The sequence below is a fragment of the Oncorhynchus mykiss genome, chromosome 8, assembly GCF_057628025.1.
Source record: "Oncorhynchus mykiss isolate SJ-2025 chromosome 8, ASM5762802v1, whole genome shotgun sequence".
Classification (NCBI taxonomy): Eukaryota; Metazoa; Chordata; class Actinopteri; order Salmoniformes; family Salmonidae; genus Oncorhynchus; species Oncorhynchus mykiss.
This window is the reverse complement of record NC_143029.1, coordinates 5287501-5352500: the sequence shown is the minus strand read 5'-3', so window position 1 is coordinate 5352500 and position 65000 is coordinate 5287501. Positions and strand designations below refer to the sequence as shown.

The window sequence follows — 65000 nt, the reverse complement described above, 5'->3', positions numbered from 1 at the left end:
GGAGAGTGCCAGAGCCCGCCTGGGATTCTCTGGAGCAGTGCGAGGAGGGATACCGGAGAATGGAGTTGGCGACACGTACAAGGCGAGCGAGGAAGCCCAAGAGGGGCACACGGGGAGTTTGGCTGAGTCAGGTTGGAGACCTGAGCCAACTCCCCGTGCTTACCGTGGCGAGCGTCGTACTGGTCAGGCACCGTGTTATGCGGTGGAGCGCACGGTGTCTCCAGTGCACGTTCACAGCCCGGTGCGCTACATCCCAGCTCCCTGCATCTGCCGGGCCAGGGTGAGCATCCAGCCAGGACGGATGGTGCCGGCTCAGTGCGCCTGGTCTCCAGTGCGTCTCTTCGGCCCAGGATATCCTGTGGCAGCTCTGCGCACTGTGTCTCCGGTACGTCTGCACAGCCCAGTGCGTCCTGTGCCGGTGCCCCGCATTTGCAGGGCGAAGATAACCACCCAGCCAGGACGGGTTGTGCAGGCTCTAAGCTCGAGACCTTCAGTGTGCCTCCACAGCCTGGTGAGTCCTGTGCCTTCTCCCAGAGCCAGTGATGATGCATGGCAAGAAGCCTCCAGTGATGATCCATGGCACGAAGCCTCCAACGACGGTCTCCAGTCCGGAGCCCACAACGAGGGTCCCCAGTCCAGAGCCCGCAACGAGGGTCCGCAGTCCGGGGCCCGCAGAGAGGGTCCCCAAACTAGAGGCACCACCAGAGCGGGGTGAGCCAGAGGTGGAGCGGGGTCTACGTCCCGCACCAGAGCCGCCACCGCAGATAGATGCCCACCCGGACCCTCCCCTATAGGTTCAGGTTTTGCGGCCGGAGTCTGCACCTTTGGCGGGGTACTGTCACGCCCTGACCTTAGAGACATTTTATTTATCTTCTTTTGACGGCCGTGACAAACACACAGGTTGTAATATGGCTTTATGTCCCTGGATTGGCTTCCCCAGTGATTTAACCCATGTACCACTACTGGCTGCCACTAATCATCAGATGGGGGGAAGGAGAGGAGGTACATGGCGCACGTGGGTAAGTGGGGTGCCCTAACTTGATTGGGTAACTGATTAATACAAATTAAAATAAAATAAATGCATAATAAATAAATGTGACTGGTCAATTGTGTGAGTCAGGAACTGGGCCCAAGTCCATAGGTGGCCCTAGATGCAAAAAAAATGTTAAAAAATATATAAAATAATAATAACTTATTTCTATCCAACCACAGGAGCCCGCTCTCAATATGTAAAATACACCAGAGAACATAAATTTTAACAACAGATGATCAATCAATACGATGATTAAACAAAACAAAGCCACGAGGCCTATGATTTCTTAATCCATTGTTCTGGCCCTGCTAATGGTAATACAGTGCCTTGCGAAAGTATTCGGCCCCCTTGAACTTTGCGACCTTTTGCCACATTTCAGGCTTCAAACATAAAGATATAAAACTGTTAAAACTGACATTTATTGGATATTTTAAACTTTTTTAACAAATCAAAAACTGAAAAATTGGGCATGCAAAATTATTCAGCCCCTTTACTTTCAGTGCAGCAAACTCTCTCCAGAAGTTCAGTGAGGATCTCTGAATGATCCAATGTTGACCTAAATGACTAATGATGATAAATACAATCCACCTGTGTGTAATCAAGTCTCCGTATGAATGCACCTGCACTGTGATAGTCTCAGAGGTCTTCCAACAAGACAATGATCCAAAACATAAAGCAAAATCTACAATGGAATGGTTCAAAAATAAACATATCCAGGTGTTAGAATGGCCAAGTCAAAGTCCAGACCTGAATCCAATCGAGAATCTGTGGAAAGAACTGAAAACGGCTGTTCACAAATGCTCTCCATCCAACCTCACTGAGCTCGAGCTGTTTTGCAAGGAGGAATGGGAAAAAATTTCAGTCTCTCGATGTGCAAAACTGATAGAGACATACCCCAAGCGACTTACAGCTGTAATCGCAGCAAAAGGTGGCGCTACAAAGTATTAACTTAAGGGGGCTTAATAATTTTGCACGCCCAATTTTTCAGTTTTTGATTTGTTAAAAAAGTTTGAAATATCCAATAAATGTCGTTCCACTTCATGATTGTGTCCCACTTGTTGTTGATTCTTCACAAAAAAATACAGTTTTATATCTTTATGTTTGAAGCCTGAAATGTGGCAAAAGGTTGCAAAGTTCAAGGGGGCCGAATGCTTTCGCAAGGCACTGTATATACATGTAAACAGGAGTAATAGTGACCAGTAGCAGGATAAAGAACAAACACCGTTGTAAGTACAACCTATGTTTACGTTTATAGTGAGACGTCTAGTGAAAGGCACAAAAATATACTTTCTAATGGAACCAAAACAGACTTTTCTGCAAATGTTAAATGTATTATTTATTATTTATTCAATTTATCGTTCCAATAATTCTCCGTTCTATTCCATCCATTTCCATGCCGTCTGTTGCAGACCGGAAGTGTTCAGGAGAGTGACTCGCCACTAGAACCTGAACCAGCGCAGCAGCGATGTCATCATTGGGAGACAGCCAGCAGAATGAATGATGTCATCATTGGGAGACAGCCAGCAGAATGAATGAAGTCATCTTTGGAAGACACTCAGAGTAAGAGGACACTTTGTCCACGTCCCAAATGACACCCTATTCCTTACAGAGTGCACTACTTTTGACCAGAGCCTTATGGGCCTTATAGGCCCTGGTTAAAAGTAGTGCACTATATAGGGAATAGGGTGCATTTGGGATAAAAGTAGGGCACTAGATATGGAATAGGGTGCATTTGGGATAAAAGTAGGGCACTAGATATGGAATAGGGTGCCATTTGGGATAAAAGTAGGGCACTACATACGGAATAGGGTGCCATTTTGGGTGCATTCTTTGATGATGATGTCTGGGAGCCCTCCAGACAGGTTGGCACGGTGTGGGATAACAGTGTGTGTGTGTGTGTGTGTGTGTGTGTGTGTGTGTGTGTGTTTTCCGGTACTCCTGGCCTGTGACAGTTACAAAGCACCCCTGGCATATGGTGACATGATGACATCACTGTAAAGCCCCTGCCAGAGGGCCTGCCTGCTCCACCGCAAGTACAATTATACAATACATTGCTTTCTTATAACCAGAGATTAAATGAAGCTGGCTCGCTGGCCCACTAGCCCTGGCTAGTAAATGAAGCTGGCTCGCTCTCCCGCTAACCCTGGCTAGTAAATGAAGCTGGCCCGCTGGCCCGCTAGCCCTGGCTAGTAAATGAAGCTGGCTCGCTCTCCCGCTAACCCTGGCTAGTAAATGAAGCTGGCCCGCTGGCCCGCTAGCCCTGGCTAGTAAATGAAGCTGGCTCACTCTCCCGCTAACCCTGGCTAGTAAATGAAGCTGGCCCGCTGGCCCGCTAGCCCTGGCTAGTAAATGAAGCTGGCTCGCTGGCCCGCTAGCCCTGGCTAGTAAATGAAGCTGGCTCGCTGGCCCGCTAGCCCTGGCTAGTAAATGAAGCTGGCTCACTAGCCCACTAGCCCTGGCTAGTAAATTAAGCTGGCTCGCTGGCCCGCTAGCCCTGGCTAGTAAATGAAGCTGGCTCGCTGGCCCGCTAGCCCTGGCTAATAAATGAAGCTGGCTCGCTGGCCCGCTAGCCCTGGCTAGTAAATGAAGCTGGCACGCTCTCCCGCTAGCCCTGGCTAGTAAATGAAGCTGGCTCGCTCTCCCGCTAACCCTGGCTAGTAAATGAAGCTGGCTCGCTGGCCCGCTAGCCCTGGCTAGTAAATGAAGCTGGCTCGCTGGCCCGCTAGCCCTGGCTAGTAAATGAAGCTGGCACGCTCTCCCGCTAGCCCTGGCTAGTAAATGAAGCTGGCTCGCTCTCCCGCTAACCCTGGCTAGTAAATGAAGCTGGCCCGCTGGCCCGCTAGCCCTGGCTAGTAAATGAATCTGGCTCGCTGGCCCGCTAGCCCTGGCTAGTAAATGAAGCTGGCTCACTGGCCTGCTAGCCCTATCTAGTAAATGAAGCTGGCTCACTGGCCTGCTAGCCCTAGCTAGTAAATGAAGCTGGGTCGCTGGCCCGCTAGCCCTGGCTAGTAAATGAAGCTGGCCCACTGGCCCGCTAGCCCTGGCTAGTAAATGAAGCTGGCTCGCTGGCCTGCTAGCCCTGGCTAGTAAATTATGCTGGCCCACTAGCCACCTAGCCCTGGCTAGTAAATTATGCTGGCCCACTAGCCACCTAGCCCTGGCTAGTAAATTATGCTGGCCCACTGGCCCACTGGCCTGCTAGCCCACTAGCCCTGGCTAGTAAATTAAGCAGGCCCACTGGCCAGCTAGCCCCGGGCCAGTAGAAAATGTGCCCAACTAGCCCGCTGGATAGTGAACATTTAGAATTTTCAAATATCATATGGCATAGATTTTGGACGGAGGTTTGTAACATTACTGAAGTTCTATCACTCACAATCCTTTACTAATCATTTTAGAGAGAATGCAGACAGACAGGCAGACAGACAGACAGACAGGCAGACAGACAGGCAGACAGACAGACAGACAGACAGACAGACGATAAGATAGTTGCTAGACCAGTCAGAGGTCGTCTACGTGTCCACTCTGTCTAGTATTCGACAGACCTGAGAAAGCCAGCGACGATGATGATGATGATGATGAGCTTAACACATGGACCTTTCAGCTGCTATCGTCTGTCTGGCCTGGATGCTGTCTTAGTGCTGATGCTCCTATCATCCAGACAGCAGTAGACGACCACAGAGCCAGACTCCCTCACAACAGAGGTGCTGAAGAATACTGTCCACTTAGCGCATTCTTTATCAAGTCAGCCAGTCTTTCTGTCTGTCAGTGGAGGTGGATGGACGCTGGTGGAATCTCATGTCTGAGTTGACGGTGTTACCATAAATAAGTCTTCTAGACTGTAACGTGTACAATTTCACAATGTCGTTTTGAGTGAGTAATCTTAGGCAAAGTTAATTCGTGCCATAAGACAGCTATTGTCCCTCATGCCAGGACAACACATTGTCTGTTGTGTTGCAGCACTCTAGGAGCTCAGAGGAGAAATTACAACATTATTATGACATGGTAGTTGTTGGGAGAGACCGCAGAGTTAAAATTGATCGGTAAACTTTTACGTTTCTTCTCAGGGATTTGCCCGATGACAGATCTATCGCCTGAGAGAGAGAGGTGGCATTCAGCGGAGAGGTCCTCACCACTTCACAGAGACATGCTTCTCAAGCCCAACAGAGGATCAAAGGTTGACATGTTTAGCCTTTCAAAGAGAAAATAGTTAGGAAACAGTTAGGCTTGTTGGTTAGTAGGTTGACTTGTTGGTTAGTATATTGGCCTGATGGGTAGTAGGTTGGCTTGTTGGTTGGTATGTTTTCTTGTTGGTTAGTAGGTTGGCTTGTAGGTTGGTAGGTTGGCTTGTTGGTTAGTATATTGTCCTGATGGGTAGTAGGTTGGCTTGTTGGTTGGTATGTTGGCTTGTTGGTTTGCAGATTGGCTTGTTGGTTAGTAGGTTGGCTTGTTGGTTTGCAGATTGGCTTGTTGGTTTGCAGATTGGCTTGTTGGTTTGCAGATTGGCTTGTTGGTTGGTATGGTGGCTTGTTGGCTAGTAGGTTGGCTTGTTGGTTGGTATGTTGGCTTGTTGGCTAGTAGGTTGGCCTGTTGGTTAGTAGGTTGGCTTGTTGGGTAGTAGGTTGGCTTGTTGGCTAGTAGGTTGGCTTGTTGGTTAGTAGGTTGGCTTGTTGGGTAGTAGGTTGGCTTGTCACTTAGTGGGTTGGCTTGTTGGTTAGTAGCTTGTCTTGTTAGCTAGTAGATTGGCTAGTTCGTTAGTATGTTGGCATCACTCTGATAGGACATACCTCTGATAGGACATGCCTCTGATAGGACATGCCTCTGATAGGACATCACTCTGATAGGACATACCTCTGATAGGACATAACTCTGATAGGACATAACTCTGATAGGACATACCTCTGATTGGACATACCTCTGATAGGACATGCCTCTGATAGGACATGTCTCTGATAGGACATCACTCTGATAGGACATCACTCTGATAGGACATAACTCTGATAGGACATAACTCTGATAGGACATGCCTCTGATAGGACATGACTCTGATAGGACATGCCTCTGATAGGACATGCCTCTGATAGGACATGCCTCTGATAGGACATGCCTCTGATTGGACATACCTCTGATTGGACATGCCTCTGATAGGACATAACTCTGATAGGACATGCCTCTGATAGGACATGCCTCTGATAGGACATGCCTCTGATAGGACATGCCTCTGATTGGACATACCTCTGATTGGACATGCCTCTGATAGGACATGCCTCTGATTGGACATACCTCTGTGACACTGTCACTGTCTTCACAAGCTCTTCTCAAGTCTGTGTGTGTGTGTGTGTGCGTGCGTGCGTGTGTGTGCGTGTGCATGCGTGCGTGTGCTTACTCAGCCCACCAAAATGTGCCACCAGGAGCGTGGGAACATCGTTGAGGGATGCCAGGGGCCGAGTTAAGGGAGAGCAGGCCATGTCCAGATGGGATGCCAGGGGCCGAATTAAGGGAGAGCAGGCCATGTCCAGATGGGATGCCAGGGGCCGAGTTAAGAGAGAGAGAGGCCATGTCCAGATGGGATGCCAGGGGCCGAGTTAAGGGAGAGAGAGACCATGTCCAGATGAGATGCCAGGGGCCGAGTTAAGGGAGAGCAGGCCATGTCCAGATGGGATGCCAGGGGCCGAGTTAAGGGAGAGCAGGCCATGTCCAGACTAATGCCTTAGATAAGGGAGAGCAGGCCATGTCCAGATGGGATGCCAGGGGCCGAGTTAAGGGAGAGCAGGCCATGTTCAGATGGGATGCCAGGGGCCGAGTTAAGGGAGAGAGAGACCATGTCCAGACTAATGCCTTAGATAAGGGAGAGCAGGCCATGTCCAGATGGGATGCCAGGGGCCGAGTTAAGGGAGAGCAGGCCATGTCCAGACTAATGCCTTAGATAAGGGAGAGCAGGCCATGTCCAGATGGGATGCCAGGAGCCGAGTTAAGGGAGAGAGAGACCATGTCCAGATGGGATGCCAGGGGCCGAGTTAAGGGAGAGAGAGACCATGTCCAGACTAATGCCTTAGATAAGGGAGAGAGAGACCATGTCTAGATGGGATGCCAGGAGCCGAGTTAAGGGAGAGCAGGCCATGTCCAGATGGGATGCCAGGAGCCGAGTTAAGGGAGAGCAGGCCATGTCCAGATGGGATGCCAGGAGCCGAGTTAAGGGAGAGCAGGCCATGTCCAGATGGGATGCCAGGGGCCGAGTTAAGGGAGAGCAGGCCATGTCCAGATGGGATGCCAGGAGCCGAGTTAAGGGAGAGCAGGCCATGTCCAGATGGGATGCCAGGAGCCGAGTTAAGGGAGAGCAGGCCATGTCCAGATGGGATGCCAGGGGCCGAGTTAAGGGAGAGCAGGCCATGTCCAGATGGGATGCCAGGGGCCGAGTTAAGGGAGAGCAGGCCATGTCCAGACTAATGCCTTAGATAAGGGAGAGAGAGACCATGTCCAGGTGGGATGCCAGGGGCCGAGTTAAGGGAGAGCAGGCCATGTCCAGATGGGATGCCAGGGGCTGAGTTAAGGGAGAGCAGGCCATGTCCAGATGGGATGCCAGGGGCCGAGTTAACCAGTCAGCGGTAGACGTCCATGTCTGAGGACGTGGGGTGAAGATGTGGAAACCGGTCACTAGGGGCAGCAGTGAGCATTGACGTTTCACATTTTGCCTGGGTGTTGTGGACGGGGATGGAGGATGGGGTGGAACCATCTGCCTCTGATTGGTTGCAAGTTTGAATACAATAATTGAAAGTTGTTTTAGATTCTATTTTAACAAGCCAATCTAAAACCTTAATTAGGCAAAACCTTCATTTACCCTTACCTTAACCATTCAGAGTAAATACTAACCTTAACCATTCAGAGTTAACGTCTAACCTTAACCATTCAGAGTAAATGCCTAAACTTTACCATTCAGAGTGAATGTCTAACCTTAACCATTCAGAGTAAATACCTAAACTTAACCATTCAGAGTAAATTCCTAACCTTAACCATTCAGAGTGAATGTCTAACCTTAACCATTCAGAGTAAATGTCTAACCTTAACCATTCAGAGTAAATGTCTAACCTTAACCATTCAGAGTAAAAGTCTAACCTCAACCATTCAGAGTAAATGCCTAACCTCAACCATTCAGAGTTAATGCCTAACCTTAACCATTCAGAGTAAATTCCTAACCTTAACCATACAGAGTAAATGCCTAAACCAGTCAGAGTAAATGCCTAACCTTAACCATTCAGAGTAAATGCCTAAACCATTCAGAGTAAATGCCTAACCTTAACCATTCAGAGTAAAAGTCTAACCTCAACCATTCAGAGTAAATGCCTAACCTCAACCATTCAGAGTTAATGCCTAACCTTAACCATTCAGAGTAAATTCCTAACCTTAACCATACAGAGTAAATGCCTAAACCAGTCAGAGTAAATGCCTAACCTTAACCATTCAGAGTAAATGCCTAAACCATTCAGAGTAAATGCCTAACCTTAACCATTCAGAGTTAATGCCTAACCTTAATCAGTCAGAGTAAATGTCTAACCTTAACCATTCAGAGTAAATGCTTAACCTTAACCATTCAGAGTTAATACCTAACCTTAACCATTCAGAGTAAATGTCTAACCTTAACCTTAAACAACTTTGACAAACATGTATAAATGTATAATTCTGCCGTGACACCGTGAGAGCTGGTGGGAGTTAACAACAAGCTCTGCAGGGGGGAAAAGAAAAGAGATCCCATCCCCTCTGATAAATATTTGGATTATCAAAACAATTTCCAGGACCATTTGGACCCTTTTGAGTGGAGATCACACAATTCGGCACGAAGCAAAGAGCCAAACCTACAAATGAACACATTCCAGGGATTGAGCGTTTGGAGCAACTACAAAAGGAAATGATTCGGGAAAACAATATATATGGAAGCCAAGGACTGTTCCCGTTACTAGACATGAGACCACGGAAGACCCAGAGGGACAATGACCACCATCAGACACAATGAGGGAATGATAATCAACTCTCAGACACAATGAGGGAATGATAATCAACTCTCAGACACAATGAGGGAATGATAATCAACTCTCAGACACAATGAGGGAATGATAATCAACTCTCAGACACAATGAGGGAATGATAATCAACTCTCAGACACAATGAGGGAATGATAATCAACTCTCAGACACAATGAGGGAATGATAATCAACTCTCAGACACAATGAGGGAATGATAATCAACTCTCAGACACAATGAGGGAATGATAATCAACTCTCAGACACAATGAGGGAATGATAATCAACTCTCAGACACAATGAGGGAATGATAATCAACTCTCAGACACAATGAGGGAATGATAATCAACTCTCAGACACAATGAGGGAATGATAATCAACTCTCGCATCACTCAAGCAAAGCCAATTTTGGCCACAATTTATTTAACCAGGCAAGTTAGTTAAGATCAAATCAAAGCAAAATGTGATGTCAACACGGTTTAGAGGACTACTGGGAAATTTAAGTCAGAAATGTTGTATAAAACACAGATAACATCTTTTAATGTTGAGAAATAAATGTGGTTTAGCTTTACTTTCCCAGATAACTGTGGTTCAGCTTCCCTTTCCCAGATAACTGTGTGTGTGTGTGTGTGTGAGTGTGAGTGTGAGTGTGAGTGTGAGTGAGTGTGAGTGTGAGTGAGAGAGAGAGAGGCGCCATTGTTTATTTCACTTTTGTATATAATCTACCTCACTTGCTTTGGCAATGTTAACACATGTTTCTCATGCCAATAAAGCCCATTGAATTGAGAGAGAGAGAGAGAGAGAGAGAGAGAGAGAGAGAGAGAGAGAGAGAGAGAGAGAGAGAGAGAGAGAGAGAGAGAGAGAGAGAGAGAGAGAGAGAGAGAGAGAGAGAGAGAGAGAGAGAGAGAGAGAGAGAGAGAGAGAGAGAGAGAGAGAGAGAGAGAGAGAGAGAGAGAGAGAGAGAGAGAGAGAGAGAGAGCAGTAGACGTTATGATCCAACTGAACGACACCTGGGAACCCTATCTTCATGCCCATACATACATCTTACCTTATTAGGACATTGCTGAATGGTTCATATCACTATGCATATCGGGGGGAAATGTTAAAGCTAGTGACATACCATTCCTGCCCCATGATTGGGTCTAGACAACAGTTCTATCTAACCTTTGACCCTAGAATGGGTATGAGAAATGCAAGTATATTTCAGTATACAGTATATTTTTAGGAATAAAGATGAAACATTGCTGCTCTGTAACTAAGCAGCTGCAAATAAAACGGTTTCTGGTCGGGTGGATCACGGGTTGGGGTAGCTGAGGGCACGGGAATCCTGACGGGACAGAGGAGGAAGCTGGACTTATTTGGGAACTCTCTCTAATGCAATAATAACGTTCCTTGAATTCCTCTTAAGGGGGAAATTTGGATACGTCTCAAATGACACCCTTTTCCCTTTGTAGTGCACTACTTTTGACGGGCTCTGGTCTATAGTAGTGCACTACATAGGGAATAGGGCTCTGGTCTATAGTAGTGCACTATATAGGGAATAGGGCTCTGGTCTAAAGTAGTGCACTATATAGGGAATAGGGCTCTGGTCTAAAGTAGTGCACTATATAGGGAATAGGGCTCTGGTCTAAAGTAGTGTACTATATAGGGAATAGGGCTCTGGTCTAAAGTAGTGCACTATATAGGGAATAGGGCTCTGGTCTAAAGTAGTGCACTACATAGGGAATAGGGCTCTGGTCTATAGTAGTGCACTATATAGGGAATAGGGCTCTGGTCTAAAGTAGTGCACTATATAGGGAATAGGGCTCTGGTCTAAAGTAGTGCACTACATAGGGAATAGGGCGCTGGTCTATAGTAGTACCACTATATAGGGAATAGGGCTCTGGTCTATAGTAGTGCACTATATAGGGAATAGGGCTCTGGTCTAAAGTAGTGCACTATATAGGGAATAGGGCTCTGGTCTAAAGTAGTGCACTATATAGGGAATAGGGCTCTGGTCTAAAGTAGTGCACTATATAGGGAATAGGGCCCTGGTCTAAAGTAGTGCACTATATAGGGAATAGGGCTCTGGTCTAAAGTAGTGCACTATATAGGGAATAGGGCTCTGGTCTAAAGTAGTGCACTATATAGGGAATAGGGCCCTGGTCTAAAGTAGTGCACTATATAGGGAATAGGGCTCTGGTCTAAAGTAGTGCACTACATAGGGAATAGGGCGCTGGTCTATAGTAGTACCACTATATAGGGAATAGGGCTCTGGTCTATAGTAGTGCACTATATAGGGAATAGGGCTCTGGTCTAAAGTAGTGCACTACATAGGGAATAGGGCTCTGATCTAAAGTAGTGCACTACATAGGGAATAGGGTGTCATTTTGGGATTCACACTTTGGCTTGGGTTCAGCTGTTTCGGGACCAAGTCCCTCCATCCTCCACGGCTCCAGATTCCAGAGAGGAACAGAGCGAGTGACTGGGTCTTGTATCATTTCATTACTCATCCTGTAGGGTTCACGTGGGTTATGCCAGCAAAACATACAAAAAAGAGAAGTAAAAAAATGAAGTAAATGCTATTAAAATGAAATACTATTTTGAGCAGGGAGAAGAAGGACAGGACAGGGAAAGGGGACGTTTCACGTTTTTTTTTTATGTGTAATAGTTTGAATTTCCCACTAGAGGGAGGGCTGTCTATTTCAGCAGGATAGTAGACCAGCAGGTGACGGTGCCCACATTCATTACCGAGTTCATTTAAAGATGATGGTTCTGCTATATTTTCATCTAACAATGAATAATACGATCAGATCGATAGAAATCTCTATTGCAAATCATGAGGAATGTCCATTTTAATTGATACCATTGGTCCTTGAAAAGGTGGTAACAAAGTAATTAGACTAAACATTTGCAATTTAAAAGGTAAAACAAATATACAATATGATGAACTTTTAGGATTACATTATGTTGATATGAGAGGCTAATAGGTAATATCTGAGATGTGAGTTCTAAATCAAAACAACTATAATTAAAAAAAAATAATAATAATTGAACGATGTAAGTGAGAAGAGGTATTGGTCTGAAGCTGAAAAATGCACCACCGCCTACTTCTCCCTCTCTCCCAAGCTCTACCGAGGTTTTACAGCATACAACTTTGACCTACTACAGTAGCTAGCTATATGTTGGTATTGTACGTCAAACGACGTGTGGTCAGGTTTCTTGGGATTCAAACCTTCTCAAACAGCCTAATTCATACTCATAGAGGTGCATTCACAATAAATGTGATTTGGATTCTTCACCCCGGAAAGACATTATCTCATTACACTACCCTTTTATGCAAATGTTTTATTAAATGAAAGCCAGCTTTGATTTTATACTTACAAGACAATCAGGCTAGTTTTGTCTTTTGTTTTATTTATTATTTATTATTATTTATTATTTGAATTTAAATTTTTTTTAAATCATAACAACATCCTTGGTTGGTCAGTAGGTTCCCAACATAACCACAGCTGGTGGTATTGAACACAGTAGCTCAGATTGAGCCTGTCTTTATTCCTGACTTCTGTAACTGTTATCTTACCTGTGTAATATTGAAATAAGCCCAAAACCACTTGTTTCAAACATGGTCCTGTTTTATCAATTGCTGTGCTGATCAATGGACGGTTCATTTCCTCTGTCAAAATAATATATAACTTAAAGTTGTTTGTACTTGAATGTATATATATATATATATATATATATATATATATATATATATATATATATATTTATATACAATACCAGTCAAAAGTTTGGACACACCGACTCATTCAAGGTTCATTTTTTATTTTTACTATTTTCTACATTGTAGAATAATAGTGAAGACATCAAAACTATGAAATAACACATATGGAATCATGTAGTAACCAAAAATGTGTTAAACAAATCAAAATATATGTTATATTTTAGATTCTTCTAGGTGGCCACGCTTGGCATTCTCTCAACCAGCTTCACCTGGAATGCTTTTCCAACGGTCTTGAAGGAGTTCCCACATATGCTGAGCACTTGTTGGCTGCTTTTCCTTCATTCTGCGGTCCAACTCATCCCAAACTATATCAATTGGGTTGAGGTCAGGTGACTGTGGAAGCCAGGTCATCTGATGTAGCCCTCCATCACTCTCCTTCTTGGTCAAATAGCCTTTATACAGCCTGGAGGTGTGTCATTGTCCTGTTGAAAGACAAATTATAGTCCCACTAAGCACAAACCAGATGGGATGGTGTATTGCTGCAGAATGCTGTGGTAGCCATGCTGGTTAAGTGTGCCTTGATTTCTAAATAAATCACTGACAGTGTCACCAGTAAAGCACCCCCACACCATCACACCTCCTCCCCCATGCTTCACCGTGAGAACCACACATGCAGAGATCATCTGTTCACCTACTCTCACAAAGACACGGTTGGTACCAAAAATATCATCTTTGGACTCATCAGATCAAAGGACAGAGATCCATGTCATTTTGTCTTAAATATGAAGGTAAGGAGATTTGAATTAATTTTAACACAGCTTCAACCAATGCCTACATATAGACGTCTATCATATAATAATCATTGGATAACCTGCGGTCCGTCCTCTATCAAGACGTCACAGCATTCGGTATAAAAAAAAAGTGAGCCCATGCTGAATGCTCATAGCTCCGCAAGGTGACTGCAGCAAGGCACAGTCGCGTCAGGATGCGTGCGGGTCAGAGCCAAGCACGAAGTTCTTAAAGACAAAAAAAAAAGGAAGGATGCAGAGCTTGTGGGGCGAGTTGGGCGACATAATTGAAATAAAATAGTTAAATACAAGAATGAGAAAGACAAACGATGATGGAGACCATTACTGCGCTGGGTAGATTTTAGGTTTGGCGCGCGCTGGGGAATTCATTCCTTTGGAAAGGCGATGTCTGATGGGCGAATATACACCTGGATTTCTCTGGAATACAAACCAACAGAAAGGGTTTTCCTCGGGAGAGGGCGTATGTGTATGAAGGAGACTAATACAAGTAAAGAGAAAAGTTAGTTAAGAGACTGCTATTAATTTGATTATGACAAGTTTTGAACATATTTTTACGCGTAGGAACCTTGGGAAATAGTCACATGTGAATCCGTCAGTAATCTGTTATTATTCGAAGTGCTTCCGAAACCAATCAGAGAGAAACAGAGACATGTATCTGGGTAAAACTCTTCTGTTTGTCCTACTCTTAAACTGCGCCACCACGAGCCTATCTTTCTCAACATGCGCTACCGTAGATATAGACCATGTGAAGCGGAAAAGGGTCGAGGCGATACGGGGACAGATACTGAGTAAGCTCCGGACGACCAGCCCGCCACACTCCCTGGGACCCAGTCAGGTCCCCTACCAGATCCAGGCCTTGTATAACAGTACCCGGGAGCTGCTTGAGGAGTTGGGGAGAGACCGGCAGCAAAGTTGCGGCCAAGACAACACGGAGACCGAATATTATGCCAAAGAGATATACAAGTTCAACATGGTCCAAGGGCCGCCTGACAACAGTAAGTCATGGTGTGTTTTCATACTCTTTTGGTTTATCTACTATATTGACTGGAAAATTGTTTTTTTGATGTCAGTTAATGCGCTCCGATATGCGCCAGATCAATGAATGTAAAGCGTGCCAAATGCGTAATTTTGGAAGCTGTGTAATTACAAGAGGGAGGGCTTTTCCCCCAATGCCAGAGTGAAATCCCCCCCCCCCCCCCAATGAAGGGTCGTTTGTGGGCTTTTGAGATGTGTGTAGATAGGCTAACAGAGTGAGTAAACGTCGTGGAATATTTCATAAAATAAATCTGTTGTTGACATGGCCATAGATATGCTCTCCTTAGATGCGTGAACTTCAATTAAGATAAGTTCTGTTATTGGCCTTATTCAGGAATGTAGCTCCCATTCATGTTGTCTTCCGCATTCCATGGACTTCAATGAGTGTGTGTGTGTGTGTGTGTGTTTATGTGTTTATGTGTGTGTGTGTGTCTGTGTGTGTGTGTGTGTGTGTGTGTGTGTGTGTGTGTGTGTGTGTGTGTGTGTGTGTGTGTGTGTCTGTGTGTGTGTGTGTGTGTGTGTGTTTCATCAATAAGATGTAGGAATAGTAGAAGATATCTCAGAGTTGTGGATGTTGAAATACAGGAATAGTATTTGGTCTCGCTCCTCCCACTACTCCTCTTACCACACCTCCTCATCTCTCCCCTCCCTCCTTTCCTCCGTGGACCCAGTCCCTCTCGCCAGATGTGTCTGTTTCCATCCCATCCAGGCCCAAATGAGAGGGACATCTGCCCAGGCGGATAGGAAAGGGAAGCCTTGCCGAGGGGGATAGGAAAAGCAAACATGGAGACAGGAACAGTTACCATGGAGACAGGAACAGTTACCATGGAGACAGTAACAGTTAACATGGAGACAGGAACAGTTAACATGGGGACAGGAACAGTTACCATGGAGTCAGGAACAGTTACCATGGAGACAGGAACAGTTAACATGGAGACAGGAACAGTTACCATGGAGACAGGAACAGTTACCATGGAGACAGGAACAGTTTACATGGAGACAGGAACAGTTACCATGGAGATAGGAACCGTTAATGTGCAGACATGAACAGTTACCGTGGAGACAGGAACAGTTAACGTGGAGACAGGAACAGTTTACATGGAGACAGGAACAGTTTACATGGAGACAGGAACAGTTACCATGGAGACAGGAACAGTTACCATGGAGACAGGAACAGTTACCATGGAGACAGGAACAGTTAACGTGGAGACAGGAACAGTTTACATGGAGACAGGAACAGTTTACATGGAGACAGGAACAGTTACCATGGAGACAGGAACCGTTAACGTTCAGACATGAACAGTTACTGTGGAGACAGGAACAGTTAACATGGAGACAGGAACAGTTAACATTGAGACAGGAACAGTTAACATTGAGACAGGAACAGTTACCATGGAGACAGGAACAGTTAACGTGGAGACATGAACAGTTACCGTGGAGACAGAAACAGTTAACATGGAGAAACAGTTACCATGGAGACAGAAATAGTTAACATGGAGGGACAGGAACAGTTACAGTGGAGACAGGAACAGTTTAAATGGAGACAGGAACAGTTACCATGGAGACAGGAACAGTTAACATGGAGACAGGAACCGTTAACATGGAGACAGGAACAGTTACCATGGAGACAGGAACAGTTACCATGGAGACAGGAACCGTTAACATGGAGACAGGAACAGTTACCATGGAGACAGGAACAGTTACCATGGAGACAGGAACCGTTAACATGTAGACAGGAACAGTTAACATGGAGAAAGAAACAGTTAACATGGAGACAGGGACAGTTAACGTGGAGACAGGAACAGTTAAAGTGGAGACAGGAACAGTTACCATGGAGACAGGAACATTTTACATGGAGACAGGGACAGTTAACGTGGAGACAGGAACAGTTAAAGTGGAGACAGGAACAGTTACCATGGAGACAGGAACATTTTACATGGAGACAGGGACAGTTAACGTGGAGACAGGAACAGTTAAAGTGGAGACAGGAACAGTTACCATGGAGACAGGAACATTTTACATGGAGACAGGGACAGTTAACGTGGAGACAGGAACAGTTAAAGTGGAGACAGGAACAGTTACCATGGAGACAGGAACAGTTAACACGGAGACAGGAACAGTTTACATGGAGACAGGAACAGTTACCATGGAGACAGGAACAGTTAACACGGAGACAGAAACAGTTTACATGGAGACAGGAACAGTTTACATGGAGACAGGAACAGTTACCATGGAGACAGGAACAGTTACCATGGAGACAGGAACAGTTAACACGGAGACAGAAACAGTTTACATGGAGACAGGAACAGTTTACATGGAGACAGGAACAGTTACCATGGAGACAGGAACCGTTAATGTGCAGACATGAACAGTTACCGTGGAGACAGGAACAGTTAACGTGGAGACAGGAACAGTTTACATGGAGACAGGGACAGTTAACGTGGAGACAGGAACAGTTACCATGGAGACAGGAACAGTTAACACGGAGACAGGAACAGTTTACATGGAGACAGGAACAGTTACCATGGAGACAGGAACAGTTAACACGGAGACAGAAACAGTTTACATGGAGACAGGAACAGTTTACATGGAGACAGGAACAGTTACCATGGAGACAGGAACAGTTACCATGGAGACAGGAACAGTTAACACGGAGACAGAAACAGTTTACATGGAGACAGGAACAGTTTACATGGAGACAGGAACAGTTACCATGGAGATAGGAACCGTTAATGTGCAGACATGAACAGTTACCGTGGAGACAGGAACAGTTAACGTGGAGACAGGAACAGTTTACATGGAGACAGGAACAGTTTACATGGAGACAGGAACAGTTACCATGGAGACAGGAACAGTTACCATGGAGACAGGAACAGTTACCATGGAGACAGGAACAGTTAACGTGGAGACAGGAACAGTTTACATGGAGACAGGAACAGTTAACGTGGAGACAGGAACAGTTTACATGGAGACAGAAACAGTTTACATGGAGATAGGAACAGTTACCATGGAGACAGGAACCGTTAACGTGCAGACATGAACAGTTACCGTGGAGACAGGAACAGTTAACATGGAGACATGAGCAGTTACCATGGAGACAGGAACAGTTAACGTGGAGACAGGAACAGTTAACGTGGAGACAGGAACATTTTACATGGAGACAGGAACAGTTACCATGGAGACAGGAATAGTTAACACGGAGACAGGAACAGTTTACATGGAGACAGGAACAGTTACCATGGAGACAGGAACCGTTAACGTTCAGACATGAACAGTTACCGTGGAGACAGGAACAGTTAACATGGAGACAGGAACAGTTAACATTGAGACAGGAACAGTTAACATTGAGACAGGAACAGTTACCATGGAGACAGGAACAGTTAACGTGGAGACATGAACAGTTACCGTGGAGACAGAAACAGTTAACATTGAGACAGGAACAGTTAACATTGAGACAGGAACAGTTACCATGGAGACATAAACAGCTAACATGGAGACAGGAACAGTTAACATGGCGAGAGGAACAGTTACCATGGAGACCGGAACAGTTAATATGGCGAGAGGAACAGTTACCATGGAGACAGGAACAGTTAACATGGCGAGAGGCACAGTTACCATGGAGACAGGAACAGTTAACATGGCACAGGAACAGTTACCATGGAGACCGGAACAGTTAATATGGCGAGAGGAACAGTTACCATGGAGACAGGAACAGTTAACATGGCGAGAGGCACAGTTACCATGGAGACAGGAACAGTTACCATGGAGACAGGAACAGTTAGTCTATGGAAGGTACCTCCTCCACCCCTTAACCTGGGTCACAAGGATTACAGATCAGAGATCCACTCCCCATCACACACACTCACATGCATCCCAAATGGCAATCTATTCCCTATATAGTGCACTGCTTTTGTCCAGACTCTATTGGCCCTGTTCAAAAACAGTGGAGTTTGGAACACACCCTCTCTCCGCCTTGAGTAGCGACTAGGCTGGGTGTTCAGTTTCTCCGTTCTGGCTTGGTGTTACAAGTGACAGGAAAAGTTGGCTGATGGAATGGAAGTCCCTCCTCTTTAGCCAGGCTTAGTTTATGTCCCAAAATGGCACCCTGTTCCCTTTGTAAAGTGCTACTACCCATAGGGGCCCTGGTCAAAAGTAGTGCACTAGTCCCTATATAGGGGCCCTGGTCAAAAGTAGTGCACTATAAAGGGAATAGGGTGCCATTTTAGACCCAGGCAAAGTGATCCCCTTCCCTCCACACGCTGGACGCCCCAGGGGATATTTGGCTGTTGGCTGGGGTATACAGTTTCTCCACTGGGCTGGGATTAAATTGTACACTCTTTGATCTTGGCCCCTGGCCCATTGGCCCCCTGGTCACCTGGCCCCCTGGTCACCTGGTCCCCTGGCCCCCTGGTCGCCTGGCCCCCTGCTCACCTGCCCCCCTGGTCACCTAGTCCCCTGGCCCCCTGGTCACCTGGTCACCTGGCCCATTGGTCACCTGGCCCCCTGGTCACCTGGTCCCCTGGCCCCCTGGTCACCTGGCCCATTGGCCCCCTGGTCACCTGGCCCCTGGTCGCCTGGCCCATTGGTCGCCTGGCCCCCTGGTCGCCTGGCCCCCTGGGCACCTGGCCCATTGGACCCCTGGTCGCCTGGCCCCCTGGCCCATTGGCCCCCTGGTCACCTGGCCCCCTGGTCACCTGGCCCCCTGGTCACCTGGTCACCTGGCCCCCTGATCACCTGGCACCCTGGCCCATTGGCCCTCTGGTCGCCTGGCCCCCTGGTCACCTGGCCTATTGGCCCCCTGGTCACCTGGCCCCCTGGTAACCTGGCCCCCTTGTCACCTGGCCCATTGGCCCCCTGGTCGCCTGGCCCCCTGGTCACCTGCCCCCCTGGTCACCTGGCCCCCTGGTCACCTGGCCCCCTTGGCCTCCTGTCCTGTGCATTCCACCTCAGTAGAGAGATGTGACGCACACAGATCCTCCTCAGGTGAGAGATTACCATTACATCACACAGACACAGACAGACGCACATCTTTATTAGCCAAGGTGTTTCCCAGAGGCTTCGTTAGTAACGTGGCTCTTAATAAAAACCTCAGATCCAGCCCAAGTGCATCGATAGAGATAGTCAAGATGTCTGTCTGACTGTGACTGTCGATAACATCAGAACAAAGTTGACTACAAATACAAAGTTGCAAAGGTATTTGCACTTGTCATCAACCAGTGAAGGAAAAAATTATGCTTCAAATCAAATCAAATCAAATGTATTTATATAGCCCTTCTTACATCAGCTGATATCTCAAAGTGCTGTACAGAAACCCAGCCTAAAACCCCAAACAGCAAGCAATGCAGGTGTAGAAGCACGGTGGCTAGGAAAAACTCCCTAGAAAGGCCAAAACCTAGGAAGATACCTAGAGAGGAACCAGGCTATGAGGGGTGGCCAGTCCTCTTCTGGCTGTGCCGGGTGGAGATTATAACAGAACATGGCCAAGATGTTCAAATGTTCATTAATGACCAGCATGGTCAAATAATAATAATCACAGTAGTTGTCGAGGGTGCAACAGGTCAGCACCTCAGGAGTAAATGTCAGTTGGCTTTTCATAGCCGATCATTGAGAGTATCTCTACCGCTCCTGCTGTCTCTAGAGAGTTGAAAACAGCAGGTCTGGGAGAGGTAGCACTTCCGGTGAACAGGAAAGGAAAGGAAAGGAAAGAAATAATTAGAGAGAGCATACTTAAATTCACACTGGACACCGGATAAGACAGGATAAATAATCCAGGTATAACAGACTGACCCTAGCCCCCCAACACATAAACTACTGCAGCATAAATACTGGAGGCTGAGACAGGAGGAGTCAGGAGACACTGTGGCCCCATCCGATGATATCCCCGGACAGGACCAAACAGGAAGGATATAACCCCACCCACTTTGTCAAAGCACAGCCCCCACACAACTAGAGGGATATCTTCAACCACCAATTTACCATCCTGAGACAAAGCCGAGTATAGCCCACAAAGATCTCCGCCACGACACAACCCAAGGGGGGAGAGGCGCCAACCCAGGCAGGAAGACCACGTCAGATACTCAACCCACTCAAGTGACGCACCCCTCCTAGGGACGGCATGGAAGAGCACCAGTAGGCCAGTGACTCAGCCCCTGTAATAGGGTTAGAGGCAGAGAATCCCAGTGGAGAGAGGGGAACCGGCCAGGCAGAGACAGCAAGGGCGGTTCGTTACTCCAGTGCCTTTCCGTTCACCTTCACACTCCTGGGCCAGACTACACTCAATCATATGACCCACTGAAGAGATGAGTCTTCAGTAGAGACTTAAAGGTTGAGACCGAGTTTGCGTCTCTCACATGGGTAGGCAGACCATTCCATAAAAATGGAGCTCCATAGGAGAAAGCCCTGCCTCCAGCTGTTTGCTTAGAAATTCTAGGGACAATTAGGAGGCCTGCGTCTTGTGACCGTAGCGTACGTGTAGGTATGTACGGCAGGACCAAATCGGAAAGATAGATAGGAGCAAGCCCATGTAATGCTTTGTAGGTTAGCAGTAATACCTTGAAATCAGCTCTTGCCTTAACAGGAAGCCAGTGTAGAGAATCTAGCACTGGAGTAATATGATCAAATTTTTTGGTTCTAGTCAGGATTCTGGCAGCCGTATTTAGCACTAACTGAAGTTTATTTAGTGCTTTATCCGGGTAGCCGGAAAGTAGAGCATTGCAGTAATCTAACCTAGAAGTAACAATAGCATGGATTAATTTTTCTGCATCATTTTTGGACAGAAGATTTGTGATTTTTGCAATGTTAAGTAGATGGAACAAAGCTGTCCTTGAAAAAGTCTTGATATGTTCGTCAAAAGAGAGATCAGGGTCCAGAGTAACGCCGAGGTCCTTCACAGTTTTATATGAGACAACTGTACCACCATCAAGATTAATTGTCAGATTCAACAGAAGATCTCTTTGTTTCTTGGGACCTAGAACTCTGTTTTGTCCGAGTTTAAAAGTAGAACATTTGCCACCATCCACTTCCTTCTGTCTGAAACACAGGCTTCCAGCGAGGGCAATTTTGGGGGTTCACCATGTTTCATCGAAATGTACAGCTGTGTGTCATCAGCATAGCAGTGAAAGTTAACATTATGTTTTTGAAGGACAACCCCAAGAGGTAAAATATATAGTGAAAACCGAGATGACTGCATTAAAATATTATCTATGCAAAAGTATGTGGACACCCTTTCAAATTAGTGGATTTGGCTATTTCAGCCACACCCTTTCCTGACAGGTGTATAAAATCGAGCCCACAGCCATGCAATCTCTATAAACAAACATTGGCAGCAGAATAGCCTTACTAAAGAGCTCAGTGACTTTCAACGTGGCACCGTCATAAGATGCCACCTTTACAACAAGTCATTTTGTAAAATGTCTGCCCTGTTAGAGTTGCCCCGGGTCAACTGTAATTGCTGTTATTGTGAAGTGGAAATGCCTAGGAACAACAACGGCTTAGCCGCGAAGTGGTAGGCCACACAGTCCCACAGAACGGGACCGCCTCTGGAATCAACATCAGCAAAATAACTATACGTCGTCAGCTTCATGAAATGGGTTTCCATGGCCGAGCAGCCGCACACAAGCCTAAGATCACCATGTGCAAAGCCAAGCGTCAGCTGGACTGGTGTAAAGCTCGCCGCGCTTGGACTCTAGAGCAGTGGAAACGCGTTCTCTGGAGTGATGAATCACGCTTCACCATCTGACAGTCGGATGGACAAATCTGGGTTTGGCGGATGCCAGGAGAACGCTAACGGCCCCAATGCATAGTGTCAACTGTAAAGTTTGGTGGAGGAGGAATAATGGTCTGGGGCTGTTTTTCATGATTTGGGCTAGGCCCCTTAGTTCCAGGGAATGGAAATTTTATTTTAAAGCATAAAATTACATTTTAGACGATTCTGAAAGTAGTGTGGAGAAGGTGTAAACTCCCTCTCTCTCTCTCTCTCTCTCTCTCTTCCCCTCCCTCTCGCTCTCTCTCTTCCCCTCCCTCTCTCTCTCTCTCTTCCCCTCCCTCTCTCTCTCTTCCCCTCCCTCTCTCTCTCTCTTCCCCTCCCTCTCTCTCTCTTCCCCTCCCTCTCTCTCTCTCTTCCCCTCCCTCTCTCTCTCTCTCTTTCTCTCCCTCTCTCTCTCTCTTCCCCTCCCTCTCTCTCTCTCTCTTCCCCTCCCTCTCTCTCTCTCTCTTCCCCTCCCTCTTTCTCTCTCTTCCCCTCCCTCTCTCTCTCTCTTTCTCTCTCCCTCCCAGCACCCTTTGATCATACAAAGTGCTTCTGACACAAAGCAACACACAGCAGTGACCACGGCTTACTGTACCTCGTACTACCCTTTCACCTAGCTGGATTTGTTCAATAGAAACTCTCGTTGTTGTCCTAAAAACATTTTAAACAATGATACGGTGTGCACTAATTAGTAAGCCCCTGGTAAAATATCTCTAGTTAGTACAGCCCCTGGTAAAATATCTCTAGTTAGTACACCCCTGGTAAAATATCTCTAGTTAGAACAGCCCCCGGAAAAATATATCTAGTTAGTACACCCCTGGTAAAATATCTCTAGTTAGTACACCCCTGGTAAAATATCTCTAGTTAGAACAGCCCCGGGTAAAATATATCTAGTTAGTACACTCCTGGTAAAATATCTCTAGTTAGAACAGCCCTGGTAAAATATATCTAGTTAGTACACCCCTGGTAAAATATCTCTAGTTAGTACAGCCCCTGGAAAAATATATCTAGTTAGTACACCCCTGGTAAAATATCTCTAGTTAGAACAGCCCTGGTAAAATATATCTAGTTAGTACACCCCTGGTAAAATATCTCTAGTTAGTACACCCCTGGTAAAATATCTCTAGTTAGAACAGCCCCTGGTAAAATATATCTAGTTAGTACACCCCTGGTAAAATATCTCTAGTTAGTACACCCCTGGTAAAATATCTCTAGTTAGAACAGCCCTGGTAAAATATATCTAGTTAGTACACCCCTGGTAAAATATCTCTAGTTAGTACAGCCCCTGGAAAAATATATCTAGTTAGTACACCCCTGGTAAAATATCTCTAGTTAGAACAGCCCTGGTAAAATATATCTAGTTAGTACACCCCTGGTAAAATATCTCTAGTTAGTACACCCCTGGTAAAATATCTCTAGTTAGAACAGCCCCTGGTAAAATATATCTAGTTAGTACACCCCTGGTAAAATATCTCTAGTTAGTACACCCCTGGTAAAATATCTCTAGTTAGAACAGCCCTGGTAAAATATCTCTAGTTAGTACAGCCCCTGGTAAAATATCTCTAGTTAGTACAGCCCCTGGAAAAATATATCTAGTTAGTACACCCCTGGTAAAATATCTCTAGTTAGTACAGCCCCTGGAAAAATATCTCTAGTTAGTACACCCCTGGTAAAATATCTCTAGTTAGTACAGCCCCTGGTAAAATATATCTAGTTAGTACAGCCCTGGTAAAATATCTCTAGTTAGTACAGCCCCTGGTAAAATATCTCTAGTTAGTACACCCCTGGTAAAATATCTCTAGTTAGTACAGCCCCTGGTAAAATATCTCTAGTTAGTACAGCCCCTGGTAAAATATCTCTAGTTAGTACACCCCTGGTAAAATATCTCTAGTTAGTACAGCCCCTGGTAAAATATCTCTAGTTAGTACAGCCCCTGGTAAAATATCTCTAGTTAGTACAGCCCCTGGTAAAATATATCTAGTTAGTACAGCCCCTGGTAAAATATATCAAGTTAGTACACCCCTGGTAAAATATCTCTAGTTAGAACAGCCCCTGGTAAAATATCTCTAGTTAGTACAGCCCCTGGTAAAATACCTCTAGTTAGTACAGCCCCTGGAAAAATATATCTAGTTAGTACACCCCTGGTAAAATATCTCTAGTTAGTACAGCCCCTGGAAAAATATATCTAGTTAGTACACCCCTGGTAAAATATCTCTAGTTAGTACAGCCCCTGGTAAAATATATCTAGTTAGTACAGCCCTGGTAAAATATATCTAGTTAGTACAGCCCCTGGTAAAATATCTCTAGTTAGTACACCCCTGGTAAAATATCTCTAGTTAGTACAGCCCCTGGTAAAATATCTCTAGTTAGTACAGCCCCTGGTAAAATATCTCTAGTTAGTACAGCCCCTGGTAAAATATCTCTAGTTAGTACACCCCTGGTAAAATATCTCTAGTTAGTCCAGCCCCTGGTAAAATATCTCTAGTTAGTACACCCCTGGAAAAATATCTCTAGTTAGTACAGCCCCTGGTAAAATATCGCTAGTTAGTACACCCCTGGTAAAATATATCTAGTTAGTATAGCCCTGGTAAAATATATCTAGTTAGTACACCCCTGGTAAAATATCTCTAGTTAATACAGCCCCAGGTAAAATATCTCTAGTTAGTACACCCCTGGTAAAATATATCTAGTTAGTACAGCCCCTGGTAAAATATCTCTAGTTAGTACACCCCTGGTAAAATATCTCTAGTTAGTACAGCCCCTGGTAAAATATCTCTAGTTAGTACAGCCCCTGGTAAAATATCTCTAGTTAGTACAGCCCCTGGTAAAATATCTCTAGTTAGTACACCCCTGGTAAAATATCTCTAGTTAGTACAGCCCCTGGTAAAATATCTCTAGTTAGAACAGCCCCTGGTAAAATATCTCTAGTTAGTACAGCCCCTGGTAAAATATCTCTAGTTAGTACAGCCCCTGGAAAAATATATCTAGTTAGTACACCCCTGGTAAAGTATCTCTAGTTAGTACAGCCCCTGGAAAAATATATCTAGTTAGTACACCCCTGGTAAAATATCTCTAGTTAGTACAGCCCCTGGTAAAATATATCTAGTTAGTACAGCCCCTGGTAAAATATCTCTAGTTAGTACAGCCCCTGGTAAAATATCTCTAGTTAGTACAGCCCCTGGTAAAATATCTCTAGTTAGTACACCCCTGGTAAAATATCTCTAGTTAGTACAGCCCCTGGTAAAATATCTCTAGTTAGAACAGCCCCTGGTAAAATATCTCTAGTTAGTACAGCCCCTGGTAAAATATCTCTAGTTAGTACAGCCCCTGGAAAAATATATCTAGTTAGTACACCCCTGGTAAAGTATCTCTAGTTAGTACAGCCCCTGGAAAAATATATCTAGTTAGTACACCCCTGGTAAAATATCTCTAGTTAGTACAGCCCCTGGTAAAATATATCTAGTTAGTACGGCCCTGGTAAAATATATCTAGTTAGTACAGCCCCTGGTAAAATATCTCTAGTTAGTACACCCCTGGTAAAATATCTCTAGTTAATACAGCCCCAGGTAAAATATCTCTAGTTAGTACACCCCTGGTAAAATATATCTAGTTAGTATAGCCCTGGTAAAATATATCTAGTTAGTACACCCCTGGTAAAATATCTCTAGTTAATACAGCCCCAGGTAAAATATCTCTAGTTAGTACACCCCTGGTAAAATATATCTAGTTAGTACAGCCCCTGGTAAAATATCTCTAGTTAGTACACCCCTGGTAAAATATCTCTAGTTAGTACAGCCCCTGGTAAAATATCTCTAGTTAGTACAGCCCCTGGTAAAATATCTCTAGTTAGTACAGCCCCTGGTAAAATATCTCTAGTTAGTACACCCCTGGTAAAATATCTCTAGTTAGTACAGCCCCTGGTAAAATATCTCTAGTTAGAACAGCCCCTGGTAAAATATCTCTAGTTAGTACAGCCCCTGGTAAAATATCTCTAGTTAGTACAGCCCCTGGAAAAATATATCTAGTTAGTACACCCCTGGTAAAGTATCTCTAGTTAGTACAGCCCCTGGAAAAATATATCTAGTTAGTACACCCCTGGTAAAATATCTCTAGTTAGTACAGCCCCTGGTAAAATATATCTAGTTAGTACAGCCCTGGTAAAATATATCTAGTTAGTACAGCCCCTGGTAAAATATCTCTAGTTAGTACACCCCTGGTAAAATATCTCTAGTTAGTACAGCCCCTGGTAAAATATCTCTAGTTGGTACAGCCCCTGGTAAAATATCTCTAGTTAGTACAGCCCCTGGTAAAATATCTCTAGTTAGTACAGCCCCTGGTAAAATATCTCTAGTTAGTACACCCCTGGTAAAATATCTCTAGTTAGTCCAGCCCCTGGTAAAATATCTCTAGTTAGTACACCCCTGGAAAAATATATCTAGTTAGTACAGCCCCTGGTAAAATATCTCTAGTTAGTACACCCCTGGTAAAATATATCTAGTTAGTATAGCCCTGGTAAAATATATCTAGTTAGTACACCCCTGGTAAAATATCTCTAGTTAGTACAGCCCCAGGTAAAATATCTCTAGTTAGTACACCCCTGGTAAAATATCTCTAGTTAGTACAGCCCCTGGTAAAATATATCTAGTTAGGACAGCCCCTGGTAAAATATCTCTAGTTAGTACACCCCTGGTAAAATATCTCTAGTTAGTACACCCCTGGTAAAATATCTCTAGTTAGTACACCCCTGGTAAAATATCTCTAGTTAGTACACCCCTGGTAAAATATATCTAGTTAGTACAGCCCCTGGTAAAATATCTCTAGTTAGTACACCCCTGGTAAAGTATCTCTAGTTAGTACACCCCTGGTAAAATATCTCTAGTTAGTACAGCCCCTGGAAAAATATCTCTAGTTAGTACACCCCTGGTAAAATATATCTAGTTAGTACAGCCCTGGTTAAATATCTCTAGTTAGTACAGCCCTGGTAAAATATCTCTAGTTAGTAAAGCCCCTGGTAAAATATCTCTAGTTAGTACAGCCCCTGGTAAAATATCTCTAGTTAGTACACCCCTGGTAAAATATCTCTAGTTAGTACACCCCTGGTAAAATATCTCTAGTTAGTACAGCCCCTGGTAAAATATCTCTAGTTAGTACACCCCTGGTAAAATATCTCTAGTTAGTACACCCCTGGTAAAATATATCTAGTTAGTACACCCCTGGTAAAATATATCTAGTTAGTACAGCCCTGGTTAAATATCTCTAGTTAGTACACCCCTGGTAAAACATCTCTAGTTAGTACAGCCCCTGGTAAAATATCTCTAGTTAGTACACCCCTGGTAAAATATCTCTAGTTAGTACACCCCTGGTAAAATATATCTAGTTAGTACAGCCCTGGTTAAATATCTCTAGTTAGTACAGCCCTGGTTAAATATCTCTAGTTAGTACACCCCTGGTAAAATATCTCTAGTTAGTACAGCCCCTGGTAAAATATCTCTAGTTAGTACACCCCTGGTTAAATATCTCTAGTTAGTACACCCCTGGTAAAATATCTCTAGATAGTATAGCCCCTGGTAAAATATCTCTAGTTAGTACACCCCTGGTAAAATATCTCTAGTTAGTACACCCCTGGTAAAATATATCTAGTTAGTATAGCCCTGGTAAAATATATCTAGTTAGTACACCCCTGGTAAAATATATCTAGTTAGTATAGCCCTGGTAAAATATATCTAGTTAGTACACCCCTGGTAAAATATCTCTAGTTAGTACAGCCCCAGGTAAAATATCTCTAGTTAGTACACCCCTGGTAAAATATCTCTAGTTAGTACAGCCCCTGGTAAAATATATCTAGTTAGGACAGCCCCTGGTAAAATATCTCTAGTTAGTACACCCCTGGTAAAATATCTCTAGTTAGTACACCCCTGGTAAAATATCTCTAGTTAGTACACCCCTGGTAAAATATCTCTAGTTAGTACACCCCTGGTAAAATATATCTAGTTAGTACAGCCCCTGGTAAAATATCTCTAGTTAGTACACCCCTGGTAAAGTATCTCTAGTTAGTACACCCCTGGTAAAATATCTCTAGTTAGTACAGCCCCTGGAAAAATATCTCTAGTTAGTACACCCCTGGTAAAATATATCTAGTTAGTACAGCCCTGGTTAAATATCTCTAGTTAGTACAGCCCTGGTAAAATATCTCTAGTTAGTAAAGCCCCTGGTAAAATATCTCTAGTTAGTACAGCCCCTGGTAAAATATCTCTAGTTAGTACACCCCTGGTAAAATATCTCTAGTTAGTACACCCCTGGTAAAATATCTCTAGTTAGTACAGCCCCTGGTAAAATATCTCTAGTTAGTACACCCCTGGTAAAATATCTCTAGTTAGTACACCCCTGGTAAAATATATCTAGTTAGTACACCCCTGGTAAAATATATCTAGTTAGTACAGCCCTGGTTAAATATCTCTAGTTAGTACACCCCTGGTAAAACATCTCTAGTTAGTACAGCCCCTGGTAAAATATCTCTAGTTAGTACACCCCTGGTAAAATATCTCTAGTTAGTACACCCCTGGTAAAATATATCTAGTTAGTACAGCCCTGGTTAAATATCTCTAGTTAGTACAGCCCTGGTTAAATATCTCTAGTTAGTACACCCCTGGTAAAATATCTCTAGTTAGTACAGCCCCTGGTAAAATATCTCTAGTTAGTACACCCCTGGTTAAATATCTCTAGTTAGTACACCCCTGGTAAAATATCTCTAGATAGTATAGCCCCTGGTAAAATATCTCTAGTTAGTACACCCCTGGTAAAATATCTCTAGTTAGTACACCCCTGGTAAAATATCTCTAGTTAGTACACCCCTGGTAAAATATCTCTAGTTAGTACAGCCCCTGGTAAAATATCTCTAGTTAGTACAGCCCTGGTAAAATATCTCTAGTTAGTACAGCCCCTGGTAAAATATCTCTAGTTAGTACACCCCTGATAAAATATATCTAGTTAGTACACCCCTGGTAAAATATCTCTAGTTAGTACAGCCCTGGTAAAATATCTCTAGTTAGTACACCCCTGGAAAAATATCTCTAGTTAGTACACCCCTGGTAAAATATCTCTAGTTAGTACAGCCCTGGTTAAATATCTATAGTTAGTACACCCCTGGTAAAATATCTCTAGTTAGTACACCCCTGGTAAAATATCTCTAGTTAGTACACCCCTGGTAAAATATCTCTAGTTAGTACACCCCTGGTAAAATATCTCTAGTTAGTACAGCCCCTGGTAAAATATCTCTAGTTAGTACAGCCCTGGTTAAATATCTCTAGTTAGTACACCCCTGGTAAAATATCTCTAGATAGTATAGCCCCTGGTAAAATATCTCTAGTTAGTACACCCCTGGTAAAATATCTCTAGTTAGTACACCCCTGGTAAAATATCTCTAGTTAGTACACCCCTGGTAAAATATCTCTAGTTAGTACAGCCCCTGGTAAAATATCTCTAGTTAGTACAGCCCTGGTAAAATATCTCTAGTTAGTACAGCCCCTGGTAAAATATCTCTAGTTAGTACACCCCTGGTAAAATATATCTAGTTAGTACACCCCTGGTAAAATATCTCTAGTTAGTACAGCCCTGGTAAAATATCTCTAGTTAGTACACCCCGGAAAAAATATCTCTAGTTAGTACACCCCTGGTAAAATATCTCTAGTTAGTACAGCCCTGGTTAAATATCTATAGTTAGTACACCCCTGGTAAAATATCTCTAGTTAGTACACCCCTGGTAAAATATCTCTAGTTAGTACACCCCTGGTAAAATATCTCTAGTTAGTACACCCCTGGTAAAATATCTCTAGTTAGTACAGCCCCTGGTAAAATATCTCTAGTTAGTACAGCCCCTGGTTAAATATCTCTAGTTAGTACACCCCTGGTTAAATATCTCTAGTTAGTACAGCCCTGGTTAAATATCTCTAGTTAGTACAGCCCCTGGTTAAATATCTCTAGTTAGAACAGCCCTGGTAAAATATCTCTAGTTAGTACAGCCCCTGGTTAAATATCTCTAGCTAGTACAGCCCCTGGTTAAATATCTCTAGTTAGTACAGCCCCTGGTAAAATATCTCTAGTTAGTACACCCCTGGTAAAATATCTCTAGTTAGTACAGCCCCTGGATAAATATCTCTAGTTAGTACAGCCCCTGGTAAAATATCTCTAGTTAGTACAGCCCTGGTAAAATATCTCTAGTTAGTACACCCCTGGTAAAATATCTCTAGTTAGTACACCCCTGGTTAAATATCTCTAGTTAGTACACCCCTGGTAAAATATCTCTAGTTAGTACACCCCTGGTTAAATATCTCTAGTTAGTACACCCCTGGTAAAATATCTCTAGTTAGTACACCCCTGGTAAAATATCTCTAGTTAGTACACCCCTGGTAAAATATCTCTAGTTAGTACACCCCTGGTAAAATATCTCTAGTCAGTACAGCCCTGGTTAAATATCTCTAGTTAGTACACCCCTGGTAAAATATCTCTAGTTAGTACAGCCCCTGGTTAAATATCTCTAGTTAGTACAGCCCCTGGTTAAATATCTCTAGTTAGTACAGCCCCTGGTTAAATATCTCTAGTTAGTACAGCCCCTGGTAAAATATCTCTAGTTAGTACACCCCTGGTAAAATATCTCTAGTTAGTACACCCCTGGTAAAATATCTCTAGTTAGTACAGCCCCTGGTTAAATATCTCTAGTTAGTACAGCCCTGGTAAAATATCTCTAGTTAGTACACCCCTGGTAAAATATATCTAGTTAGTACAGCCCCTGGTAAAATATCTCTAGTTAGTACACCCCTGGTAAAATATCTCTAGTTAGTACACCCCTGGTAAAATATCTCTAGTTAGTACACCCCTGGTAAAATATCTCTAGTTAGTACACCCCTGGTAAAATATCTCTAGTTAGTTCAGCCCCTGGTAAAATATCTCTAGTTAGTACAGCCCTGGTAAAATATCTCTAGTTAGTACAGCCCCTGGTAAAATATCTCTAGTTAGTACAGCCCCTGGTAAAATATCTCTAGTTAGTACACCCCTGGTAAAATATCTCTAGTTAGTACACCCCTGGTAAAATATCTCTAGTTAGTACAGCCCCTGGTTAAATATCTCTAGTTAGTACAGCCCCTGGTAAAATATATCTAGTTAGTACACCCCTGGTAAAATATATCTAGTTAGTACACCCCTGGTTAAATATCTCTAGTTAGTACACCCCTGGTAAAATATCTCTAGTTAGTACACCCCTGGTTAAATATCTCTAGTTAGTACACCCCTGGTAAAATATCTCTAGTTAGTACACCCCTGGTTAAATATCTCTAGTTAGTACACCCCTGGTTAAATATCTCTAGTTAGTACACTCCTGGTTAAATATCTCTAGTTAGAACAGCCCCTGGTAAAATATCTCTAGTTAGTACAGCCCTGGTAAAATATCTCTAGTTAGTACACCCCTGGTAAAATATCTACAATGTAAACAAGCAAAAGACCGATGCATTTTTAGGAGACACCTCATGTCTTGTTTACAAAGGCTCCTCCAGAATAACTATTACATGATAGTTACACAGGGTTCAAAGGTTCAACAATCTAAACCACGTTGCTTTGCAGCCATCTTGTTCATCCTAAGAAACAATTATCACCTGTAGTGTGTATAAAAGTAGGGCTGTCAGTACCATAATATTTTCTGTCCATGGTAAAAAAAAATACAAAATAAAAATTTAAAAAAGCACAATGCAGCCAAAACTCTTTGGTCCTTTAAAAACCTGCTATATGTAAAATGTGTGTTGTAGCTTGGAATATAAATAAATGAGACTCTGGATGACAACATAATGATATTTGTTTCCAACATTAGGGCTGTTTCCCTTGCCACAATGCTAACGAGTGTCGCGATACGATCGTCCCGAACCCTATAAGGTGACAGTAGTCCTCTGTGTGGTTCAGTATTGGACCCCCCCCCCCCCCCCCCCCCGTTACATTTCTACTGAATATGAATACTTTCAGAAGCTCTAGTGAAACTCTTTCACATTTGTAAAAAAATAAATAAATAGGTAAACTACAGTCGAGGTGTAAGATTCACATAATGTCATACTTGGTGTAGTTGTTAATAGTCTCATCGTAGGACTAATGACTTTTGCATACGGTGCTCTCTGGAAAGAGCCAAGCAGCAGGCATGGTATGTACGGTGGGATACTTTTCTCTTCGCTGCAGACTGCATCTTTCCCTTGGCTGGTCACGCTACAGACTTTTACACTTCCCACTTATTAACAAATATTTTCAAATGTTTATCCAACTCTTGGAGGGCTGTGTTATGGCACTGCTGGAGGAGCTATGAGGAGTAATGGTTGATGTGCTAGCATCGATTGTAGACCGAAAGAGAGTGCACACCACGATGAAGTCACGGTGTTATGATTTAACCTCCCATTGCGAGGTGGATTCAAACTTCCTCATAGAAAGCAAATCTCGGAAGTTCTCTGGCCTTGATCAAGGTGCTTTCACCTTTTTACTACGATTCGTTTTTCCCAGACCAGACCTTCACTACTCCAGACCTTCACTACTCCAGACCTTCACTACTCCAGACCAGACCTTCACTACTCCAGACCTTCACTACTCCAGACCTTCACTACTCCAGACCTTTACTACTCCAGACCTTCACTACTCCAGACCTTCACTACTCCAGACCTTCACTACTCCAGACCTTCACTACTCCAGACCTTCACTACTCCAGACCAAACCTTCACTACTCTAGACCTTCACTACTCCAGACCTTTACTACTCAGACCTTCACTACTCCAGACCTTCACTACTCCAGACCTTTACTACTCCAGACCTTCACTACTCCAGACCTTCACTACTCCAGACCAAACCTTCACTACTCTAGACCTTCACTACTCCAGACCTTTACTACTCAGACCTTCACTAATCCAGACCTTCACTACTCCAGACCTTCACTACTCCAGACCTTTACTACTCCAGACCTTCACTACTCCAGACCTTCACTACTCCAGACCTTCACTACTCCAGACCTTCACTACTCCAGATCTTTACTACTCCAGACCTTCACTACTCCAGACCTTCACTACTCCAGATCTTTACTACTCCAGACCTTTACTACTCCAGACCTTCACTACTCCAGACCTTCACTACTCCAGACCTTCACTACTCCAGACCTTCACTACTCCAGATCTTTACTACTCCAGACCAGACCTTTACTACTCCAGACCTTCACTACTCCAGACCAGACCTTCACTACTCCAGACATTCACTCCTCCAGACCTTTACTGCTCCAGACCAGACCTTCACTACTCCAGACCTTCACTACTCCAGACCAGACCTTCACTACTCTAGACCTTCACTACTCCAGACCTTCACTACTCCAGACCAGACCTTCACTACTCCAGACCTTCACTACTCCAGACCTTCACTACTCCAGACCAGAGCTTTACTACTTCGCCAGATCAGGGTAACTGTGAGTCACACCAGGAAAGGTGTTTTAGAGGGAGGTGAGAGACTGAGAGGATTGGCTTCCTTTTTTTGCTTGGAAGGGTATTGCCGTAGCTTGACAAGAAAATAACTACTGCGGTCAGGCCCTGGCTAGTGGACAGACAGCACTCTGACGAATGCCAGTCGTTATAAGGTTACAGCCACCACCACTTTGTAGGTTTGCCTCAAATGGGACCCTATTCCCTCTATTGTACACAAGGTAGTGGTGTAAAGTAGTTCATTATACAGCGAATATACTGCCATTTAGGACAAAGCCTAGGTCTCACACTCTCTCCCGCTCTCGCCCTCTCTCTCCCGCTCCCGCCCTCTCTCTCCGGCTCTCGCCCTCTCTCTCCCGCTCTCACCCTCTCTCTCCCTATCTCGCCCTCTCTCTCCGGCTCTCGCCCTCTCTCTCCCGCTCTCGCCCTCTCTCTCCGGCTCTCACCCTCTCTCTCCCTCTCTCGCCCTCTCTCTCCGGCTCTCGCCCTCTCTCTCCCGCTCTCACCCTCTCTCTCCCGCTCTCGCCCTCTCTCTCCGGCTCTCGCCCTCTCTCTCCCGCTCTCGCCCTCTCTCTCCCGCTCTTGCCCTCTCTCTCCCGCTCTCGCCCTCTCTCTCCCGCTCTCGCCCTCTCTCTCCCGCTCTCGCCCTCTCTCTCCCGCTCTCGCCCTCTCTCTGGTTACAGGTTCTTAAGAAGTAACTCTTTCAGAGGAACCACTGTTGACTCCAGGCCAGTGTCATCGCTCCCCTTCTTCCTGAAGAAGTCCCTCTTTCAGAGGAACCACTGTTGACTCCAGGCCAGTGTCATCGCTCCCCTTCTTCCTGAAGAAGTCCCTTTTTCAAAGGAACCAAAGTTGACTCCAGGCCAGTGTCATCGCTCCCCTTCTTCCTGAAGAAGTCCCTCTTTCAAAGGAACCACTGTTGACTCCAGGCCAGTGTCATCGTTCCCCTTCTTCCTGAAGAAGTCCCTTTTTCAGAGGAAAAACCGTTGACTCCGAGCCAGTGTCATCGCTCCCCTTCGTCCTGAAGAAGTCCCTCTTTCAAAGGACCACCGTTGACTCCAGGCCAGTGTCATCGCTCCCCTTCATCCTGAAGAAGTCCCTCTTTCAGAGGAAAAACCGTTGACTCCAGGCCAGTGTCATCGCTCCCCTTCATCCTGAAGAAGTCCCTCTTTCAGAGGAAAAACCGTTGACTCCAGGCCAGTGTCATCGCTCCCCTTCGTCCTGAAGAAGTCCCTCTTTCAGAGGAAAAACCGTTGACTCCGAGCCAGTGCCATCGCTCCCTTTTCATTCTGAAGAAGTCCCTCTTTCAGAGGAACCACCAGTGCCATCGCTCCCTTTCTTCCTGACCTCTTTAATGTAGTGTGGGCAAACACGTTAGCTCCTGACCGTTCCCGCTGAAAGGCCCTAGGTTGACACTTGACCTTTGCCAGATCTAAGGTGCATGTCTAAACTCAAATCTCTGACAGGTGCAAATTAAGCAGGAAGAAGAGAGGTAGGAGGGTAAAGAGAGGCAAATGTCAAGTGTTTTGGGAGACAGAAGACAGACATGGGGCTCCTTTTATAGAATGGAACGTCTATCTGGCATATAGCAGCGAGGCAGGGATGGAGGAGTGGAGGGTAGGAGTTGTGAAGAAAGTCATTGTGTGATTGAGGCAGAGGGGCTGTGAGTGCAGGCTCTGGGTTGGGTCTGGACTGGTCTAGGGATGGGCTGGGTCTTGGCTGGTGTGGTCTGGATCTGGGAAGGGCTGCTTTGGGCTGGTGTGGTTGGGTCTGGAAAGGGCTGGTTTGGGCTGGTGTGGTAGGGTCTGGAAAGGGCTGGTTTGGGCTGGTGTGGTTGTGTTTGGGAAAGGCTAGTCTGGGCTGGTGTGGTCCGGTCAGGACTGGAGCTCATCTGGATTGGTGTGAGCTGGGCTGGGCTGGGCTGGGCTGGTCATGGTCTGGCCCAGTATTCATAAATTCACAGTAAGAGTGCTGATATAGGATTTGTTTTCCCTTTTAGATCATGATGAATAAGATTATATGGACAGAGAGGACCTGAACCTAAATCAGCACTCCTATTGATTAATATGCGTGAAGGTCTGTTCTAGGGGTCACTCCCACCACACTGAGGACAGCAGTGTTTTTTGATACACCAAATACCACAGAGGTGAAGTCACTCCAAACCAAACAGGGACGCTAGTTCACTTAGAAAATAAATGTTCCCTTCTTCCTCTCCGGCTGCGTAACACAGTCAAGAGGCAGAACATAGCCCAGTGACTTCAGCTGATAACGGAAACGCGTTATCACGTTCCATGCCGGTTGCCATGGAAACGCAGACGCTCCTAGGACATCGACTGCAGTACATGGTCAAGGGTTACTTTCTGTGTTCCAAATGGCATCCTATTACCGATACAGGGCACTACTCAGGGACCTGGTCACATGGAGCTCCAGAAAGCAACGGTTGCCCATTCATCGAAAGAAAGCTACTGGTGCCAGTAGAGGAATCTTAGCAGGGTTCTTGATGCCAAGTCAGCCTCAAACGAGATGAGCTATGTTGAGGAGGAAATGTGATATCTACTGGTCTGAAGAGATGAGATACGTTGAGGAGGAAATGTGGTATCTACTGGTCTGAGCTACGTTGAGGAGGAAATGTGGTATCTACTGGTCTGAAGAGATGAGCTAGGTTGAGGAGGAAATGTGGTATCTACTGGTCTGAAGAGATGAGCTACGTTGAGGATGAAATGTGGTATCTACTGGTCCTGAAGAGATGAGCTACGTTGAGGAGGAAATGTGGTATCTACTAGTCTGAAGAGATGAGCTACGTTGAGGATGAAATGTGGTATCTACTGGTCCTGAAGAGATGAGCTACGTTGAGGAGGAAATGTGGTATCTACTGGTCCTGAAGAGATGAGCTACGTTGAGGAGGAAATGTGGTATCTACTGGTCTGAAGAGATGAGTTACGTTGAGGAGGAAATGTGGTATCTACTAGTCTGAAGAGATGAGCTACGTTGAGGAGGAAATGTGGTATCTACTGGTCTGAAGAGATGAGTTACGTTGAGGAAGAAATGTGGTATCTACTGGTCTGAAGAGATGAGCTACGTTGAGGAGGAAATGTGGTATCTACTGGTCTGAAGAGATGAGCTACGTTGAGGATGAAATGTGGTATCTACTGGTCCTGAAGAGATGAGCTACGTTGAGGAGGAAATGTGGTATCTACTGGTCCAGAAGAGACGAGCTACGTTGAGGAGGAAATGTGGTATCTACTGGTCCTGAAGAGACGAGCTACGTTGAGGAGGAAATGTGGTATCTACTGGTCCTGAAGAGACGAGCTACGTTGAGGAGGAAATGTGGTATCTACTGGTCTGAAGAGATGAGCTACGTTGAGGAGGAAATGTGGTATCTCCTGGTCTGAAGAGACGAGCTACGTTGAGGAGGAAGCATCTACAAAGTCCACTATTTCTGTTGATTTATCAGGGTGGTTCAACGTAAAACTGACATCCACATTCTGTCTCTTATCCTACAAGAATTACTACTGCTAAGAATTTGAAAATACTTTGAAAATACATATTTTTGGTTGAAAAGACGCTAAAAAGTAGAATTTTCAACCAGTTTTGCTCACTGGCTAGGAAGTCTACTACCACGTTATTTTCATGAGGGTATCAATTGCTTGTCTGAAAAAGGTATTCGATATACATGGGACATTCGTTCACTCTGACCAAAGCTGACATTTCTTTGCGATGACAACTTCTGTGGAAAAAAAAAAACCCATCTGAAGTCCACTGATTAAGCTGGTTTTCATCACCCGTTTTCAAACCTCTCCTCTGGGACCCCCTAGCCGTTCCCTGTATTTGAAGTGTTTCAGAACGAGAACAACTTTTCAACTTAATCATTAAGCCCCTGACTATTTGAATAAGGTGGGCTAGTTCACGGCTACAAAATATCTGTGAAACGTCTGGGGGTCCCAGAGAAGAGGTTTGAAAATTATCTAACAGTAATCTATCTGCATGTTTGTTTGATAGCAACTTTGTTACTGAGCTGGTTCTTTTACTATTTACAGACGACCCAAAAGCACCACCTCCAAACTGTTCAAGCATTACTCTCCACCTCTCTGTCTCCCCTCTGTCTCCCCTCTGTCTCCCCTCTGTCTCCTCTCTCTCCCCTCTGTCTCCTCTCTGTCTCCCCTCTGTCCCCCCTCTGTCTCCTCTCTGTCTCCCCTCTGTCCCCCCTCTGTCTCCTCTCTGACTCCTCTGTCTCACCTCTGTCTCCTCTCTGTCTCCCCTCTGTCTCCTCTCTGTCTCCTCTCTGTCTCCTCTCTGTCTCCTCTGTCTCCCCTCTATACCCTCTCTGTCTCCCCTCTGTACCCTCTCTGTCTCCCCTCTGTCTCCTCTCTGTCCCCTATCTGTCCCCTATCTGTCTCTCTGTTCTCTCTGTCTCCTCTGTCCCCTCTCTGTCTCCTCTATGTCCTCTCTGTCACATCTTCTGTCTCCTCTCTGTCCTCTCTGACTCCTCTCTGTCTCCTCTCCTTCTCTTACAGATGACCTGCTCGACTGTCCTAAGGGTATCACTTTCAAAGTGTTCAAGCATTACTGAACTTTGTCCTCTCTATCTCGTCTCTGTCCTCTCTCTGTCCTCGCCCTAAAACGGTCCCATGCATTACTGAGCTGTCTCCTCTTTCTCCTCTGTCCTCTGTCTCTTACAGACCATATGTCCTACTGTCCCAAGCTTCCAAAGTGTTCAATGATTACTGAGCTGTCTCCTCTTTCTCCTCTGTCCATTACAGACAACCTGCCCTACTGCCCCAAAGGCATTACCTACAAAGTGTTCAAACATTACTGAACTCTGTCTTCCTCTGCTTGTCATTTACAGAGAACCTTCCATGGTATCTCCTGTCTGTCTCCAACAACCTGCCCTACTGTCTCCTGTCTGTCTTCAACAACCTGCCCTACTGTCTACTCTCTGTCTCCAACAACCTGCCCTACTGTCTCCAACAACCTGCCCTACTGTCTCCTGTCTGTCTCCAACAACCTGCCCTACTGTCTCCTGTCTGTGTCCAACCACCTGCCCTACTGTTTCCAACAACCTGCCCTACTGTCTCCTGTCTGTCTCCAACAACCTGCCCTACTGTCTCCAACAACCTGCCCTACTGTCTCCTGTCTGTCTCCAACAACCTGCCCTACTGTCTCCAACAACCTGCCCTACTGTCTCCTGTCTGTCTCCAACAACCTGCCCTACTGTCTCCTGTCTGTGTCCAACCACCTGCCCTACTGTTTCCAACAACCTGCCCTACTGCCTCCTGTCTGTCTCCAACAACCTGCCCTACTGTCTCCAACAACCTGCCCTACTGTCTCCTGTCTGTCTCCAACAACCTTCCCTACTGTCTCCTGTCTGTCTCCAACAACCTGCCCTACTGTCTCCAACAACCTTCCCTACTGTCTCCTGTCTGTCTCCAACAACCTTCCCTACTGTCTCCTGTCTGTCTCCAACAACCTTCCCTACTATCTCCTGTCTGTCTCCAACAACCTGCCCTACTGTCTCCTGTCTGTCTCCAACAACCTGCTCTACTGTCTCCTGACTGTCTCCAAAAACCTGCCCTACTGTCTCCTGTCTGTCTCCAACAACCTGCCCTACTGTTTCCTGTCTGTCTCCAACAACCTGCCCTACTGTCTCCTCTCTGTCTCCAACAACCTGCCCTACTGTCCCCTGTCTGTCTCCAACAACCTGCCCTACTGTCTCCTGTCTGTCTCCAACAACCTACCCTACTGTCTCCTGTCTGTCTCCAACACCTCCCCTACTGTCTCCAACAACCTGCCCTACTGTCTCCTGTCTGTCACCAACAACCTGCCCTACTGTCTCCTGTCTGTCTCCAACAACCTGCCCTACTGTCTCCTGTCTGTGTCCAACCACCTGCCCTACTGTCTCCTGTCTGTCTCCAACAACCTGCCCTACTGTCTCCTGTCTGTCTCCAACAACCTTCCCTACTGTCTCCTGTCTGTGTCCAACCACCTGCCCTACTGTTTCCAACAACCTGCCCTACTGTCTCCTGTCTGTCTCCAACAACCTTCCCTACTGTCTCCTGTCTGTCTCCAACAACCTGCCCTACTGTCTCCAACAACCTGCCCTACTGTCTCCTGTCTGTCTCCAACAACCTTCCCTACTGTCTCCTGTCTGTCTCCAACAACCTTCCCTACTGTCTCCTGTCTGTCTCCAACAACCTGTCCTACTGTCTCCTGTCTGTCTCCAACAACCTGCCCTACTGTCTCCTCTCTGTCTCCAACAACCTGCCCTACTGTCCCCTGTCTGTCTCCAACAACCTGCCCTACTGTCTCCTCTCTGTCTCCAGCAACCTGCCCTACTGTCTCCTGTCTGTCTCCAACACCTCCCCTACTGTCTCCTCTCTGTCTCCAACAACCTGCCCTACTGTCTCCAACAACCTGCCCTACTGTCTCCTCTCTGTCTCCAACAACCTGCCCTACTGTCTCCTCTCTGTCTCCAACCACCTGCCCTACTGTCTCCTGTCTGTCTCCAACAACAACCTTCCCTACTGTCTCCTGTCTGTTTCCAACAACCTGCCCTACTGTCTCCTGTCTGTCTCCAATACCTTCCCTACTGTCTACTCTCTGTCTCCAACAACCTGCCCTACTGTCTCCAACAACCTGCCCACTGTCTCCTGTCTGTGTCCAACAACCTGCCCTACTCTCTCCTCTCTGTCTCCAACAACCTGCCCTACTGTCTCCTCTATGTCTCCAACCACCTGCCCTACTGTCTCCTGTTTGTCTCCAACAACCTGCCCTACTGTCTCCTGTCTGTCTCCAACAACCTTCCCTACTATCTCCTGTCTGTCTCCAACAACCTTCCCTACTGTCTCCTGTCTGTCTCCAACAACCTTACCTACTGTCTCCTGACTGTCTCCAACAACCTTCCCTACTATCTCCTGTCTGTCTCCAACAACCTGCCCTACTGTCTCCAACAACCTGCCCACTGTCTCCTGTCTGTGTCCAACAACCTGCCCTACTGTCTCCTCTCTGTCTCCAACAACCTGCCCTACTGTCTCCTCTCTGTCTCCAACCACCTGCCCTACTGTCTCCTGTCTGTATCCAACAACCTGCCCTACTGTCTCCTGTCTGGCTCCAACAACCTGCCCTACTATCTCCTGTCTGTCTCCAACAACCTTCCTTACTGTCTCCTGTCTGTCTCCAACAACCTTCCCTACTGTCTCCTGACTGTCTCCAACAACCTTCCCTACTATCTCCTGTCTGTCTCCAACAACCTGCCCTACTGTCTCCAACAACCTTCCCTACTGTCTCCTGTCTGTCTCCAACAACCTTCCCTACTGTCTCCTCTCTGTCTCAAACAACCTTCCCTACTGTCTCCTGTCTGTCTCCAACAACCTTCCCTACTGTCTCCTGTCTGTCTCCAACAACCTTCCCTACTGTCTCCTGACTGTCTCCAACAACCTTCCCTACTGTCTCCAACAACCTTCCCTACTTTCTCCTCTCTGTCTCCAACAACCTGCCCTACTGTCTCCTCTCTGTCTCCAACAACCTTCCCTACTGTCTCCTGACTGTCTCCAACAACCTTCCCTACTGTCTCCAACAACCTTCCCTACTGTCTCCTCTCTGTCTCCAACAACCTGCCCTACTGTCTCCTCTCTGGCTCAAACAACCTTCCCTATTGTCTCCTGTCTGTCTCCAACAACCTTCCCTACTCTCCTAATGTCATCATCTCCAACCAGTAGTAACTTAATCTAAAGTTCATTGTTACTGACTGTGGCCTCCTCTCTCTGTGCTACAGATGACCTTCCATACTGTCCTAAAGGAATCACTTCCAAAGTGTTCCGTTTCAACATCTCAGTGATGGAGAGGAATTCCACCAACCTGTTCCGAGCCGAGTTCCGAGCTCTGAGGGTTCCAAACTCTGCTGCCAATAGGAACGAACAGAGGGTGGAGCTCTACCAGGTGTGTAAAGGACCCCTTCCGTCTCTCCATGTCCTTCAGAGATCTTCAACTCAACCTGACAGCGTTAACAGTCTTTCCCCCCTAGTTTCATTTCTAGGCGGGGGGGGGGGGGGGGGGGGGTTGGCACCCAAAGCAACTTCCAGGTCCTAAGGCATCAACATTGGGCACCCTATTCCTTCATTCTGTATCATTTAACCTTTATTTAACTAGGCAAGTCAGTTAAGAACACATTCTTATTTACAATGACGGTCTACACCGGCCAAAACCGGACGACTCTGGGCCAATTGTGCGCTGCCCTATGGGACTCCCAATCACAGCCGGGTTGTGATACAGCCTGTATTTGAACCAGAGTGTCTGTAGTGATGCCTCTAGCACTGAGATACTGTGTCTTAGACCGCTGCGCCACTCGGGAGCCCTGACCCTTGACCATATCCCTATGGGCCCTGAGGTAGTGCACTGTAAAGGGAGTAGGGTTCCGTTTGGAACGCAGCCATTGTCCATTACTACCAATTGAAGTCAATCGCTTTAGGTAATGGGGGGGGGGGGGTTGCCTGGTGGAGGAAACACAGTACATACCTCCATCACTCGGACATTCTTTTTTTTTAAAGCACATCAACAAATCGACAGCTTTTGTTGTTACGGAGCCATGATCTGTAATAGACTTTAACCAGAAATGTGGCTACCTAAGCAAGTTTCAGTTCACTTAGATAGGTTTACCATACTAACACAGACATGAAATCTAGTCGCTTATTATTCCACAAGACCCATTTCTCAAACTTCCCAGTTCCAACTGAGGAAGGGCAAGAGAGCCTCAGCCAGTAAAAGCCAGCTGTGGTTTGGTGGTGGGTAGCCAGCCGCCAGACCCTAACTCCAGCTCTCGTCAGGCCTGGAGAATGTGTGCAGGGTCTGGCTCTGGGCAGGGTAACTCTGGTGTGTCCTGGAGAATGTGTGCAGAGCTTTAGGCAGTATACTGTCAGCAGACCAGCACCACACATGAGTTCAATTAGTAGTCGACCCCTTTCAACTGATGTGAGAGTTTCATTGAGCCTGTGTGGATGCCGATTCACTTTTTTAATTGAAAACTGAATTGACCTAAAACCTTCTACAATCATCAGTCTCAAAAGCGTCTGCTCCAGAATCTATGGCATTTGGTGCCATGCGGTAATGCCATAAAGCAGAGGTATTAACATCTAACCAAGGAGGGCCAGACTACTGCTGCTTTTCTGTTTTACCTGATCATTAATTACACCCACCTGGTGTCCCAGGTCTAAATCTGTCCCTGATTAAAGGGGAATCACTAACCTGGTGTCCCAGGTCTAAATCGGTCCCTGATTAAAGGGGAATCACCCACCTTGTGTCCCAGGTCTAAATCGGTCCCTGATTAAAGGGGAATCACCCACCTTGTGTCCTAGGTCTAAATCAGACCCAGATTAGAGGGGAATCACCCACCTGGTGTCCCAGATCTAAATTGGTCCTTGATTAAAGGGGAATCACTCACCTGGTGTCCAAGGTCTAAATCAGCCCCTGATTAAAGGGGAATCACTCACCTGGTGTCCCATGTCTAAATCAGTCCCTGATTAAAGGGGAATCACCCACCTTGTGTCCCAGGTCTAAATCAGACCCTGATTAGAGGGGAATCACCCACCTGGTGTCCCAGGTCTAAATCAGACCCTGATTAGGGGGGAATCACTCACCTGGTGTCCCAGGTCTAAATCAGACCCTGATTAGAGGGGAATCACCCACCTGGTGTCCCAGGTCTAAATAAGACCCTGATTTGAGGGGAATCACCCACCTGGTGTCCCAGATCTAAATTGTTCCTTGATTAAAGGGGAATCACTCACCTGGTGTCCAAGGTCTAAATCAGCCCCTGATTAAAGGGGAATCACTCACCTGGTGTCCCATGTCTAAATCAGTCCCTGATTAAAGGGGAATCACCCACCTTGTGTCCCAGGTCTAAATCAGACCCTGATTAGAGGGGAATCACCCACCTGGTGTCCCAGGTCTAAATCAGACCCTGATTAGAGGGGAATCACTCACCTGGTGTCCCAGGTCTAAATCAGACCCTGATTAGAGGGGAATCACCCACCTGGTGTCCCAGGTCTAAATCAGACCCTGATTAGAGGGGAATCACCCACCTGGTGTCCCAGATCTAAATTGTTCCTTGATTAAAGGGGAATCACTCACCTGGTGTCCAAGGTCTAAATCAGTCCCTGATTAAAGGGGAATCACTCACCTGGTGTCCCAGGTCTAAATCAGTCCCCGATTAGAGGGGAATCACTAACCTGGTGTCCCAGGTCTGAATCGGTCCCTGCTTAAAGGGGAATCACCCACCTTGTGTCCCTGGTCTAAATCGGTCCCTGATTAAAGGGGAATCACCCACCTTGTGTCCCAGGTCTAAATCAGACCCTGATTAGAGGGGAATCACCCACCTGGTGTCCCAGGTCTAAATCAGACCCTGATTAGAGGAGAATCACTCACCTGGTGTCCCAGGTCTAAATCAGTCCCTTATTAGAGGGGAATCACTCACCTGGTGTCCCAGGTCTTAATCGGTCCCTGATTAGAGGGGAATCACCCACCTGGTGTCCCAGGTCTAAATCAGACCCTGATTAAAGGGGAATCACCCACCTTGTGTCCCAGGTCTAAATCAGACCCTGATTAGAGGGGAATCACCCACCTGGTGTCCCAGATCTAAATTGGTCCTTGATTAAAGGGGAATCACTCACCTGGTGTCCAAGGTCTAAATCAGCCCCTGATTAAAGGGGAATCACTCACCTGGTGTCCCAGGTCTAAATCAGTCCCTGATTAAAGGGGAATCACTAACCTGGTGTCCCAGGTCTAAATCGGTCCCTGATTAAAGGGGAATCACCCACCTTGTGTCCCAGGTCTAAATTGGTCCCTGATTAAAGGGCAATCACTCACCTGGTGTCCCAGGTCTAAATTGGTCCCTGATTAAATTGGAATCACTCACCTGGTGTCCCAGGTCTAAATCAGTCCCTGATTAAAGGGGAATCCCCCACCTGGTGTCCCAGGTCTAAATCGGTCCCTGATTAAAGGGGAATCACTCACCTGGTGTCCCAGGTCTAAATCAGTTCCTGATTAAAGGGGAATCACCCACCTGGTGTCTCAGGTCTAAATCAGTCCCTGATTAAAGGGGAATCACTCACCTGGTGTCCCAGGTCTAAATCAGTCCCTGATTAGAGGGGAATCACCCACCTGGTGTCCCAGGTCTAAATTGGTCCCTGATTGAACTAGTTTCGAGTTCCAGGTTGGAATTTGAGGGTTATAAAGATGATCCTTTTTCAGTAGCGAATGGCTTCTCACATCTCCAGGCTTCTGATAAATAGAGACTGCTGTCTCCTCAAGTTTCAACAGCACCTGGTTTATTTCTACATCAGTGTAGTGGATCATTGTATTGTTCATATGCAGTAACTCCCCCCAACCTTGGTTTTCAGATCCTGAGGCCAGACGAGCACATAGCTAAACAACGCTACATTGGAGCCAAGAACGTGCTGACCAAGGGAACGCCCGAATGGGTCTCCTTCGATGTGACAGAGACGGTACAGGAGTGGCTGATGTACAGAGGTGAGCTGATCCCACTTGATTCATTCTTTCGTTGTTCTACTGTCTTTCACGAGAAAATGATTTACACCGTTACGAGTTTTTTATAGACTCCAGTGACATACTAACTCAAGAACATCAACAACAACATCAACAACAACATCAACAACAACATCAACAACAACGTCAAACAAAAGTAAACAATCCAAAAAAAACACCACAAGCGGTAGTTTTTCCCGTTTTTTGAGTTGGTGTGTGAAGATGACCTCATCTTCCCCGTGATGCCTCTCTCCTGTCAGAGACCAACCTGGGTCTGGAGATCAGCGTACACTGCCCGTGCCACACCTTCAACCCCAACGGTGACATCATCGACAATGTGAACGAGGTGCTGGAGGTCAAGTTCAAAGGTCAGTAAAAGGCATAACATTCTCTTCTTCGTGGGGTCTTTTCAAACCGGGGAAAACCTTTTTTGTTGTTGTTTTTTTTTGTCACCAACCTATAACTGGTAATGTACTGCTAGCATTGTTTAACATACTGAGAAGTAGCTTTCAGATCTGGATCGGTCTCCCTTAGACAACTGAACTATGAACTGTGAACTGTGAACTATGAACTGTGAACTATGAACTGCGAACTGGCAATAAAAAGTGTAATTGCATTTTTGTTGTTGTTGTTAACATGACAAGTCACAACATAATTTACGAGCTTGATCACAGATGCTGTGACCTCTGACCTCTGACCTCTGCTGTAGGGGTAGAAGGGGAGTATGAGGAGCAGGGTCGTTGGGACCTGGGTTAGAGTCATGTCACAGAACATAATACTGTCTGACCTCTGACCTCTCTGCTGTAGGGGTAGAAGGGATGTATGAGGAGCAGGGTCGTTGGGACCTGGGTTAGAGTCAGGGCACTGAACATAATACTGTCTGACCTCTGACCTCTCTGCTGTAGGGGTAGAAGGGGAGTATGAGGAGCAGGGTCGTTGGGACCTGGGTTAGAGTCAGGGCACGGAACATAATACTGTCTGACCTCTGACCTCTCTGCTGTAGGGGTAGAAGGGGAGTATGAGGAGCAGGGTCGTTGGGACCTGGGCAGGTTGAAGAAACAGAAGGAGCGGTCCCTGCCTCATCTCATCCTCATGATGATCCCTCCTCACCGTCTGGACCCACAGCCACGTAGACACAAACGGGCCCTGGACACCAACTACTGCTTCTCGTAAGGACGCCCACTGAAACTGTTGTCACTTCTGTTTCCACCGATCGTCATGGAGATGTCTCAGTCCTGAAGGGCTCCTTTGAATTAGCAGGGTTTGTAAGCCACACGTCAGCAAATACATCTCTGCTGTAACTTTAACAGCAGTAGAAGAAGAAGAAGGTTCAATCACACCCCCCTCTCCCCCATGTGCTCCACCTCAAACCATTCAACATGTGTTGGTTGATCAAGATGAGATAAACTTGAATATAAACTGGGTGGTTCGAATCCTGAGTGCTGATTGGCTGACAGCCGTGGTATATCAGACCGTATACCACGGGGTATGACAAAACATTTATTTCTACTGCTCTAATTACGTTGGTAACCAGGTTATAACAGCAATAAGAGCACCTCAGGGGGAGTTTGTGGTATATGGCCAATATACCACGGCTAATGGCTGTATCCAGGCACTCTGCGTTGCGTCTTGTGTAAGAACAGCCCTTAGTCATGGTATATTGGCCATATACCACACCCCCTCGTGCAGTAACAGTAACTAACTGCAGCTATATCTGACTTGAACAAAAGCTTTTTTGTGTTTAATGAGAAAATCCTTGAGTTCAAACTGAAAAGTTATCAAAGCTGAGACACTGTTGTATAAGTGATTGATGAGTAGTTTGTTGTGCCCCCCCCCCACCCCTCCCAGCACTGTTGAGGAGAACTGCTGTGTTCGTCGTCTCTACATCGACTTCCGTCGGGACCTGGACTGGAAGTGGATCCACGAGCCTAAAGGATACTTCGCTAACTACTGCTCTGGACCCTGCCCTTACCTGAGGAGCTCCGATACCACGCACACACAGGTGAGGGCATTCTGACACCACACACAGGTGAGGGCATTCTGACACCACACACAGGTGAGGGCAGTCTGACACCATACACACAGGTGAGGGCAGTCTGACACCATACACACAGGTGAGGGCAGTCTGACACCATACACACAGGTGAGGGCAGTCTGACACCACACACACAGGTGAGGGCAGTCTGACACTACACACACAGGTGAGGGCAGTCTGACACTACACACACAGGTGAGGGCAGTCTGACACCACACACACATGTGAGGGCAGTCTGACACCACACACACAGGTGAGGGCAGTCTGACACCACACACACATGTGAGGGCAGTCTGACACCACACACAGGTGAGGGCAGTCTGACACCACACACACAGGTGAGGGCAGTCTGACACTACACACACAGGTGAGGGCAGTCTGACACTACACACACAGGTGAGGGCAGTCTGACACCACACACACATATGAGGGCAGTCTGACACCACACACACAGGTGAGGGCAGTCTGACACCACACACACGGGTGAGGGCAGTCTGACACCACACACACGGGTGAGGGCAGTCTGACACCACACACACGGGTGAGGGCAGTCTGACACCACACACACGGGTGAGGGCAGTCTGACACCACACACACGGGTGAGGGCAATCTGACACCATACACACACAGGTGAGGGTAGTCTGACACCACACACACACAGGTGAGGGCAGTCTGACACCACAAACACACACAGGTGAGGGCAATCTGACACCACACACACAGGTGAGGGCAATCTGACACCACACACAGGTGAGGGCAGTCTGACACCACACACACACAGATGAGGGCAATCTGACACCACACACACAGGTGAGGGCAATCTGACACCACACACAGGTGAGGGCAGTCTGACACCACACACACACAGGTGAGGCCAATCTGACACCACACACACAGGTGAGGCCAATCTGACACCACACACACAGGTGAGGGCAATCTGACACCACACACACAGGTGAGGGCAGGTTATTTGCACCTGGCCATAAGCAGAAGCAGAAGTCCCTCTGCTGCTCATTAGTTACTGTTAAATTATATCCAGCGATATGATCAATAACACCATGCACAGAAATCAATAAAAACTCAAATTCTGATCGGCCAAGACCGCTTATTATGGCTCATGTGTTTACTTGTGTTTATTTCTGTAGTGGGACAGGACAGTTGAATCAACATTCAACTTCCACATCAGAAACACCTAAATATCTATTTCCTGTCTCTCCGTAGCTGCTGAGCCTGTATAACACTCTGAACCCAGAGGCTTCAGCCTCTCCCTGCTGCGTTCCCCAGGACCTGGAGCCTCTTACCATTCTCTACTACTCTGGACGTACCCCTAAAGTAGAGCAGCTATCCAACATGATCGTCAAATCCTGCAAATGCAGCTGAAGAGGTTCGGGAGTAGGCCCGAAGCAGGGGAGTAGGGTGGTGGGGTTGTCCCACGGAAGGTGACCTGTATTGGGGCACTAGAGCCAGCCAGCCTGCCTAGCTGTAGAAGACTACCACCATCCATGTTATTTTGTATTCGGACTATGTTGCCTGCCACGTGGCTCTTAACACCACTTGAACTGAAGGACCCTATCCTCGTGTGAGGAGGACATAGTATGTCAGACTTTGCGATTCTAACTTCTAATCTTCATCATCGTTATTTTTTTAGAGAGAGAGAGAGACGCCAAATAGTTTCATTTTGCCATGTTTAACAAACTGGGTTTCCTTCACCTTCCTACAAACAGTGGGCATTATTCATAACACACAAAGGAGAAAGGACAGACTAGCTGCCGTATCCAAAGACAGGCAGAGGGGAAGGAGAAAGGACTATGAGACGGAGAGAGAAGAGAGAGAGAGAGAGAGAGAGAGAGAGAGAGAGAGAGAGAGAGAGAGAGAGAGAGAGAGAGAGAGAGAGAGAGAGAGTAGAGAGAGAATGCCTGCAGGATTTGCAATGGAAAGTAAAGTGAGCAGAAGAGATAGAAGCCAAGATTATTATTTTTTTTATTATTATTTTTTTGTCCAACCAAAAAAGCAGCGACCATTTTTTTGTTTGTTGTCGTCTTCGAATGCAAACGGAGCGGAGGGAGGAAGGACCTTTACAGAAAGAAGAGAAATATGTTATTCTGTGGCTACTAGCCATTTAGCACTCTTCCAAAACACCCACCGCGGCTCCCTTTGAAGACTTTCTTGACATGTTTGAATTAAAAAAGAAATAAATACATCGGACCCAAACACAATGTGCTGGAAAATAATATTCATCTGTAAAACTCCTTATGTACAAATGTTTCTTCTTCTTCTTCTTCTTCTTCTTCTTCTTCTTCTTCTTGAAATTGGCAGATGTTCTCTGTTATGCAGCGTGTTGTCATACGGTGATTGATTGATTGTTGCTGTATCTGTCTAATCCCTTTGATATTAAACTGTTAAACTCGTCACATGGTTCTACTGATGATTTAGAGGGCCCACTACGTAGTCATGCTGGAACGGCTTTAAACCAGTTGTTTTGCTATTCGAGAAGATGAAAAAAGGTGAAATCCAGTCATGATAACTGGCACAGTCGAAACATCTTCTGTTTTGCTGCTCTTGACATTGCAAAGCCAAAAAGCAGTGCATTCGAGTCCATCTCCCTTGTGCCAAAGCCACAACAACAAAATAAATCAGAAGCCGTGTTTGGGTTTGTTAAAATGCCTAGAGGTCACCACCCACAATGCGTCAGTCACATTACTACCTAGAGATAGATAGAGGGCTCTAATGCCCCAAAAATCCCATTTTAACATGTGAAGCACAATTGAGAACTTTCACTGTCTAAGGCACTGCAACTCGGTGTTAGGGGCGTCACTACCGACCTGGTTCGATTCCAGGCTGTATCACAACCGGGCCATGATTGGGAGTCCGATACGGCGGCGCACAATTGGCCCAGCATCGTCTGGGTTAGGGCTTGGCCGGGGTAGGCCGTAATTTTAAATGAGAATTTGTTCTTAACTGACTTGCCTAGTTAAATAAAGGTTAAATAAAATCTAATAAAACCATTGTGAAGTAATCAACTGGGCGGGACTTCCTGTGCGTTAAAGATGGTTGGGATAATTCCATCCAGGTTGTCAGAAGCAATCAGTTGTAGAAGAAGAGCATTGACTACTTCAAAATGGAGATGGCCCTCAATGGCGCTGCCCATGCGCTCACATAATGGGACAGATACAATGTTGCGTTTCTCTAACTATCTCTACTGGAAGAGAGATAGGTTAGAGAGATAGCCGCTTCCTGGTAACCTCACCCTGCCCTTCTACAGTCTCTAATCCATCATCCTTTGCTCATAACAGCTGACAAGGGCCTTTTATTAAATAGATTTGCTCACCTCCTGCGTCCTCCTTCGCCTCTTTGGGTGGATCCCAAAATACATGACGTTCACAGGGGTGGATCCCACAATAAATGACGTTCACAGGGGTGGATCCCAAAATAAATGACGTTCACAGGGGTGGATCCCAAAATTAATGACGTTCACAGGGGTGGATCCCAAAATTAATGACGTTCACAGGGGTGGATCCCAAAATTAATGACGTTCACAGGGGTGGATGCCAAAATTAATGACGTTCACAGGGGTGGATGCCAAAATAAATGACGTTCGCAGGGGTGGATCCCAAAATAAATGACGTTCACAGGGGTGGATCCCACAATAAATGACGTTCACAGGGGTGGATCCCACAATAAATGACGTTCACAGGGGTGGATCCCACAATAAATGACGTTCACAGGGGTGGATCCCAAAATAAATGACGTTCACAGGGGTGGATCCCAAAATAAATGACGTTCACAGGGGTGGATCCCACAATAAATGAGGTTTACAGGGGTGGATCCCACAATAAATGACGTTCACAGGGGTGGATCCCAAAATTAATGACGTTTACAGGGGTGGATCCCAAAATAAACGAGTAAAGTGATCCAAACAGATGACAGAGCCTTCAGAAAGTATTCACACCCCTGCAGCCTGAATTGAAAATGTATTAAATTTAGATTGTTTTGTTTGTTACTGGCATACACACAATACCTGATAATGTCAACGTGTAATTTAAAAAAAATGAAAAGCTGAAATGTCTTGAGTCAATAAGTATTCAACCCCTTTGTTTATGGCAAACCTAAAATAAGTTCAGGAGTACAAATTTGCTTAACAATTCACGTAATAACTAGATTTTTTTGAATGACTACCTCATCTCTGTACCCCGACACAATTATCTGTAAAGTTTCTCAGTCGAGCGGTGTAGTAATTGTAGTTTTTCCACCGTACTAATGTAATTGACAGAGTGAAAAGAAGAAGGAAGAATATTCCAAAATATGCATCCTGTTTGCAACAAGGCACTAACGTAATACTGAGAAGAAAACAAATGTGGCAAAGCAATTCAACTTTTTAGTCCTGAATACAAAGTGTTGTGTTTGGGTCAAATCCAATACAACACATTACTGAGTACCCCTCTCCATATGTTCGAGCATAGTGTTGGCTGCATCATGTTATGGGTATGCTTGTCATCCTTCAGGAGTAGGGAGTTTTTCATGATAAAAAAAGACATGGAATAGAGGTAAAATCCTAGAGGAAAACCTGGTTCAGTCTGCTTTCCACCAGACACTGGCAGATTAATTCACCTTTCAACAGGACAATAACCTAAAACACAAGGCCAAATGTACACTGGAGTTGCTTACCAAGAAGACAGGGAATGTTCCTGAGAGGCCAAGTTACATTTTTTGACCTAAATCTACTTACAAAAAATCTAATAATGATCAACAACCAATTTGAAAGAGCTTGAAGAATTTTGAAAAGAATAATGGGCAAAGCTCTTATTGACTCACAGGTGTAATCGCTGAAAAAGGTGATTGATGTAAGGATGTGAGTACTTCTAATATTTTTGTATTTAATTTTCAATAACTAGCTAGGAATTATTTTTAAATGTGCGCATGTTTTTCTCTGACAAAACATTCAAAGGGGGTGGGGCAGATTTCAAAACTCTTCCGCGGTGAATATCCTTGATGAAAGGTGGCCATCGAGGAGGGGAGGACTCTTTTCCGTTTGCCTAACGAATTGACACACACCTCGACCACCTATTGGATTCCCAGGATTCGGAGGAGAGAGGACGGAGGAGAGAGGACGGAGGAGAGAGGACGGAGGAGAGAGGACGGAGCACCCTCTTTTGCCCAAACAAGAAAATTCCAAGAGCAGTATGGGCTTCCAGATGTTGGTGTAAGAATGATAATTGGATGTTCATCATTGATGAGTGACGCCTCACCTTTGTCTTTAAATTCTTGTCTGTCAAGTGAACTAATTGAGATGGTGGTTGCCTCTAGAGAATGAATGCATGTTTTACACAGCTCCTTCTAGAGAATAGACATGTTTCACAGCTCCTTCTGGAGAATATACATGTTTCACAGCTCCTTCTGGAGAATATACATGTTTTACAGCTCCTTCTAGAGAATAGACATGTTTTACACAGCTCCTTCTAGAGAATAGACATGTTTTACACAGCTCCTTCTAGAGAATATACATGTTTCACAGCTCCTTCTAGAGAATAGACATGTTTAACACAGCTCCTTCTAGACAATAGACATGTTTTACAGCTCCTGTGTGCTGCTGCTGTCTAGTTTTAACTTTCACTACAGTTGCCATTCCACTCTCCTAACCTTCCAAACAGCACGTTATATTTGTGAAACAACACATTGCACTCTTTCATTACTCCCCTATCTGTTCTCCCCCACTATTCTCCTTCTCTCTCTCCTCTCTCTTTCCCCCCTCTCTTTCCCCAATCTTTCTCCTCTCTCTCTCTCTCTCTCTCTCTTTCCCCTCTCTCTCTCCCCCTCTCTTTCCCCCCTCTCTCTCCTCTCTCTCTCTCTCTTTCCCCTCTCTCTCTCTCTCTTTCCCCTCTCTCTCTCCCGCCTCCCTCTCTCTCTCTCTCTCTCTCTCTCTCTCTTTCCCCTCTCTCTCTCTCTTTCCCCTCTCTCTCTCCCCCCTCTCTCTCTCTCTCCCCTCTCTCTATCTATGGTTAGGGAAAAGTGCAGTGAAAAGTGACACTTTTTAGGATGCCAATATAATTAAATGTATTTGTGGTTGTTTGTAATTTTGTCTTGGCTTTTAATCATTATATGTGTTATTGTTTTTACCATCGAGGACCACTTCGGAAACAAACGTTTTAATGAATACTGTCAAGTGATATCCTCTGCGTCCTCATTATACATTTTCATTTATATGTCTCTTTCCCAAAATAAAAAAAATTCCCAAAATTTCCCAAAATAAAATAAAAAATACATAAACCCACACCTGTCTCTCCTCTCTCTTCTCCCCTCTATCTCTCCACCCTCTCTTCCCGTTCCATCCTCTCTCTCTCTATCTCTCACCTCTATCTCTCCCCCCTCTCTTTCTCTATCTCTCCACCCTCTCTCCCCGTTCCATCCTCTCTCTCTCTATCTCCTCCCTCTATCTCCTAACTTTCTCCCCCCTCTATCTCTCACCTCTTTCTCTCCCCCTCTCCCTCCCCTCTCTCTCTTCTTCCTCTTTCTCACCCCTCTCTCTCCCCCTCTCTCTCCACTCTCTCTCTTCTCCCTCTCTCCCCTCTCCCTCTCTCTCTCTTCTCCATCTCTCCCCTCTCCCTCTCCCTCTCTCTCTCTCTCTCTCTCTCTCTCTCCCTCTCTTCTCCCTCTCTCCCCTCTCTCTCTCTCTCTCTCTCTCTCTCTCTCCCTCTCTCTCTCTTCTCCCTCTCTCACCTCTCTCTCTCTCTTCTCCCTCTCTCCCCTCTCCCTCTCTCTCTCTCCCCTCTCTCCATCTCTGATTGTTTTGTAGCTCTTTTACAGCACAAGGCTCGGTGGAAATACTGGAAAAAGAGGTGAGAGATAAAGAGAAAGACATGTTATGACATGACAGCAGCTTGAAATATAGACAGTTCTAGAAGCAGAGACCATTGTAGAATATAGGCCGTTAGAGAAGCATAGAGAGTTCTAGAATATAGGCCGTTATAGAAGCATAGATAGTTATAGAAGTATATCAAATTTATTTATATAGCCCTTCATACATCAGCTGATATCTCAAAGTGCTGTACAGAAACCCAGCCTAAAACCCCAAACAGCACGGTGGCTAGGAAAAACTCCCTAGAAAGACCAAAGTAAAGACAGTTCTAGAAGTATAGACAGTTCTAGAAGTATAGACAGTTCTAGAAGTATAGACAGTTCTAGAAGTATAGACAGTTCTAGAAGTAGAAGTATAGACAGTTCTAGAAGTATAGACAGTTCTAGAAGTATAGACAGTTCTAGAAGTAGAAGTATAGACAGTTGTAGAAGTATAGACAGTTCTAGAAGTATAGACAGTTCTAGAAATATAGACAGTTGTAGAAGTATAGACAGTTCTAGAAATATAGACAGTTCTAGAAGTATAGACAGTTCTAGAAATATAGACAGTTCTAGAAGTATAGACAGTTCTAGAAGTCTACACAGTTCTAGAAGTATAGACAGTTCTAGAAATATAAACAGTTCTAGATGTATAGACAGTTCTAGAAGTATAGAGAGTTCTAGAAATATAAATAGTTCTACAAATATAGACAGTTCTAGAAATATAGACAGTTCTAGAAGTATAGACAGTTCTAGAAGTATAGACAGTTCTAGAAATATAGACAGTTCTAGAAGTATAGACAGTTCTAGAAATATAAACAGTTCTAGAAGTATAGACAGTTCTAGAAATATAGACAGTTCTAGAAGTATAGACAGTTCTAGAAATATAAACAGTTCTAGATGTATAGACAGTTCTAGAAGTATAGATAGTTCTAGAAATATAAACAGTTCTACAAATATAGACAGTTCTAGAAATATAGACAGTTCTAGAAGTATAGACAGTTCTAGAAGTATAGACAGTTCTAGAAATATAGACAGTTCTAGAAGTATAGACAGTTCTAGAAGTATAGACAGTTCTAGAAGTAGAAGTATAGACAGTTCTAGAAGTATAGACAGTTCTAGAAGTATAGACAGTTCTAGAAGTAGAAGTATAGACAGTTGTAGAAGTATAGACAGTTCTAGAAGTATAGACAGTTCTAGAAATATAGACAGTTGTAGAAGTATAGACAGTTCTAGAAATATAGACAGTTCTAGAAGTATAGACAGTTCTAGAAATATAGACAGTTCTAGAAGTATAGACAGTTCTAGAAGTCTACACAGTTCTAGAAGTATAGACAGTTCTAGAAATATAAACAGTTCTAGATGTATAGACAGTTCTAGAAGTATAGAGAGTTCTAGAAATATAAATAGTTCTACAAATATAGACAGTTCTAGAAATATAGACAGTTCTAGAAGTATAGACAGTTCTAGAAGTATAGACAGTTCTAGAAATATAGACAGTTCTAGAAGTATAGACAGTTCTAGAAATATAAACAGTTCTAGAAGTATAGACAGTTCTAGAAATATAGACAGTTCTAGAAGTATAGACAGTTCTAGAAATATAAACAGTTCTAGATGTATAGACAGTTCTAGAAGTATAGATAGTTCTAGAAATATAAACAGTTCTACAAATATAGACAGTTCTAGAAATATAGACAGTTCTAGAAGTATAGACAGTTCTAGAAGTATAGACAGTTCTAGAAATATAGACAGTTCTAGAAGTATAGACAGTTCTAGAAGTATAGACAGTTCTGGAAGTATAGACAGTTCTAGAAGTATAGACAGTTCTACAAAATATAGACAGTTCTAGAAATATAAACAGTTCTAGATGTATAGACAGTTCTAGAAGTATAGAGAGTTCTAGAAGTATAGACAGTTCTAGAAGTCTACACAGTTCTAGAAGTATAGACAGTTCTAGAAATATAAACAGTTCTAGATGTATAGACAGTTCTAGAAGTATAGAGAGTTCTATAAATATAAATAGTTCTACAAATATAGACAGTTCTAGAAATATAGACAGTTCTAGAAGTATAGACAGTTCTAGAAGTATAGACAGTTCTAGAAATATAGACAGTTCTAGAAGTATAGACAGTTCTAGAAATATAAACAGTTCTAGAAGTATAGACAGTTCTAGAAATATAGACAGTTCTAGAAGTATAGACAGTTCTAGAAATATAAACAGTTCTAGATGTATAGACAGTTCTAGAAGTATAGAGAGTTCTAGAAATATAAACAGTTCTACAAATAAAGACAGTTCTAGAAATATAGACAGTTCTAGAAGTATAGACAGTTCTAGAAGTATAGACAGTTCTAGAAATATAGACAGTTCTAGAAGTATAGAGAGTTCTAGAAGTATAGACAGTTCTGGAAGTATAGACAGTTCTAGAAGTATAGACAGTTCTACAAAATATAGACAGTTCTAGAAGTATAGACAGTTCTAGAAGTCTACACAGTTCTAGAAGTATAGACAGTTCTAGAAATATAGACAGTTCTAGAAGTATAGACAGTTCTAGAAATATAGACAGTTCTAGATGTATAGACAGTTCTAGAAGTATAGACAGTTCTAGAAGTATAGACAGTTCTAGAAATATAGACAGTTCTAGAAGTATAGACAGTTCTAGAAGTATAGACAGTTCTAGAAATATAGACAGTTCTAGAAATATAGAAAGTTCTAGATGTATAGACAGTTCTAGAAGTATAGACAGTTCTAGAAATATAGACAGTTCTAGAAGTATAGACAGTTCTAGAAGTATAGACAGTTCTAGAAGTATAGACAGTTCTAGAAATATAGACAGTTCTAGAAGTATAGAGAGTTCTAGAAGTATAGACAGTTCTGGAAGTATAGACAGTTCTAGAAGTATAGACAGTTATAGAAGTATAGACAGTTATAGAAGTATAGACAGTTCTAGAAGTATAGACAGTTCTAGAAGTCTGCACAGTTCTATAAGTATAGACAGTTCTAGATATATAGACAGTTCTAGAAGTATAGACAGTTCTAGAAATATAGACAGTTCTAGAAGTATAGACAGTTCTAGAAATATAGACAGTTCTAGAAATATAGACAGTTCTAGATGTATAGACATTTCTAGAAGTATAGACAGTTCTAGAAGTATAGACCGTTCTAGAAGTATAGACAGTTATAGAAGTATAGACAGTTATAGAAGTATAGACAGTTCTAAAAGTATAGAAGGTTCTAGAAGTATAGAGAGTTCTAGAAATATAGACAGTTATTACCCAAGTCAACAGTAAAGGCATCCTCATGCTTCTGAGCCAAAACAGTTCGGAAGAGTTTGTTCATATACAGTACGTTCAGAAAATACTCACACCCCTTGACTTTTTCCTCATTTTATTATGTTACAGCCTATTTCTAAAATGGATTAAATTGTTTTTTCTTCCCCTCATCAAACTACACACAATACACCATAATGACGAAGCAAAAACAGGTTTTTAGAAATTGTTGCAAATGTAATTACAAATAAAAAACGGAAATATCACATTTACAAAAGTATTATTAATTAAATAAATAGATTAAGTATTCAGACCCTTTAATCAGTACTTTGTTGAAGCACTTTTGGCAGTGATTACAGCTTTGAGTCTTCTTGGGTATGACGCTACAAGCTTGGCACACCTGTATTTGGGGAGTTTCTCCCATTCTTCTCTGCAGATGCTCTCAAGCTCTGTCAGGTTGGATGGGGAGAGTCACTGCACAGTTATTTTCAGGTCTCTCCAGAGATGTTCGATTGGGTTTAAGTCCGGGCTCTGGCTGGGCCACTCAAGGACATTCAGAGACTTGTCCCGATTCCCCTCCTGCGTTGTCTTGGCTGTGTGCTTAGGGTAGTTGTCCTATATGGACAAATTACTATTGCCGCTTTTTTCTAGTTTTTACATTTTTATCAACTTTCAAGGTATTTTAAGGGAGTATGCGGGCACACTTGTTCGGTTGGGCTAGCCGATTTTGGCTAGGCACCAGCAGAACTGCACACTCGTTCGGTTGGGCTAGCCGATTTTGGCTAGGCACCAGCAGAACTGAAGCATGCTGAAGACTTGTCTTGTGAAGGCCAACCATCCCTCCGTCGTTCACCCCTATCCCTCTCTCGCTGTCCCCTTTTCTTATAGGCTCCCCTGTCATCTCTCTCCACCTTAGCGCCTTCTCAGCGACAGCGAGGAGGAATGTTATCCAGTCTGGAGAAAGTGATGACTAAACAGGTGGTTGTGGGTAAAGGAGGAGGAACCGTACAACAACACTTCTTCCAATGGTAAATGAGATGGTCAAGGGGTTAGCTAATAAAGCAATTGATCATTGAAATAATAAATAATGTGAGAAAGTAGTAGCCACACTTCTCCTTCTCCACCTGCCTCTCGTCTCAGCACATAATACAAACCGGCAGCCATTTTAGATTTCTTCTCTCACTGCAATAAATTCCTCTCGGTGGTTCTCTCTCTAACAGCTTTCCCAGACCAGACCATTCCTAGTCTTTCCACCTTAGCTATTTCCCAGACCAGACCATTCCTAGCCTTTCCACCTTAGCTATTTCCCAGACCAGACCATTCCTAGCCTTTCCACCTTAGCTATTTCCCAGACCATTCCTAGCCTTTCCACCTTAGCTATTTCCCAGACCAGACCATTCCTAGCCTTTCCACCTTAGCTATTTCCCAGACCAGACCATTCCTAGACGTTCCACCTTAGCTATTTCCCAGTCTTTCCACCCTAGCTATTTCCCAGACCAGATCATTCCTAGCCTTTCCACCTTAGCTATTTCCCAGACCAGACCATTCCTAGCCTTTCCACCTTAGCTATTTCCCAGACCAGACCATTCCTAGCCTTTCCACCTTAGCTATTTCCCAGACCAGACCATTCCTAGACATTCCACCTTAGCTATTTCCCAGTCTTTCCACCCTAGCTATTTCCCAGACCAGATCATTCCTAGCCTTTCCACCTTAGCTATTTCCCAGACCAGACCATTCCTAGACCTTCCACCTTAGCTATTTCCCAGACCAGACCATTCCTAGCCTTTCCACCTTAGCTATTTCCCAGACCAGATCATTCCTAGCCTTTCCACCTTAGCTATTTCCCAGACCAGACCATTCCTAGCCTTTACACCTTAGCTATTTCCCAGACCAGACCATTCCTAGACTTTCCACCTTAGCTATTTCCCAGTCTTTCCACCCTAGCTATTTCCCAGACCAGATCATTCCTAGCCTTTCCACCTTAGCTATTTCCCAGACCAGATCATTCCTAGCCTTTCCACCTTAGCTATTTCCCAGACCAGACCATTCCTAGACGTTCCACCTTTAGTACACAATCACTGTTTTTTTTTGTGTGTTTTGTATCTCTTCGTTTTAGGGAACAGTTTAGCCAAGTTGTAATGTAATCAGCAGGTCCAGCTTGGACAAACAGCAGGGTTAACGATGGTTTACATCCCAAATGGCACCCTATTCCCTATTTAGTGCACAACTTTTGACCAGAGCCCTATGGGGACTGTATAGGGAATAGGGTGCCATTTGTGACACAGATTTAGCTAATGGGAATAGCCCATAGCATTAGCGATAAATGGGAATAGCCCATAGCATTAGCGATAAATGGGAATAGCCCATAGCATTAACGATAAATGGGAATAGCCCATAGCATTAGCGATGAATGGGAATAGCCCATAGCGTTAGCTGTGGAGGGGGCTAATTTGTACAGACAAGTGGTCAGAGAGAATGTGGTCTCTATGGGGCTGTGCTATCACTCCCTGTCAAAGCCTATCAGAGTGAGAAGTCATGATGACTCAAAGACACAAAAGCCAGTCGGCTGGGTCTCATGAGGTGAGGGCATGATGGTGTTCAATGGCTTTCCAGACAGGTCCAGTGCTTTTGGGTCCCATAAGATGAAAACAGGCCTGATCAATGCATGCATGGTTGGTCTTGAACTTTACCATAAGACAGAACCCCAGATTGAATACCAAATAGAACCCCATAGAATGCCAAATAGAACCCCATAGAATGCCAAATAGAACCCCATAGAATACCAAATAGAACCCCATAGAATGCCAAATAGAACACAACAGAATACCAAATAGAACCCCATAGAATGCCAAATAGAACCCCATAGAATGCCAAATAGAACCTCATAGAATACCAAATAGAACCCCGTAGAATATCAAATAGAACCCCATAGAATGCCAAATAGAACCCTGTGGAATACCAAATAGAACCCCATAGAATACCAAATAGAACCCCATAGAATACCAAATAGAACCCCATAGAATACCAAATAGAACCTCATAGAATACCAAATAGAACCCAATAGAATACCAAATAGAACCCCATAGAATACCAAAAATAATTATTTTTTTCAAAAGGCAGCTAGTCCCTGAAACCAACTTCTCTCCTCTCCCACAACTCTCCCGTTCCTTTCCTTTCCATTTTAATACTAAACCAAAATAATCCACGAGGTGAAAACACCCCTCCTCCCCTCCATCCCTCCCACATCTACACCCCACATTTATCCTCCCCCTGAAACCGGAAAACACATTGATGAAATTCAGAAGCTGCCTGGTAAAATCGGATTGCAGCTTGATGAGTGTATGGGTCCTTTGTTCACACACTTTCCTGGGAAAATAAAAGAAAATAGAGAGAGAGAGAAAAAAGAAGTTAAAAGAAAATAATACTTCCCTTATTTTCCAGCAGCCGGTAGCACTACAGAGTTCACTACAGAGTTCACTACAGAGTTCACCACAGAGTTCACTACATAGTTCACTACAGAGTTCACTACAGAGTTCACTACAGAGTTCACTACAGAGTTCACTACATAGTTCACTACAGAGTTCACTACAGAGTTCACTGCAGAGTTCACTACATAGTTCACTACAGAGTTCACTACAGAGTTCACTGCAGAGTTCACTACATAGTTCACTACAGAGTTCTGCTACTTAGCTCTGTGAGATTATGATAACTCTTTGCTCCTTTTGGGCAGCAATCTGACCCCACATCTCTCTCACACACACACACGCACACTCGCACACACACACACACACACACACACACACACACACACACACACACACACACACACACACACACACACTCACACACACACACACACACACACACACACACACACACACACACACACACACACACACACACACACACACACACACACACACACACACCAACCCTCCAGCAACTGAACAAGTGACCGATAGTTTTAGTTCAGCTCCAGATCTAAGTTTGGGATTCTATGTTTCTATGAAGTCCAGCTCTTCCAAGACTCACCGATGATGAATTACGTGACACATAAAATGCAGCAAGGTTTGAAAAAGCCTGTCTGCAGCAATCCCTGAGCACATTAACAGATGGTGAGAGAGAGAGAGAGAGAGAGAGAGAGAGAGAGAGAGAGAACAATGAAAAGAGAGAGAAAATGGGGGTGAGAGAGGGAGAGGGGAAGATAGATAGGGTAGAGAGAAAGGGAGGAGAGAGGCTGGGAGAGAGGGAATGAGAGAAAAAAAATCAGGTAGTGAAAGAAAGAGAGAGAGATGGAGAGGGAAGGAGAGAGAGTGAGAAAATAGAGAGAGAAAGAGAGAAAGAAAGAAAGAGAAAGAGAGAGAGGGGGAAGGGGGAGTGAAAGAGAGTAAAAGAAACACAGATAGAGTGAGAGAGAGAGAGAGAGAGAGAGAGAGAGAGAGAGAGAGAGAGGGAGAGAGAGAGAGAGAGAGAGAGAGTGAGAGAGAGAGAGAGAGAGAGAGAGAGAGAGAGAGAAAAAGAGAGAGAGAGGGAGAGAGAGAGAGAGAGAGAGAGAGTGAGAGAGAGAGAGAGAGAGAGAGAGAGAGAGAGAGAGAGAGAAAAAGAGAGAGAGACACTGCTCCAACAGCCCAGTTCTCAAACGCTAGAGTGGAAAGAGTTGTGTAACACAGTAATGGGAAGGGTCAGGCCAGTGCCATATTTAATGGAAAAGAGAATGGGTGAAAAATTTCATTGTTAACGTTTAATTATTTTAAATTAAAAACGGCACAGCAAATAGTGAGCGTAGTCACATACACACAGCACCTGCATCTCAGAGTGTGCTCTGTACAGTACGTAACACAAAGACTCTAAACAACCAGGCCAGCTGGCTTGGAGCATCACCAAGGTAACAACCAGGCCAGCTGGCTTGGAGCATCATCAAGGGAACAACCAGGCCAGCTGGCTTGGAGCATCACCAAGGTAACAACCAGGCCAGCTGGCTTGGAGCATCACCAAGGTAACAACCAGGCCAGCTGGCTTGGAGCATCACCAAGGGAACAACCAGGCCAGCTGGCTTGGAGCATCACCAAGGTAACAACCAGGCCAGCTGGCTTGGAGCATCATCAAGGGAACAACCAGGCCAGCTGGCTTGGAGCATCACCAAGGTAACAACCAGGCCAGCTGGCTTGGAGCATCATCAAGGGAACAACCAGGCCAGCTGGCTTGGAGCATCACCAAGGTAACAACCAGGCCAGCTGGCTTGGAGCATCACCAAGGTAACAACCAGGCCAGCTGGCTTGGAGCATCACCAAGGGAACAACCAGGCCAGCTGGCTTGGAGCATCACCAGGGTAACAAGCAGGTCAGCTGGCTTGGAGCATCACCAAGGGAACAACCAGGCCAGCTGGCTTGGAGCATCACCAAGGGAACAACCAGGCCAGCTGGCTTGGAGCATCACCAAGGGAACAACCAGGTCAGCTGGCTTGGAGCATCACCAGGGTAACAGCAGCAGAGCAGAACAGTCTGAGACATGTCCAAGCCGGAGGAGTTGGTGGAGGAGGGGGGGGGTCTACTCAGCTATATGGATTGTTTTAAGAAGGTCACACCAAGGTCACACCAAGGTCACACCAAGGTCACACCAAGGATAATTTTTCTATTTGATTTAGAATTTCAAGCCCACTTGAAGTATCCCAATTTATCTTTTTTACAATTATTTCATAAAGAATGTATTTGGACTTACTGCTATTAGCCCCCATAAACCCATTGAATAACAGATTCACTACATGGAACAGCAGATAGTGCCCAAAAAATACATGAAAAATATTTTTTTTCTGAAGTTGTATGTCCTATATCTGAGAGATATAAGAAAGATCAGGAAACCTTTTTGTTAATTGTTGACATGTAATTTAACCTCTTATATTTGTCACTAAACAGTCTCCATATTCGGTGTACATCTTATCAATTGTTTTGACTGGTATCAGGAGACCTTCTAACGAGTCTCGTGAGACCTGTGGGCATCCTTGAGCAAAACAACCCACATGTAGCCTAAACTGTTGGCACGCCACAGACAGACGTTGGCAGATCGGCTGTACTTCAGTCCCAAAACGCTTGTGGGAAGGAGGGGGGGGGGGGGGGGGGGGGGGGGGCGCAGAGCAAAACGGAAAACACCATCGTGTTCGTGACAGTCTCATCTTTCCATGGAGTAGGCCAAACTATTCGGACGCTAGGATGTCTCATGGTGTGACGACCAAATAGGGCTATCTTCTGTAAACCACCCCTATCTTGTCACAACACAACTGATTGGCTCAAATGCATTAATAAGAAGGAAAGAAATTCCACAAATTAACTTTAACAAGACACACTTAATTGAAATTGAAGAGTTTTTCTTTATTTTGACTATTTTCTACATTGTAGAATAATAGTGAAGACATCAGAACTATGAAACAACACATATGGAATCATGTAGTAACCAAAAAAGTGTTAAACAAATCTAAATATATTTTATATTTGAGATTATTCAAAGTAGCCAGCCTTTGCCTTGATGACAGCTTGGCACACTCTTGGCATTCTCTCAACCAGCTTCATGAGGTAGTCACCTGGAAGGCATTTCAATTAACAGGTGTGCCTTGTTAAAAGTTAATTTGTGTCATTTCTTTCCTTCTTAATGCATTTGAGCCAATCAGTTGTGTTGTGACAAGGTAGGGTTGGTATACAGAAGATAGCCCTATTTGGTAAAAGACCACGAGACATCCCAAGATTGTCTCTAGGCAAAGGGTGGCTACTTTGCATAAAAATATTGTTTTATTTTCCCCCCAGCCAGGACTCCCCCCCAGCCAGGACTCCCCCCCAGCCAGTTCTCTCCCCCCAGCAGGACTCTCCCCCCCAGCCAGGACTCTCCCCCCAGCCAGGTCTCTCCCCCCAGCCAGGTCTCTACCCCCAGCCAGGACTCTCCCCCCAGCCAGGTCTCTCCCCCCAGCCACGTCTCTCCCCCCCAGTCAGGTCTCTCCCCCCAGCCAGGACCCCCCCAGCCAGGACTCTCCCCCCAACCAGGTCTCTCCCCCCAGCCACGTCTCTCCCCCAATCAGGTCTCTCCCCCCAGCCAGGACTCCCCCCAGCCAGGTCTCTACCCCCAGCCACGTCTCTCTCCCAGGCCAGGTCTCTCCCCCCAGCCAGGACTCCCCCCAGCCAGTTCTCTCCCCCCAGTCAGGACTCCCTCCCAGCCAGGACTCTCCCCCCAGCCAGGACTCTCCCCCCAGCCAGGTCTCTCCCCCCAGCCAGGTCTCTCCCCCCAGCCAGGTCTCTCCCCCCAGCCAGGACTCCCCCCCAGCCAGTTCTCTCCCCCCAGCCAGGACTCTCCCCCCAGCCAGGTCTCTTCCCCCAGCCAGGTCTCTCCCCCCAGCCAGGTCTCTCCCCCCAGCCAGGACTCCCCCCAGCCAGTTCTCTCCCCCCAGCCAGGACTCTCCCCCCAGCCAGGTCTCTTCCCCCAGCCAGGTCTCTCCCCCCAGCCAGGACTCCCCCCCAGCCAGTTCTCT

The 65000-nt window shown here is 45.1% G+C and overlaps 1 protein-coding gene and 1 pseudogene across 2 annotated transcripts; both read left to right on the top strand.

Moving 5' to 3' along the window:
* Positions 1-13689: 13689 nt before the first annotated feature.
* On the top strand, positions 13690-49803 carry LOC110529294 (transforming growth factor beta-3 proprotein). Of its 2 annotated transcripts, XM_036984604.2 has the most exons (7): positions 13690-14555; positions 41597-41760; positions 45213-45342; positions 45618-45725; positions 46361-46526; positions 47206-47359; positions 48614-49803. In XM_036984604.2, exons 1-7 carry the CDS (start codon positions 14210-14212, stop codon positions 48770-48772), a joined length of 1227 nt encoding a protein of 408 aa, XP_036840499.1. In that variant the 5' UTR covers positions 13690-14209; the 3' UTR covers positions 48773-49803. The 2 variants fall into 2 exon arrangements, with proteins under 2 accessions (XP_036840499.1, XP_090098571.1); XM_090242445.1 differs by lacking the exons at positions 46361-46526; positions 47206-47359; positions 48614-49803 and adding an exon at positions 46067-46223.
* Positions 49804-62998: 13195 nt separating this feature from the next.
* Positions 62999-65000, top strand: part of LOC118965591 (uncharacterized) — a 9986-nt pseudogene continuing 7984 nt past the window's right edge.

Excerpts from the sequence above, each read along its gene's own strand:
- LOC110529294 (XM_036984604.2), top strand. The coding sequence starts at position 14,210 with ATGTATCTGGGTAAAACTCTTCTGTTTGTCCTACTCTTAAACTGCGCC. Across the intron at positions 41,761-45,212 it reads AGAGGGTGGAGCTCTACCAG|ATCCTGAGGCCAGACGAGCA; the intron begins GTGTGTAAAGGA and ends CTTGGTTTTCAG. Across the intron at positions 45,343-45,617 it reads GGAGTGGCTGATGTACAGAG|AGACCAACCTGGGTCTGGAG; the intron begins GTGAGCTGATCC and ends CTCTCCTGTCAG.